General features: G+C 50.4%; 1 protein-coding gene across 1 annotated transcript; it reads right to left on the bottom strand.

The window, feature by feature from the left end:
• Positions 1 to 41,565: 41,565 nt before the first annotated feature.
• Positions 41,566 to 47,906, bottom strand: LOC307098380 (MOB kinase activator 2-like). The gene is given in 7 exon segments (XM_079769095.1): positions 41,566 to 41,736; positions 41,738 to 42,018; positions 42,532 to 42,656; positions 43,838 to 43,931; positions 44,607 to 44,767; positions 46,677 to 47,333; positions 47,804 to 47,906. Coding segments are annotated over 6 exon segments (801 nt in total). The 5' UTR covers positions 46,787 to 47,333; positions 47,804 to 47,906; the 3' UTR covers positions 41,566 to 41,706.
• Between the last annotated feature and the right edge of the window lie 24,183 nt (positions 47,907 to 72,089).

Genomic DNA, 72,089 nt, shown 5'->3' with positions numbered 1-72,089 from the left:
GTGGGAGATTGAAAAAGCAATCATTTAACTCATACCTCATACATTCATATATCTTGGACAATAACCAAATTAACATAATCAAGTGAACAAGAGATACACTACATTGAACGCATGCACAAGGAAAAGTCACATACAAATGAATGCCAATATTAGGAACAGGAAATTTTGGGAAATGGGGAAACAGGATCTTAGATTGTGCTTGTGAAATGGGTAATGTTCCTGCAATGTGCAGGATTTGTAGCATGTTAATGCTTGTTAGGTCATCTCAAAACTATAGATCCAAAAACTCTTGGTAGCCTGGCCAGTGTGACTCAGTGGTTGAATGTTGACCCATGAACCAGTAATTCACATTTGATTGCCGAGCAGAACACATGCCCAGTTTGTGGGCTCGATCCCTATTGGGCTGCGTGCAGGAGGCAGCCAAGCAATGATTCACTCTCTCCATTAATATTTCCATCTCTCTCCCTCCCTCTCCCTTCCTCTAGGAAATCAATAAAAATCTGATTCAAAAATAACAAAGGAAAATTGTGAGGGGAAAAATGAATGAATAAAAGCTACCCTGACCAGACAGAATAATGTATTGTGTTTATAATGGCACAGTAATTTAACAACTTGGGCAATGCCCTAACTCAGTGCCTGGGAAACCGTGGCTCGCAAGCCACATGCGGGTCTCTGGTCCCTTTGAGTGTGGCTCTTCCAGCAAATACCACGGCCTGGGCGAGCGTACTTTGAAGAAGTGGCGTTAGAAGAAGTGTAACCCTAAGAAACTTAGCTATCCGAAGATATTTCAACAGTTGTGCTGCTGATATTTGGCTCTGTTGACTCACGAGTTTGCCAACCACTGCCCTAACTGGGTTGGCTCAGTGGAGAGACCGACCGCCAGCCTGCGTACTGCAGGGTCCCAGGTCCAATTCCATTCAAGGGCATATACCTTGGTTGCAGGCACATCTCCACTAGGAGGTATGCAGGAGGCAGCTGATCAATGTTTCTCCCTTCCTCTCTGTAAAAAATCAATAAAGTACACTGCCAAAGAAATAAATAAATAAGAAACAAATAAACAAATAGGTAGATAAACAAGCGAATAAGATAAAAACTTGGGTAAAGTCCTGCAAATGGAAAAGCTGATGGAACAGAGTACAAAGTACAGCAACAGACCGAAATACATATGTAAATTTGGCATAATGAAAATATCTCCTTAAAACAGTGGGAACATATTAATCTCATTACAAATACTGCTGGAGTAATGGAATCGGAGAAAACACTGAAGCGAAATCAATTCATTTCCCTCATAAGTAGCAGGAAAACTGAAAGATACCTGAAACATAAGGGCACAAAGAGATCAAAGTAAAAGAATGGGAAAATATATATTAAGCAAACATAACCAAATAAAGATAACAGCACACAGAACAAGCAAAGGCAAAAGGCATGACTGCAAGTAAAGAAAACCACTGCACATCAATGACTTCATTTCTCGCTCATCATTAATGTTTCTCTCTTGCTTCCTATCTGCAGGAGCTGCCCCCTGGTGGTGAATGGGCTCCCATAGAAACGGGAGGATAATCAGGAAAAGCAAATCACACATGGCATCTGAGGTGTGTAAGAAAACCCAAAGCAATAGGACATGTGTGGGTGGGGTGGCCAGCAGGCTCCTTTGCAGCCTTAAGGACTAAAGCGGAGGCCATTAGGATAAGGCTCCCTCCCTAAAAGGCAGTTCCATGGAAATCTCTTGGAAAAAAGTGGGGACCCTTTCTCAAGTAGCAGTCTAACAGCAACAGGAAAAATCGCAAAGGTTTGGTCCTCTTTCTTTCCACCTCTGCATGGAAAAGAAAAGCTGTACATGCAGAAGCTAAACTTCCAAACTTGAACTGTGGACGTATTTCCCCTTTTAAGGTTCACTGACCTCAGAGGATGCAGAGGAGGCAGAGAAACGCTGGACACACCACGACGTGGGGTCAAAGCCACAGCATGCTTAGCTGCAGGACCAACCGAATCAGGGCGCCATGGTGCTGCGGCTGGACCAAAACTGCCTTCCTCAGAGAAGGCCCATTACAGAGGCGCCATGTTGTTCTGGCTGGAAAACAACCTCATTCCTCAGAGAATGCCCATGACAGCTGCGGACAGTGACACAGAAAAGTGCTCAGCACTGCGGTAGGGGGGTGGGGGGGGTAATGGTAAGATATGTACACATATAATACCTCAATAAAAAAAAAAAAAGTGCTCAGCACAAATGAAGCCACAGGAGAGTCTGGGAGGGGGCTGTGGCTCCTAAGAAATAAGTCCCAGCGACAGCGACAGCGGGGAGCCAAGCCTGAGCAGCCTCAGCCGGTGTCCCCACCAATATGTCGCCTCTCGCCGCACGCCACACGCCGCACGCCACACGCCGCACGCCACACGCCGCACGCCACACGACGCACGCCACACGACGCACGCCACACGACGCACGCCACACGACGCACGCCACACGACGCACGCCACACGACGCACGCCACACGACGCACGCCACACGACGCACGCCACACGACGCACGCCACACGACGCACGCCACACGACGCACGCCACACGACGCACGCCACACGACGCACCCAGCAGCCTCTCCTCACGGCCTCCACGGGGCTCGCCTCAGCCTCAGCCTCGCGCCCGCTGTCCTCTCCCTGAGTTGCTGGCCTCACACCTCAGGACACGGCCACGCTGCTCCCAGGCCACCACTCGCCTCAGGCCCGCCAGTGCCTGCCTCATCCCTGAACCCTGGGTGGCTCCACTTGGGCCACCTCCTCTCCTCAGTTCCGCACCTTCGCCCCCTCAGGCTCAACAGGCCTCTCGCCTCAGTCCCTGCTCTGCACACATCCCGCAGGTCTTTGGTTTGGGACGCACAACAAGGCCACGCCCCTAAGTCCCAGGCCAGCTCCGGCCACGCCCCTCATGCCAACCTGACCACACGCCTCCACCAGGAAAAAGATTTGTGGCCTAGCCTTTCTCTCAGCTGTGAATCCTCAGGGAGGACACTTGCATTGAGTTTTTAAGAGAAAGTGGGAGGGAGCCCTACACGGTGTGGATCAGTGGATAGAGCAGGCGTGCTCAAACTACGGCCCGCGGGCCACATGCAGGTGGTTTTGCCGTTTTGTTTTGTTACTTCAAAATAAGGTATGTGCAGTGTGCATAGGAATCTGTTCATAGGGTTTCTTAAACTATAGTCTGGCCCTCCAACAGTCTGAGGGACAGTGAACTGGCCCCCCGTTTAAAAAGTTTGAGGACCCCTGGGATAGAGCATCAGCCTGTGGACTGACGGGTCCCAGGTTCGATTCCACTCATGGCACACATGCCAAAGTTTCAGAGTTGATACCCAGTACAAGCGAGCAGGAGGCAGCCAATCCATGGTTCCCTCTCATCATGGATGTTTCTATCTATCTCCCTCTTCCTTCCTCTCTGAAAACAATAAAAATATATTTTCTTAAAAAAGAGAGATAAAGTGGAAGGGAGAGGGAAAGAGAGAGAAGAGAAACACATCCATTGGTAGCCTCCCACGTGCAGCCCCCCCCCTCCCCCCAGGCCGGGAATGGAGCAGGGAAGGGAAATGCAGCTCCAGGCCTTTCTCCTTTTGCCAGGCAGCCACTGTGACCGCACAGGCTGTCCAGAACCGCGACACTGAACTGCACGCAAGGTCTTTCTTTGACACGTTCCCAACAACCACTGTGCCCTTCACAGCGGGTGAAGCCGGAGGGAGAATATGGCTGCAGGTCTCTCCTTGCCCACTGACTCAGGACACCCTTAAAGGTGTGTGGAAATGGGAGAAGTAATTTGTCTCCTGTTCTCTCCTCACCCCTTAGACAAATACCACCTCTACCCATCCCATGCTGCCCATCAAGGCAAAACAGAAATGTTGTCCCAGGTCTACCGTGTTCTTCCCCAAACCCCTCAACTCCTTCATAGCTGGTTCGAGCCAGGATAAGAAATCTGCCTCGTCCCTTGCCTGCCCCAGGACTCCCCATGCAAATCACACAGCAGACGACAGATGTGGACAATAAGTATACAGCTCCCTACTATAAAGGACTCCTGATAAATAACTGAACTCAAACTTGGAAAAAAAAAAAAGACTCGTGCTCATTTCTACACAGGCGCTTCTGATACAAACATCAATTCAGAGAGTGATGGGAAACATTCTGCCATAGAACACCCACTGATAAGTCGTCTGGAGATACACAAGACCACAACAGAACACATGGACTGGAGCTAAATCGTGCAGTTTGAAAGACAATTCACTCAGGGCATCCGGACCCCAGGACTTCCTAAGGGCATGACAAGGACTCCAGTTGACATAGAGCTAGAGACAAGACCCGTCAATTACAGACACCTGACAGTGGAGCCAGAATCAGCGCCCCAGAAACAGATCCCGGTGCCCACAGCAGACCACGAACCAAAGGTAAACAGCAGACATAAAGCCAGACCTTGGACCATGAGTGCCAGGCAGCAGGCGACAGAGAATGACACAGGATACTTCACATGAGCACACAATGCCATAGCTGCACGCAGACCCCACACAGGAACAAACGCAGGAAACCAGCCACACCCAAACAGAACCCCGAAACCAGACCAAGACATACCTAATCACAATTCACCCGGAGACCACAGACACTGCAGTCGGAACTGAGATCTGCGTCTAGGAACTCAGGTGCCAAAGCAGGCACTCAACACCAGAAGCCAGTTACCAGATGGCAGACACAGGAGATGAACCACAGGACCTCACACTGTGAACAGGGCACCAGGACATCACGGACCCTAACCACTGACATCATACCCCCCAACCCTGTACCTGTAAAAGCCTGTGCAAGTTATCATGAAATTAACTAAAACACAGGAAAAAGCTGCAACAACAAATAGTAGACAGCAGACGAATGAGCATGATGTCCCTGGACCAAAGTAGACAGGCTTGCATCAAGATTTCTTCCTAACTTAAAAGAGTGCAGGCAAGATGTTGTAATATTTAGTTCCAGTAATCACACTCATCAGAACAGGAGCGATCCCCACCTGTGAATTTGAGAATGTGAGTTTTCTGCCTCAAAGTAGAATTATGTGCTCCAAAGGAGCACATTCCAATTTGAAAAGCAGTGCATGTCAACATCACTACCACCAGAAAGAACACCTAAACAACGCAGACACACACCCTTCGTGAAATGGCGTGCCATTCCAACAATAGCCACAAGGCGGCAGCATAGGATCAAACAGCACACGCAGACGTTTCTACGTGGGAAAGACAGGAGCATTAATTCCAATAATAGCCACAAGGTGGCAGCAGAAGATAACACATCGCATGCACATGCTGCAAGGGAGAAGAGACAGGAACATTAGTAAAGGAAAAGACATGTAAAGGAAACCCACAGGCAGAAAAGAAAAAGGACTCAGGCAAGCATGAGTCACTGGGGACCCCAAAGGGGCGGATGGCCGCGCATGCTGACCAAAGAACTAGGCGACCTTGGTGGACCACGGCACACAAAACTCGCAGGGAAAAAACGAAGCACAGCCAAAGCAGCGCCAACTTTGTCCAAGGCAGTCAACATGAGACACACATTGCAAATCTCAACCCACTGTGGGCCGCCCTGCACAGGTTCCCTGCGCAACTCACCTAAAGAAGCGGGACTGCAGGCGATGTTTACGTCCTACGTGGGCCTGAGGGAACGTGGCAATCTCACAGGGAGGGCCCATGTATCCAAGAACTGCACCAAGCTTGCAGCTCCCACATGAACAAGCGTGGACGGGGGCGGGTACCTGGATTTGGAGGCGCAGCAGGAAGAACAGACTTCCAGAACTCAGAATAAAGAGACAGTGACAGTGGTGGTGAAAACTGGGAAAGGGGGGGGGGGGGGGGCGTAATCAAAAATCAACAGATGACATGCATTTATTCGCACGGTTTACAATGGCTGCACAGCAACATGGAGCCAGCCCATGAGCATGCAACTCCTGTGGGTACTCAGCCATCCACAAAATGGCAGCAGGGAAGGCTACTTGGCGCTCATTGGGGAGGCAGGCAGGAACAGGATGATGGGAAAGAGGATCAATTGGAAAATATATGGGCACAAAACTGGTGTGCTGGGCTAGTGGTAGAACACACAAGGACAACAGGCACATGAGCTACAGCAATATGCTGACTTATGGCAATCACAGGAAACTCATTTGGCATTGCTTGGTTTTCTCGAGTCCATGGCGGCACTGGCAGAAAAAAGGACAGAACCGACCGCTGTATAAGGATATGCTGCACACCATTGAGATTGTGGTTGCTCGTGCAGGCTCTACAAAATCAGCAACAGATGCACAATGACTGTGGGGAGGGAGCAGTGGCTTGACGGACTTAATGTGTATGCAGGCTGACTGGTGAACAGCTGATGGGGAACAGGTAGTGCACATTGCTTCAGGAAAAGTATGCCAATGCCAATTTTTCAAGGCATCAGCAACATGAAGTCAGAAGAGGCCAATAAACCTAGCATGAGCAACCACCAAGAATAAAATAAGCACAAAGTGTTTTCACTATCCCAATCACCTTGATATAGCACCCATCACTGTTTCTATAATGCATTCATTAAAGGAAAATAACATTAAATGCTAGCCAGTCACCTGTGATACTTATCTTTGAGTAAAACTTGGTTTCCCTGCATAGTGTGTGTGTGTGCGTGGGGGGGGGGGGGGGGGGGACTGAGATTTCAGTGGCAATTAGTAAACTAGAGACTGATAGCATAAAGCAAGGCTATCACTGTACATCTGCACAATGATATGCTCCCAACTAGACATAAGACCTTGGGATAATCAAGTGATTTCATTGCACTTCCCTACATTTTCTATAATTCAAATAAACATGTTGGGCATGCATCACCAGCAAAAACCACCACTTGCAAGAATATTAAACACCTTAACAGCATTCACTCACATCATCTTTAGGAATCATAGTGACATGAGTGCTGTAGTGAAACTGAAGAACAGAGGCTGGAGTAGACAATGGTAGAATGAAGGTGAGACAATCTGCATGACAGAGGAATAACTGAGAAACAGATAACTGCTACCAGGGATAGACTGAGGCAGGGGAGACTGGATCCAGGGGAAAGTTTATACACCATTTTTGGGGGGTGGGGAGGACTTCGCTGCAACACACACCAACTTCACATACTCAGTGAAGTTACATGCTCTCAAATGTGCTCCAATGCTGTCACAGCAACCATGACAGATTGTGCAATGCATTTCTTAGGCCACAATACATAACGGGATACACGACTGCTTGCTACACAATGGGTTTGAGTAAACATTGGGCTAACTGGAGGGAAATGTAGGTAAGGGTGACCATTACAGCAATAGGCTACCTGAGAGACACTTTGGAGCAACCACATGTGGTAGAAGGAGAACAATGGCCTGAAAAGGTAGAGTACTACCACAGCAGCTGAAACCACAACTTGTATGAACAGGCAGACAGGCACGAACGTCCCATCTATTCTAGGAAATGTCAATGGAAATCACAAACAGGACCTTGCAATCCAACATTGACAGCAACTACAGCCCATTGAGTGTCACCTGACTCTCTGTGAAACAAGACTGGGACTTCACAGGTAAGACCCTGACTATGACCTTGGTCCAGATAGTTCAGGATAGTGTGACATTTCTGGACTGTGAGGAAATGAAATGGACACAGTGCAGATGACAATAGTGGCAATAGGACAAGAACAAGCATACGGTCTGCAGACTGTACACAAGGAACAGCCAGCCCTATCTCATCCAAGGAGACAAAACTGGAGAATGGGAGGGAAATGCTATACGCAGACAAGTCCAAGGATGCAGGATGGCAGTATCACACGATGCATTTCTGTCTCCTCTTCTCGAAAAGCACCAGCCAGCATGCTTATGGGCCACCCTAAACAGTGTGAGATCATGTGTACTTTAATGACATCTGAAAGAACACTATTCGCTCAAAAAAAGGACTATGATCAGATACTGAGAGGCAGATCAAGACCCCAACCGCACAGAGACAAGCACCAGGGCTTCACGGGGATGGCACACAGATTCACAGCTTCCACAAAGACAGGCTTTCCAAGGAAGCAACACTGTGACATGTGGCTGTGGCATGACACACACATTCCAAACTTAGTTTGATACTGGGGAGGTCACTACGGAGAGAAAACTGGAAGACACAGGTCCCTCTAGGCCAACAGCACCATCAGTGGTGAGGACGTAGACAACAGGAAGAGCAGACACCTAAAAAGGAAGAAAATGGGTTAGTGGCATCCATGAGCAACAGGATAACAGGAGTTGAGTCACTATCAGGCCATACATGAGCCAGCCACACACCCACCAACCAACCACCAGACACATGGAGTTCAGGATGCTATATAGAGAAATAACACTTGCACGGAAGGCTCAAGCCGACTCTATAGGCCTATAGTACATAAAATACACTAAAATTTGCTTGACATTTAACAGCACCACTTAGGACTACTTCAGGCTCCTTGGAGCTCTTAGAAAATATGGTTATCCATTTGGTAATGGCTGCAGCTACCAGGATTACCTTGCACACCTCACAGCTAGGCTGGCCTCCATACAATGAGCTTAGCTTTCATGGCCTGCACAAGGGTGTATGGGGCTGCTCTCAGCTACGGATGGAACCAAGTATCCATCTAGGCTGCTTATTAAGGAGCCAAATAAGAAACCGTGAAAAATCAGATGGACTGGCTCCTCCATAGGCAGCACAATCAATAGCAGGCATGACCTGCTGACGGCTACCCCTATGACCGTGCCCAACATCCCACTGGCACTTCTGACTGGGGTTCAAAGGGAGTCTGTCTCCTTCACACTCAAACAGGTACCTCCTAAATGACTTTTCTTGCTAAAAGTGTGCTCTGTGGACTCCTATACACACCAAAGACATGTGCTTATTCTGTCCCAAGGGCTACCATTAAAGAGGAGCTGGGACTGGGGGGGTGGCACCAGGAGAGGGGGGCATGGAAAAAAAAAACACTCACATACAATCCCCAGACTGTGGAAGATCTGGCTTAATGAATGCTGGAGAGCAGGCCTATTCCAATCTCACGTGGACTATTCAAAAGCCTCTCACAGCTGTCTGTCTCCTGCACTATCAAACCTTAAGGGCACTGTGCCTACTGAGAAGCTCAGTGGGCCCCTGCCATCCACAAAGGTATGCATGTCCTAGGAGCCACTGACAATTCTTTCCTAAATCATGAGTGCATTCATGCATTTGGAATGAATGAACAAGCCAGACAGGGGATGCTCCTTCAGCTTGCAAGGGGCAGGGGAAGGAGCATGGCCTGGGGTGCCCCCGGGAACAAGGACAGCATCCAAGAAATACAATGGAAGACAATCACCAATGGAGTACAAATGACAGGACCTCATCAGGACACATTGGAAAAGGAGGTTCCAACATGACCATGAACAGGCACTGCTAAGAAGCATAGACACTCAAGAACCATGCCTATTTTGGGAAATTGCTTGGCAGCTCCCAAGGTTGAACAAAGAATTTAAAAACGAGTCATGCATTCAAAGTCAAAAGCAGGGGGTGGGATTCATCCAAGAAAGATGGTAGGGCCACCATCCCAAGACCAGCTATAGGAAGAGAATAACGCCCTAACAGACAGCCTGCCAAAAACAATGCACCACACAATGCAGATTTCCCACAGGGAACATAGTGACAGAAACATAAAAGCATCATGCATGGCACTTCAATGCCTGTGGGGAATATTCCAAAAACCATGCATGGGATGACCCATTGTGCTGGGCAGATGCCTTTAAATTATACCACAATAACTTATGTTGCCTAAAAGTTGTATCACATTACAATTTCTTTGGATAAACACCTCATATGACTTCACCTGTCACGGTGGAGAGAGGTCCCCAACCTGCACGACACAGCAGGGGTGTGTAAACCGTGATGTCTTATGTATCCGTGTTTTACGCAGAATCGCGAGGCACATCTACATAGGCACTCTGACATTACCTGATGCTCGTGCTCTGGATCGTGCTCTGGAAACAAACAGCAGCAGTGAATGTAGCAATGACCATATAGAAGCCAGGGGTGAAGTGGCTACTCCGTGAGAGCTCCCAAGCATCAGCAACCACAGATGCAGGGCCTGTGGCTGCCTCATCCTGACACTCCCACTGCTCCTCCGTCCACAGAGATCTCTCCATCTGGAACACATTTCATCAAAACAAATCTGAAAAATAGACTTCCGCCAAGACTCACAAAATCGACAGTGTTTCCTTAAAACAACTTTCTGTAATGAGAAACAAAGTTAAAAAATATAAAAATACAATAACAGAATACAAACATGTATCTTTTAAAAGAAATCAAGATTTCTTCCACTGAATTTTAGAGATACAAAGATGAAAGGAAGACAATAAAGACAAACACACAAATGTGAGAAAAATGCTTACTTTCAGTTACCTAATACATTGGACCATACCTTGGCAATGGATCAAACCAACACATGGGTACGCGGTACATGGGAAAACACGGATACCGGGGAGGGAGGAAAAATGGCCAGGGAAAAACATCATTTTTCTAGGAACCATTGCAAACTAAGAAAATGACCTGTTGCAACATCATTCCTCTAAATGGCTTCTGTGTTTCTCTCAGGGGCAGAATTACATGGCTGCGACGGTCACAATTAAAAAATTGACAGATGTTGCCGAAACTGGTTTGGCTCAGTGGATAGAGCGTCTGCCTGTGGACTCAAAGGTCCCAGGTTCGATTCCGGTCGAGGGCATGTACCTTGGTTGCGGGCACATCCCCAGTAGGAGGTGTGCAAGAGGCAGCTGATCGATGTTTCTCTCGTCGATGTTTCTAACTCTCTATCCCTCTCTCTTCCTCTCTGTAAAAAATCAATAAAATATATTTTAAAAAAAAATTCACAGATGCTCCCTTACAAAGGCCATACCCATCGAACACTTCAGAAATTTCAAAATGCCTCCATAAATGAATGCAGAAGCCCATAGCACAACACCAGATACCGGGATAGGACAACACTTACATGCCGCTCGGACGACAACGGTCCCTGCTTTTCCATGGACAATCTTGAGCTTCATCCTTTTACAGCTCCACATAGTCACTGCACAGGTCTTGCAGGAAAGGAACCGTGTCAGACACTCGCTTGTCGTGGAGGATGTGCATTGTTAGGAGCGAGTGGCAGTTCTGAGGGGCAGAAAAGACGGTGGTAACATGAAACACAATCAAAAATGACATCAACATTCTTCAGGATGCTTGGCTTCGGTCAGGGACACGCTGCACAAATCCCACAGACCTGAAAAAGGCAGTCACTGGGGTTCAAGCTCCTCACGGGAAGCTGTGACCTCAACGACCACTGGAGCAATCGCAGGGCAAAAATACTACACAGATAACAATTAAGACGGCACAGAATGACTACATGCATGCAACACTCGGGAAAAATGTCAGAAAAAATAATAAGCGCTCTGCAGGAAATAAATACACAATTACTTTTTTTAAATGACTCAAAAAAAATTTGTCTAAAACGTAATAAACCCATGATAACCTCAACAAATCACACAAAATACAAACATCTGGGTAACCCATTGGGAACAGCCATGGTGTAATGCACACTGAAAACTTCAAAAGAGATGCAACTGTTACTAAAACACACAAAATTACATTTCGGACACAGACAAGTCACATTGGCTCAGAACCATCCTATATACAGACACTAGAAACCATCGAGACATGGCCCTCACTTTGTGACACACATCTGTTCTAACTGCAACATCTTCCTGCTTCGATAGAAGACCACCCGGTACACAAAAATAGACTATATTGCAGAAAAAGAGAATCACAACACCTTACTTTGAAAACCCATGGCCGTCACTGCTTCATCAAAAGAACTTTAAGATCCTTCACCGTGCCTACTGTGGATGTGCACATCAGAATACCCCTTTCCCTCTATCCCACTGTGCACAGAACCATGGCATATAAAAAGCCTTTCGGAACTCAGGATAATGTACAAAATATGGAAAAAGCGGTTCTGCTCATGTTCCTTTCACATTTGGATACATCAACGACTGACTTCAAGTCACCTACACACCACATTTCTCGCGCTGACCTGTCGCTCTAAAATACTGCACAAAGGACTACAACAAACGCTCCTATACAATTCCAACCTTCATCCACTGCAGTGCATCGAGGGGCAAAAGGCAGAACAGACACACTGTTTCTCCAGGTACAGTACGTCTAGGCAGGGACTTCTTGCACAATTCAAGACCAAAAAAAATTATTTTTTCTTTCACTTACAAAGATCAAACATTTTCTACACCTATCGTAACACAGGGAATCAGGGACACAAAATACCACCGATGGCTCCACGATATTAAGAGACCGGCATCAGAGTGTTACATTTCCTGCTGGACCCAGTAGGTGAAGGATAGACTTGGAAGCTGGAGGACACAAAATTCATTAAATAGGAAAAAGGATATAAATCCCCAGTGCATCGGCTAACCAAAGGGGGACATAAGCTATCAAAGGATAAGATTCCATGTTCTTTGCAAATTCAAAATACCTTGGCCATCTCATACAACAGGAGGGGAAACGGATAAGAACCACGAAACACTTACAGAAATACTATCTTTAACAATTCAAAACACAGCAAAGACACGGGAACTATTCACATTGCTAGGTTTCAGTACATCTTGGAAAAATTAGGGGATGACAATGTTTCGGGGATGCCGCAGCCTCTCTGTTCCCTGATACAAGCATTCAACCGGATCCCAAAAAGTGCAGCACACAAGGGCAACAAGCTAGACAAACTCTAAACAAACTGCTATGCAAACCTCCTGCTCTGGGGCATCCAAAATGGACACGGACCTTCCTCATTCTTCTTTCACATAGCAAAGGAAGGGCATAGCTTTAGCAATTCTAACTCACAAACACAGATGTCAACAGAAAACTACAGGGGATTGGACTCAACGGACACGCTACCTGCAACAGCCTTTTTCTCAACACACACAGCACATCATCATGGGATCACCTTTCAATATTTCTCTTCCTCGTTCTGTTCAATTCTTGCACAAACATCATGACACTCAACACTTGTCTTAACAGTCCACTGGCATTTTAGCAAGTACTCATCATCTCGAATCATAATATCACTTTAAGTCGGTCATTCATGCTACTGACCGTGACACTTGCTTACCTGTGGACAAGATGAACGCATTAAAACAGCCCCACACTGGGCATCGCCCAAAGAAGGGCAGACTGACATTGCTGGGCAAACACAGACTTCACCTGGAAGGACTTGGCCTGCAAAAAAGAAACAACAACAAAAATTAGGAGACGAGACTTTACCACAGATGGGAGAAAGCCAAAACATAGCACACACACTACACGAGGGGAGCATCACATACCTGCACAGGAACGACCACAGGGATGTCTGACCCTGCACAAAGCCATCTCCACGCAGCCGCTGAAACAAACAGATCCACCACGGATCCCTAGAACAGATGGACACGGTCCTGTCGAAGGAATAAGAGGGGGATTTATGTTGCTGAAAGAGAAACGCACAAGACCAGAGAGGTGAGGGATGACACATTGATCCCTTCATCCACACATCACATAGCTGAGCCTGGATGGCTCCGGCACCCAGGGAGAAGAATCAGTTGCTTAAAAAGGACTTTGGGCGGGATTTTTTAGGGGCGGAGACTTCTTCATGCATACCCGGAGGGGAAAGAATGGAATGTGATCACCGCAAATAATAAGTGGTCTTCACCAAAGGGACTATCCATAGTGAAATGACTTGAAAAGCCACTTAGAGGGAGAAGGCTATCTACTCAATTGCTCAAGCAAACCTAACAAGAGACACCCCTTCTCCAAGGAGACACTTACCAGGACTTCAGCTACACAGCTGCTTATCTTCAACACAACCATTTCATTAGGATGCCACAAAAACCAACATAAGAACACAAACAGAGAGGAGCTGGGGGGTGGGGGCTGGCAGGCTCCCAAATGAAAGCCTTAAAAATGCAAGGATACGAGCCTCCAAACATGTCTATGCAGATACGAACCACAACTGATGTATCTCTCACATCAGCGTTCTCTCTCCTCTCCCCCATCTTTCTCCCTCTCCCTCTCCCTCTCCCTCCCTCTCTCTCTCTCTCTCTCTCTCTCTCTCTCTCTCTCTCCCTCCCTCCCTCTCTCCCTCCCTCCCTCCCTCCCAAACACACACTCCCTTCTACCCATCTACAACATTATGGAAAAAATGTCCACAAATACTCACTCCGTGCTCATAAATTCTAGAAAGAGAATGCTACCATGTCCCTACTTTAAATACAACGCAACTGAACTCAAAACACATGGACGGATGCCCAAAATCTCGTAGCAGATCAATACCCACCTCAGAAATACAACACATTCAACATTAAAAACCATGCTTTCCGCAACTATGCTCCACAGGCTACCTGCCATTCTTTAGGATTCTCTCCCTCACTTGACCGCAAGGGAAGTCATCAAAGCCCCTTCAAGCCCTTTCAGATAACCCCAGGCACTTCCTCCTTCCAAATCCTGACAAGAACTCCCCAATACTTTCGAGAGCCCAGAGGCCATGCTCTCTCCCATTATCATGCAAAATTACTCAAGCTTCCTCCAGAATGGCCAAGGATTATGTTCACGGAAAACAAAATGAAACCAAACCGAAAGCTGGAAACAATTTAGGAGACTTTCGAGAAGTCAAACTGAGAAATCATACACAAAGGATAGCTCACACACTCTGGGATTCAACATCCTCATCAACATTCTTGGTAGCGTTTCAGTAAGTCTCTGCCTTTTCACAACAGTTTGCCGTTGCAAGACCTCTTTTCCTGACGACTCACAATTTCAACAGGGCCACACACAAACAAGGGAACAGGTTCTCAAAAAACAATACCCAGAACACGACTTGACACAATATCTAACTTCCACATTAGGAAAGGCTATGGACAGACTGGGACTACGAAGGGACTGGGACTGTGAGGCCCACCAATATCACATGCGACCTACAAAACAGATACAAAACATACAAAAACAGGAACATATACAGAGGACAATCTCATGGCATCATTTCTTCAGGAGAAAAACCTTGCAATTACCTGACACGGCAGAGCTGCTGCTTCAAAATAAGTGTCTCCTGATTCCTCCACGCTAACACGTACCTTTAATACGACGATTACAATGACACAACAAAAAGTGCTCTCCAGAATGGCGGTTTAACTTCTTATTTTATGCATTTTAACTCAAAGAAGGAGATGGACATTGGGGACTTGGGACAAAGCGAAGCACAGAAACCTCTGGGGTGGGCTACAAAGAAAAACAAAACTTAGGTGGGTGCAGAGGACTTAACAGTCACCATTCACAGGATTGCAATAACAATACAGACAGTTCTGATGCGCACCAGGGGGGCGTGGCTGCGCCCTCGGGGGCCGGATAAACGGAACTTCAAAAAAACTAGAATATTTCACAACTAGGTCCTCTCATATACAAAAGGACAATAGCCCGCTAAAGATGCAAATGGCTCGTCCTCAGGAAAGACATTGCCCGAGGACATGGCTACCCAGTAGCAACTCCTAGGCATTTCAAGGTTTGCCTTGGAAGGCCATCCTTGGGGGTGACTTTAGGGACTCATCTCAGGTGCTGAAACACCTGGGGATGTGTGGACTCCCAACGTAAAGCCTGGGGGGAGGGGACACGGGTCCATGATGGGTGACACGGCTGAGGGAGATCACCTCCCAACCCCAACACTCATTCCAGAGAAACAGCTTCGCATTCTTCACATGGGAATGCAATCATGTTGTCAAACAATCCCACATTAGGACTAGGACTCTTCCAACTCACACATCATCCAATTTCATTTCCAATGAAAAAACGAGCCCTCCACACAAGCGGCTCCTGACAACATTTGGGGAGACTCAGCTCGGTTCCAACACACTTCGGTGGGGGCAACCATAACCTTCAAAAAAAAAAAAGGCAAAGGGTCACCACGTGCCTCAGGGGACGTGACAAATAACAACACACTTTTTGCCTTAGCAGCACCTGACCTGGCGGGGGGGGGGGGGGGGGGGTGGGGGGGTGGGGGGTGGCGCTCACAGGATCCCACCTTTCACACACCAGCTACAAACGGGGCACATCTGGACTCACTGCCCCGTCAGTGTCCTGACATCATAGATCACAGGGAAATCCCACTCAAAAACTCATACACAGCCCTAAACGGTTTGGCTCAGTGGATACTGCGTCGGCCTGCGGACTCAAGGGTCCCAGGTTCGGTTCCGGTCAAGGGCATGTACCTTGTGTGGACGAAAGGAGCCACATGCTAACCTGACAAGCTCAGGGGAGGCCTGCGTGGCAGTCTTGCAAACTCAGAGACCTGGAATAACCACAAAGGATGGTTTGAAAATTAAATATTTAACTACAAACAGGTTATAGTGGGCAGTCATTCCTAAGCTGATACCTTCCCTGACAAAGATCAACTTAGATCTTCTTTCCTGAGCCCATTTGCCTTTTTGCCTCTAAGATAACATATCTGTGAGATGTCTGGGTAACTTGTAACTTCCTTCTTTTGCTGGAGCCCCTGGGGCACAACCAAATGTGGTAGGCGCCAGGACAGATGCCTCAAATTCCTTCATTATCCTGTTAATTGTTCCTGTACCCACCTAAGCATGTGTCCATCATTTTACTTTTTGTCCAATCCCAGGGGTTTCCCACCATTTGACTTTATCCAATGAATTTCATGTAGCCCACCTATGTCCCTCCTTTGATGGCAATGCATAAATACAGATGTAACCCACCATTCTTCGGAGCATAATCTCAATTCGTTGAGGTTCTGCTTCCCGGCATATGTCGACAGTTTGGCTCAAATAAACTCACTAAAATTCTTTACAGGTTTCAATGGTTTTTTCGTTATCACTTGGTTGCGGGCACATACCCAGTAGGGAGTGTGCAGCAGGCAGCTGATCCATGTTTCTCTCTCATCGATATTTCTAACTCTCTATCCCTTTCCCTTCCTCTCTTTAAAAAGTCAATAAAATATTTTTAAAAAAGGAAAAAAAAAGAAAAGAAACTCATACACAAACATGTCTCCTCAGCGAGGACTTGGCACCACCTGCTGGGGAAGCTGGACAATGGCTTTACAACTAGAGTCCTATCACCACCATGGACAGACACACAATGGCTCACACGGAGGTTCCTGGGAAGAACTTTGCAAAACTAGGGTGTTCTGCTCTCATCGAAGATCCAATTAAAAGCAACATATTTTCAATACAAATGGATGTTTTCTTTTAAAAAATTCTTATTTTGATACCATGATATTCGTACACGGAGTTGAACAAAATTAACTACCATACAAACCTTTAGGTTTCAAAACACATCACTTCTCTTTCCTCATTGCACTTCACACAGTTAGTGAATTTGGAGTTTAAGTTTCACAGGATTCAGAAAATTCATCAACTATAAGGTTTTCACACTTAAGATAAGGAAAATGACACATCAATCATACTTTATCAAATGACAAATTCAACTGGAATGCCTATAGATGCCGTGTGCTGCAAACAGGAAAAGGGTAACAGGTGGATTGCCACTCAGGGAGGCTGGGAGGGAATGGTTTCAATGTCACATCTTTAACACTCAATAGGAGCAGTATCCCGCTAATGCTCACTAGTACAGCATCAACTTACAGCATACACAACTCAACGCTCTCTACTTTACTTGCTAAGGACAAAAAAAAAAAAAAAAAAAGGAATCTTGTTCAGGATGGCAGTCACCTGACAGAGAACTTCCATACAACAGTCTCCGGGAACACCCCCGCCTCCCCCCGCCGCCCCTTGGCAGGGATGGGAGGAAAGGGGTGCACAACCCAGAGGCACAATTCCCAGAAGTGACTTCTGGGAATTCTCCCTCCCTCATCATGGATTCCATCGCAACATACATATGTCTTTCTCCCTCTCTCTTCCTTTAGGAAGTAATCACCTTTTACTCAAATAAAATAAGCACTGTTTCAACACCAGCCTATGCAACAGAATCTTTGCCTGGAGGAAAAAACACGTTCGCATAATAAAAACTGCCTCCATCTAACAACCAAAACCCTACGAATGACAGCCTCCCCACTACTGACTGCCCCTACATTGCCGGTCTACACGGTACAGACGGACTTATCAGGAACAGCCTTGCATCCCCAGGACGAAATAACTAACTAACCAACTAACTGCCTCCAGAATGGTGGCTTCCAGCTCAATGGCTGCCTGCTTCAGTGATGACCATCTACAAGGGACTGGCTGCCTCAATCAGAGCAGACTCCAGGCGACTGGATGCCTCAAGAATGGCCACCCCTCGCTGAGGATCTCGGGAACAACATGTTCTCCCGATACCCCTTGATACCCCTGAGACTCGATGGACGGACTGGCTACTCCACAATTATAGCCTCCTGGAAACTGAGTGACACAAGAATAAGCGCCTCCAGGTGAAGAGCTCACATCCTGAACGCACCGGGTCACCATACCAGTCCAGTCGGCGAAGGAAGCGTTGCCGCCACGGACAGCCTCCAGTGCTGGGTTTCTTTGGGGGCTTTTTTTCTGGCGAGTTTTGAGACCTGAAGTTTCAGCACCAAGGACAGCGCAAAATGTGTTATTCATATACTGGTCACAAGAGGGCAGCAGAGGATCGCTTTGGCATGGCTGCGTCCTTGCACATTTGTTCATCCAACCATGTTCTCTTGTCAGTCCAAAGACAAGAAAAACTCTTGGAAATCAGTTACCCAAAAATGGCATCATCTTCTCCTCCTCAAGCACAATCACAAAACTTAGGACAGAGGGGACTGCTAAGCTTTAGGTACCTCGCTGCAATATACCTGAGCCTGCCTAGAACATTAACAGCCTATTTGCTTTTCAACAACACCTCTCGGAGTCTTACTCCCAGAAATTGTAAAATTCACACACCTACCACTCTTTTTTGTGTATGTGGTTAATACTCACACAAAAAAAATTTTCTTCTTGGAGCTTTCTGACAGAGCGGAAGGGAGGGATGAGCGTGCAAGACAGAGATGAAAACATCCATGTGAGGGAGAGACATCCATGATTCCTTACCTCCTCTACTCACAGGGGATCAAACTGAGAACCCACAAACATGTCCTTCACTGGGAATCACACAAAGGAACCTTCCAGATACAGGCACACACTCTAACCAATAACCACACCGGCCAGGCCACGTTCCTGGTTCCTACCTTACAACATTCATAACTGCCAGAGCCAGCAGCAACGCCTGGGCTCTGCCTCCAGAGAGACTGTAAGATGGGACCACGCAGCTCAGTACACGGACAGGGAGGTGCTGCTCCACATGCTGCCGTCCAGCTGCAGGACGTGCTCCTGAAATGGGGTCGGGACCACAGGAAAGGCTCCCTAATCTCCACCCGCCTCTCCAATTGGGAAAAATGCATAATGGTTGACATTTACCTGTGACCTACTGTGGGTGTGGGTCCCACAACCAGTTATCTTACAAAACACATACACGCAAATGATCTAAGGAGACATCCTCCTCATCGTACAAAATTTAGCAATGGTTTTGCATCATTTACTAAAACTTGTATACTGATACGTTAATTTACATGACAATGAATACAAAAACCACTTAGGTACTTGGAATACATACATTTTGCCTGATGTTTACAAAAAGGGAAACACACTTGGAAGCTTACAGAATTTCTATAAAAAAAAAAAAAAAACCCACAAACAATAGCACATGGACAGGTGGGAGTGCTCAACAGGCTCCTGTCAGCAGCCTTAAGACGTAAACCTGAGGCCTTTACGCTGCAAAGGGCAGCCAAGCTTCAGCGGCCTCACCTGTGGCCCCGCCGCTCCTCCAGGACAGTGTGTCACCTCCCGCATCACACCTGGGGGCTCTCCTCACGTCCTGCATGTACAGCTCACCTCACTCTCAGCCTCGCACGTGGCCGGCGCTCTAACCACTGAGGAAACAGGATAGGGCTGCAGCTAGACTTTTCTCAGCGATGTGCTGCTTGACTCGTGTCACAAAACCATTTAGTACAGAATGCAGTTTTTCTAATGGCCTCAGAAGAAACATTGATCATAAAAAACATTAATCTTTGGATTTGGGTCTCTTCATAAGCAATCTATTCTGTTCCATTCATTTCTCTATTGGGCCTCACCAGTGTGGCTCACTGCTTGAGCATCAACCTATAACCACGAGGAATCTGGCTTCCTTTAGAAACAACTGGAAAATTATCCAGGATGGGATGCTCAGCTGTTTGTGTGTATGTGTGTACACAAGTTATAAAGTGAGATAGTGTGAACACTCATGAACCGGAATTCTCACGACCACTAAGGAAGAAAAGTTGTCAGTGGTTGCAGTAAAATCTGATATCTTTTGGGAGGAGAAGAGGAGGAGGAGATTCCACACATCACCCCCAACAGTTCATTGGGGAGCAATAGACAGTGATACTTACCAAGTTTCCAAACATTTGCCAAGTGAAACATTCAAACTTACCAAGTTTTTAACATGCTCATTTAATTACACGTAGGAAGGCAACTTTGTAGGAGAAATGTCATTAACTAAAATAAAAAGTATGTATAATAAAAATATTTCAGACATCAAATAGATAACTGCTTTGCTAGGATTTATTATTCAAATAATAACTAGATACAATAACTTTGAGATCACTTTCCAATCCACTGTTGTGGAAATGGATGTACAAAGACCTCTTGTGTCTTGCACGCAGTCACCATTAAGTAGGTGGTGAGTGTGGAAATGGAATCGACGGTTCTGGGGTCCTCAACCAACGAGAAGGTACCTATGGGAGGATAGAGGGAACCGGCATGGTGCCCACAGGTTAACACAAGTCATCTCTCCAGGCCACTGCGGCCTCCATTATCTATCGGTCCCTCGGTCTATGTGTCCTTTGGTCTGTATGTCCCTCAAACAATGACACCAGCTGAGTCTGCTCACATCTTCTCACAGTGGGTGGCTCTGGGAGCAGCGGTGCAGACCACTAAAGGAGAGCACGTGCGGGCCCCTCCTCTGTCCATTCCCCGCCTCCCTCACACCTGGCTTTCCCCTGTCCCTCCAGGCCTCGCCACCAAAATCGCCCCTGGCGTGGTGGCTTAGGACACCCTCCAGGGAACTCCCTAGAGCGGCCTCCTTGTGTTGTGTCAGGACCTTGGCAGCTGAGGGACACTCAGACATTTTATTTGTAAGTTCTACAAACATCACGTTCAAAAACATCAGGATAGCTAAAGGCTCTGCTCATGATGGTGCCTTTCTTGAGGGGGATGCTGCTTTTTCACACCCTCCACACCTTTTCCTTCTTTCTACTTTTTTCTTGTGTATCTTTTGGTTAATTCTTACCAGAGAATATGTTTTCCCCATTGATTTTTTTAAAGAGAGTAGAAGGGAGGGAGGGGGAAGAGAGACGGAACAAACAAGCACACAGGAATGTGCCAGAGACGCATGGATTTTTGGTTGTCACAGGAAAATAGACCGCGGCTGGCCATGAAACCTGCATCCCAGGTATGTGCTCTGGACCAGGAATACCACCAGTGGGCATCCAAAACTCTAACCAGCGGGCAACACCGGCCAGGGACGATTCCTTCAGGAATGCAGATGACAGCAAATGTCCCGCTTTCTTCTGAGACAAGCCAGCCGATCTACGAAGATCACTCATCATTGATGTTGCTCTCTCCCTCTCTCTTACTTTCTTTTTTTTTTTTAATATATTTTATTGGTTTTTTACAGAGAGGAAGGGAGAGGGATAGAGAGTCAGAAACATCAATGAGAAGGAAACATTGATCAGCTGCCTCCTGCACGCCCCCTACTGGGGATGTACATGCCCTTGACCGGGATGTACATGCCCTTGACCAAGGTACATGCCCTTGACCGGGATCGAACCTGGGACCTTTCAGTTCGCAGGCCGATGCTCTATCCACTAAGCCAAACCGGTTAGGGCTCTCTTACTTTCTGAAATAGTAAATATATATATTTCTAAAAAAAACATGTTTCCACACAAAACTTTAGGTTGAATCTTTTTCTCGTGGTACTAACACGTTCCCTTGATAACCCTGCATCTGGAGGGACCATCAATAAAGGCAGCAGGCAGGGTACTGGCTGCATCAGGAAAGGACACCTGTCCACTACTGGCTGCCTTGTGAACGCGGCCTCCCCGGTACAGGCGGCTTCAATAATGGCAGCGTTTAGGGTACGGACTGACAGAGTGAATGCACACCTTCACAATGGAAGTGCGGCACCCAAGGCCTCCCTTTTCGGACATTGGCCGGAAGCGGTGCAAAATCCAGACCACTGACTTCAATCCATCCAGGGAATAAAGGATTCCCGTCCTGGACAGACTCAATAATTTTGAGGGTTTTTCTTTGTTTTGGGTTTTTGTTTGTTTGTTTGTTTGTATTTGTGTAGAATTATTTGTTCTGTTAACTGGAATTTCAACACCACGAACAGAAGCACAAGGTGTTATTCCTTGAACCTACTTAGGTTATCCCATCACCCTAAACCCATCAACCTAATCCCATCACACTGAATCCATCAACCCAATCCCATCACCCTAAACCCATCACCCTAATCCCATCACCCTAAACCCATCACCCCATAACCCTAACCCCCTAACCCTAACCCCCTAACCCTAACCCTCTAACCCTAACCCTAACCCTAACCCTACACCCTAAAACCTAACCCCAAACCCTAAACCCTAACCCCTATACCCTAAACCCTAAACCCCAGCCCCAGCCCCCGCCCTCGCCCTAAGCCAACCCTCACCCTCACTCTGACCCTTACCCTCACCCTCACCCTAAACCCTGATCCTGACCCTGACCCTGACCCCTGACCCTGACCCCGAACCTGACCCCGACCCTGACCCTGACCATAACCCTAGCCACTAACCCTAGCCCCTAAACCCTAGCCCCTAGCCCCTAGCCCTGACACTGGACTTGGCCCTGGCCCTGGCCCTAACCCTGGCCCTAACCCTAACCTTGGACTAATCCTTTCCCTAGCCCTCGCCCTAGCCCTAGCCCTAGCCCTAACCCTAACCCTGGCCCTAATCCTGGACCTAACCCTAATCCTGGCCCTAACACTGGCCCCAAGCCCAACCCTAACCCTACCCACACCCCCACTCTCACCTGAACCTGAACCTCACAGATCCTCACCCTCATCCTGATCATCACCCTGCCCCTCACCCTCACTCTGCCCCTCACCCTCATCCTCACCCTCACCTTCTAACCCTCACCCTATAACCCTCACTCTAACCCTCTTACCCTGACCCTAACACTAAATCATAACCCTAAACCATAAACTCTAACCCTGAACCTTAAACCTTAGCCCTACCCCTACCTCTATCCCTTAACCTAAACCCTAGCCCTAGCCCTAGCCCTAGAGTTACTTGTAAACCCCTGGTTGGACTCAGGCTGCCTGTCAGTGTGTTCAATAAGGTGGGCTTGAATCATATAAGTCATTTACTGAGAAGGTCAGCCAACCAAGAAGACAGGGCGCTTACAGGCATTCAAATCCCGTCTTCCAGCAGGTGCGGGGACAGGACTAGAAAGGGGAAGGGGCTGGGGTGAGAATGGGGATGGAATGCAGCTACGGGCAGGCCCGGGGGTCACAGTGGTCAGTTATTGGCCTTCCCTGAGATGATGTGGATGAGGTGATGTTTTGACTCCTGGTGGGTCAGTCTGACCATGCTTATCAGTTGATGGGACACTTGAACCATGATGCTCAAGCCTTGCACCTTGACCCTTGACTTTTCAACCATGAGCACTGACCTCTGAACCTTAATATTTTGCATTTAAACCTTAAACTCTCACCCATGACTTTTGACACGGACTCTGACCAATGCACCCTCTCCCTCTGAAATTCTAATCTAACCTAAAGGGGGATAAATATCATTAGAAAAAATTAAACACAATAAAACTACGCAATGACGACACACTTTACACACAAGATAAGGCTCATTTTGACAAATTGGAGCAATCTCTTCCCAAGCCAAAACAATGACAAATAAACACACAAGTCATTTTTTCTTTAACATTTGCATCTTCTATGCACCAAAAGAAGCTACCTAAAGAGCAAAAAGAGGGCCTGGGAAATGCAAGAAAACAGTTACAAATATCTCCAATATCACTTGTTAGCCAAAAACAGGAATTTGTAAAAATCATGAACAAAACAACAAACAACTTAATTTTTAGATGATCTGAAATCCCTTCTCCATAAAGGACACACTAAAGACATATCAAAAAGGTGGTAGGTTCGATGACAGGTTGCATGTACGCAGGTTGTGAATTTGATCACTGATAGGAGCACGTATGGGAAGCAACTGATCAATGTTTCTCTCTCTCTCTCTCTCTCTCTCTCTCTCTCTCTCTCTCTCTCTCTTACTTTCTCTCTTTAGATATAATAAGTATGTTATTGTAGGTGTAAAAGAAAATAGACAGCATTCTTTAAGGTGAATATTGACCTTGGAAGAGAATCACTGATCAGCTGCCTCCTGCACATCCTCCACCAGAGATCAAGTCTTCCCTGCAACTCGGGCATGTGCCCTGACTGGGAATCCAACCGTGACCTCCAGGTTCATAGGCTGACACTCAACCACTGAGCCACACCAGCCAGGTGTATAAATATTCTTACCTCTATATATAAAAGCCTAAGTGACCGAACGACCAATGACCGGTCGCTATGATCGCACTGACCACCAGGAGGAAGATGCTTGATGCAGATGCTGCCCCCTGGTGGTCAGTGTGCTCCCACAGAGGGAGTGCCGCTCAGTGGACCAACAGGCGCCACACGCTGGGCTCACGGTTGGCAGGGGCAGCTGCAGCGACGCAATACTGAGAGGCGGCAGCGACAGGAGCAGGAGCAGTGGGGCCGGGATGAGCGTAAGCAGCTCCTGGCCCCGGCTCGGGCTCCTCCCCAGCCGCCTGCCACTTCACACACTGCTACATCCCTCAGGGGCTCTCGGACTGCCCGTTTCCCTGATCCGCGCAGGCCAGCACTCTGACATCCTCCGAGGGGTCCCAGACTGCGAGAGGCTGCAGACCAGGCTGAGGGACCCCAACGGCGCATGAATCCGTGCACCGGGCCTCTAATTCTTAATAATACCTGTAGGTATACAGGCCTTGTCAGTGCCTCAGGATAGCTGGCTATTTTGGATATCTGTCCTTTTTCTCCTTGAAAAGCTTTTGATTTCCACTGTAGATGGAGCTGTCACAGACAGGGGCAGATGTCCATGAGTGGTTAGGAACCTGAGAAGGTTCATTGCAACAATGTTGGAGAGTCTTTAATTAATATTTCTTTAAATGGACAAAAATGTCCTGGTGTTAAGTCATATTTTTATTGATTTCAGAGAGGAAGGGAGAGGGACAGAGAGAAAGAAATACCAATGATGAGAGACAATCATGGATCGGCTGCCTCCTGCATCCCCCCTGCTGGGGATCGAGCCCACAACCTGGGCATGTGCCCTTGACCAGAATCAAACCCAGGACCCTTCAGTTCGCAGGGCAATGCTCTATCCACTGAGCCAAACCGGCTAGGGCTTACTTGGTTTTTAAAGGAGACAATTTTAGGGGAGGTCTCATTGGAATATCTCAATAGAGGATTCATCGACTCCCCAGGTATGTGCTTTGATATCCTGATGCATTACAAAGAGCATATACAGTGATCAGGGGCATTCTCTGACCAGTTTCACCTTAAAAAATGTCACTGGAAAGGGACTTGAACCAAGGGGGATCTGCCCAGACATGGTCTGGAATGTGTAACCCATTGGCTCCTAAGCATCCTAGGTTAGGGAAGATACGTTCTTGTGACTTATTAGTTGTGCCTATAAATTACTAGGCCCTGTTAGAGTCTCAGATTTCCCATTCCACTTGCCAAGGACTTTTTCTAGCTTTTTAATACCCTGCCTCAACTCTATAAACTTGGGGACTCTTATTAGTGTTGAATTCAACGCAATGACCATCAGTGGACAGACACTAGATGCCAGAGACAATCAGGACCCCAGACACACACCCTGGACTCCAGAACCTGGACCCTACAGCAGATCACAAACCCTAACCTGGACCCCAAGCCCTGGGACTCACACTCAAAGCGATTCCCCTGACTCCAGCATACTATGCAGCATAAAAGCCAGAAACCAGATGCCAGAGACTGACAGCTAGTTCTTAAGACCAGATTCCACACACCGGAATCTGAATCTATAGTTGCACTCAGACCCCGCACAGAACCCAGGACACAAACCACGCCCAAAGACGCCCAAAACCCCAGATACACACAGAATACATATTTGACGTGAAACCACAGACCCTTGACATATAGCAGGGATCTATAACTAAGATGCCACAGCCACAATGTGGAGTTGCAGACAGACACCAGATCTCAGGCGCCAGATGCCAGATGCATGAACTGAACCAGATCCTCATGTTGTGTAAAAACCCTTCATTCAATAGAAAGAGCCCATGTCACTCTAAGTCAGTGATGGCGAACCGATGACACGCGTGTCAGCGCTGACATGCGTAGCCATCCTGGGCATGTGGCCGCCTCAGTGGCCACGTGTCATCAGAAATGAAACATTTGCTGCTCCTGAGGATGAAACATTTGTGAAATAATGTTTTTTCCTCAAAGTGACACACTACCCGAGTTATGCTCAGTTTTTTGGCGAAGTTTGACACACCAAGCTCAGAAGGTTGCCCATCACTGGTCTAAGTTCAAGCAGCTAGTTTCACAAATACTTTTTTTTCATGCCAATGTCAATGTATAAGAGAAAAAAATAATTTCAGAAATTGACAATTTTACCAAACCCTGCAGTGTCACACACAAAGGGCCAACAAAATGAAGAAAAAAAAAATGACAATGCTTACCTTTCCTGTCAGGTGTCCATGATCTCTCGTCTCGGCTGCATCAGCGTGAGAAGTTAGCCATGTTCCAGCCAATAATTTCACAACGCTGACTTTTCAAAACTTTGGGAGATTTAAAAAGTAATTATTTACCTCATACCTTGTAAATTCTAACAACTGAGCTAATATCCAAATTAACATGATCAAATTAACAAGAGATGCACCACTTTTAATACATGCACAAGGAAAACTCACATACAAATGAGTGCCAAAGACAATCCTATGTAATAAAAGTCTAATATGCAAATTGTCCCCTCGACTGGGAGTTCGACCAGGAGTTCGACCAGGGGGCGGGGCTGGTGGCAGCAGGCGGCTGGTGAAGGGAGGCACCCGGCTGGCAGCCAGCAGCCACGACAGACTGTGCAGCACAAAGACCCTACCCATGCACTGGGCCTCAGTGAGGTAAGATTAGGAACAGAGGATGTTGGAAAATGGGGAGCCAGGGTCTTAGGTTGTGGAGGTGAAATGGGTGATATTTAGAAAAAGTGCAGGATATGTGTCATGTTAATTTTCGTTAGGTAATCTCAAAAAATTTAGGATGGAGAAAAGGGGTAATAGATGAGTATCAAGAAACTCCTGGTAGCCCTGACCAGTTTGGCTCAGTGGATACAGCATCGGCCTACAGACTGAAGGGTCCCAGGTTCGATTCCAGTCAGGGGCATGTGCCTTGGTTGTGGGCACATCCCCAATGGGGGTGTGCAGGAGGCAGGTGATTGATGTTTCTCTCTCATCGATGTTTCTGACTCTCGATCCCTCTCCCTTCCTCTCTGTAAAAAAATCAATAAAATATATTTTAAAAAAGAAACTCCTGGTAGCCTGGCCAGTGTGCCTCAGTGGTTGAGCATTGACCCATGAACCAGGAAGTCATGTTTGATTCCCAGTCAGGGCACATGCCCAGGTGTGAGCGCCATCCCCAGTGGGGGGTGTGCAAGAGGCAGCCAATCAATGATTCTCTCTCATCATTAATATTTCTATCTCTCTCTCCCTCTTCCTTCATATCTGAAATCAATAAACATATATTTAAAAATAATAAAGGAAACTTCTGAAAAAGCAAATGAATGAATAAAAGCTGCCCTGACAAGATAGAAAAATGTATTGTGTTACAAAGCTACAGTACTTTAAAAATTTGGGTAATGTCCTGTGAATAAAAAAGTTAATGGGACAGAATACAAAGTCTAGTCATAGACTAAATTACATATGGAAGTTTGGTATAATAAAAATATCTCCTTAGACCAGTGGAAAATGCTGTTGGGACAACTGAATGAGAAAAAATATTGAAACAAAATCAACTCATTTCACTCAGAACTAGCATAAAAAACTGAAAGCTATCTAAAACATAAGGATACAAAGAGATCAAAAATGAAAGAATGGAAAAAAGATATGTTAAGCAAACATAAACCAATTAAAAATTATGTAACACACGAGACTTGAAGGCATAAAGCATGACTATAAATAAACAAGAGCACTTCAGATCAATAACTTCATTTTACCAGGAAGATCCACATTCACAAGCACCTCATCACATGAAATCAAAGTACACAGAACAGAGCTACAAGGGAAACTAGACAAACTTATTACCGTGATAAATGTATAATCATAATACATCTCACACAGCTCTCTCACTCAGAGACAGAGCACACCTCTTTCAGAACCAATAGCCTCCCACAAAGATGTACGAAACTTCAACTACCTGAGCAGCAAACTACCCAACAACCTTTCCCGCTGAAAGGCACAAAGGTGTCATTCCCATGTTACACACAAGGGGGCAGCAGAGGAGCACACTTCAATTATAGTTTATGTGACCATGTGGAACTATGAAGCAAGTTTCAACAAACTTCAAAGAATTGAAATTATATACAGTATGTTTCTTGTTGTCATTGCAGTTAATCTAGAAATCAGGAACAGAAGGCACCTAGAAACTCCTAATACTTAAAAGTTATGAAATACAACTTCTAAATAACCCCAAAATACATCACAATTCGAGTTAGAAAATAATTTGAACTGAATGATGATAGTACATACCAAAACTTACGATGAAAAAAATGTGCACTCATATGTGTAAAAGCTGAAAATTTACATGTTTTGCATCCGTATCAGGAACCTAGCCTGACAGGTGTAGCTCAGTGGTTGAGCATTGACCTGTGAACCAGGAGGTCACGGTTTGATTCCAGGACACATGCCCAGGTTGTGGGCTCCATCCCCAGTCGGGGGAATGCAGGAGGCAGTGGATCATGATTATCTCTCATCATTGATATTTCTATCTCTCTCTACCTTCCTTTCTGAAATATATATATATGAACCTAAAACAGTAAAATAAATCGAGAGAAAACAGAACAAAGGAAATGTGTGTGTGTATAGATGTCTGAAGGGGGATATACTTAAAACCACAGCAGTTTTTTTGTTGCTCTTGGGGTAAAATTTTGAATTATTTTTATTTTTTTCTGCATTATTTAAGTAAACTGCTACAAACAAAGGCATTTTCATTTTAGGAAAAATGTTCTAAAGGAAAACATGGGATAATCTATAATAATAAAAGTGTAATATGCAAATCAACCGGACAACTGAACAGCATAACAACCGTCCAGATGACCTTCCGGATGACCACACTATAACATGCACTGGCACCAGGCCAGCCAAGGCGGGTGTGATGCAATTGGTCAGGGGGCCCCTTCATCACCCCACAATCACCCTGCAGAGGGAGGCCCAGGCCACCTCTGTGGGGTGATCGATGGGGGGGCGGGGGCGCTCCATGATTGATTGCCCCAAAGAGCAAGGCCCAGGCCAACAGCCGACGGGGGGATTGATGGGGAGTGGGTGGAGGTGGGGCTCCATGATCGCCCCACAGAGGGAGGCCCAGGCCAGCCAAGCCATTGCACCTCACACCTGTCACCCACAGAGGCAACTGGTGGCAGGGGAGGGGGGGGCAGCACCACACAGATGGCAGGCAGTGGCAGTGGTGGGGGTGGGACCAGCTGCCGGCAGTAGGGGGAAGGAAAGCCATGATAGGCCCTGATCACTGGCCAGGCCTAGGGACCCTACCTGAGGGGTCCCAGATTGCAAGAGGGCGCAGGCCGGGCTGGGGGATACCCCCTCCACACACACCCCACATACCCCCGCCCCCGTACATGAATTTCATGCACCGGGCCTCTAGTTTATAAATAATAAGCTAGATTGTTGTGGTGACAACAGTCTTTCCTTTGCTCACCAAGCTTGGTCTCTTAATCTAAAGAGAATAGAAGCTCTTTCTAATTGTTTAGCCCAAAGTGGCTCCTTTCATAATCAGCACCTCTTCATGTGCAATCCCAGCGGTTCTGAGAGAGGGGACTCCTAAGCTTTGGGTCCCTGGAATTCACCTGAGTCTGGTTCTAACATTTACAAGTGATGTTCTTTTCAACACAGAACAGACCTCTCGGGGTCTTCATTCTGTAAATTGTAAAATTCACACACACACCCTTTTTTTGGTTAATCCTCACCCAAGAATATTTTCTCTATTGATCTTTTAGAGAGAGTGGAAGGGAGGGAGGGAGGGGGAAAGAGAGAGAAACATCCATGTGAGGGAGACACATCGATTGGTTGCCTCCTGTACTCACCATGGATCAAACCTGCAACCCAAACACATGCCCTTGACTAGGAATCAAACCCGGGACCCTTCATGATGCGGGCCAATGCTCTGACCACTGACCTACAACAGCCAGGCCGAATCCCCGTTTTATAGCTTTAACATTCGTTGCTGACAGACCGAGCCTCAGCGCCTGGGCTCTGCCTCCAGAGAGACTGCAGGATGGGACCACGCAGCTCAGTGGACTGACAGGGAGGCGGCGCTCCAGAAGCTGGTGTTCAGCCGCAGGACTTGCCCGTGAAAAGTGGTCCCACAGGAAAGGCTCACTGATGTCCACCCGCCTCTCAAGTCAGGAAAAATCCTGCTGGTCGTCTTTTATCTGCGACCCACTGTTTGTCCCGTGTCCCAAAACCAGTTATTTTACGAGGCATGTTGACACAACTGATCTAAGGAGACATCTATCTTACACAATTTATTGATGGTTTGGGGTTATTTACTAACACTTCTCTACTGTTCCGTTAATTTACATACAAATGAATGCAAGAAGCAATGAGGTAATATTTGGAATACAAAGGTTTTGGGAAACGGTGAAACAGAGTGATATTTAGGGAAAAGCGCAGCACACTGGGCAGGTTATGTTTGTAAGAAAACCCAAACCAATGGGACATGTGCGGGTGGGGTGGCCAGCAGGCTCCTGTTTGCACCTTCAGGTCTGAGGCTGAGGCCTTTAGGCTAAAGTTCCCTCCTGAAAACGAGGTATCGCCATGGAAACCTCTTAGGAAGAAATGGGGGAAAACTACAGGTTCTTTCTAAACTTAACTACCAGTTTAACATCAACATGCAGAATGCACCGCTGTGTCCTCTTTAGTCCCACCTTTGGACGGTAAATAAAAGCTTCACATCCAGAAGCTAAGTCAGTAGTCTGTTCGAACTTCCAAGCTTAAACTATCTACGTATTTCCCCTTTAATTGTCACTGATTTTACAGGATGATGAGGAGATAGAGAGGCCGCGGACACGCCTGACCTGGGATCAAAGCCACTACAGGACCAACCGAGTCACGAGGCCATGTTGTTGCAGCTGAAACACATCTTCACTCCTCAGAGAGCGTCCATTACGGCTGTGGGCAGTGACACACAAGAGGGCTCCGCACAGAAGCCACAGGAGAGCCTGGGGGCGGCTGTGGCTCCTGACAAATAAGTCCCAGCGACAACGGGGAGCCGCCCGGAGCGGCCTCACCTGGGGGCCCAGCCAAGGCGCCACCTCATGCCTCACAACCGGAGGCCTCTCCTCACACCCTCTGCACCCTCACCTCAGCCTCACACCCCTCTGCCCCCCTCACCTCGTGCCTCACACCGGAGGCCTCTCCTCACGGCCTCTGAGCGGCTTGCCTCAGCCTCAGCCTCAGCCTCAGCCTCAGCCTCAGCCTCAGCCTCAGCCTCAGCCTCAGCCTCGTGCCCGGCCGGCCTCTCTTTGAGCCGCTCCTCACACCTCAGGACCCGGCCACGCTGCTCCCAGGCCACCACTCGCCTCAGGCCCGCCAGTGCCTGCCTCATACCTGAACCCCGTGTGGCTCCACTTGGGCCACCTCCTCTCCTCAGCTCCAACCTTCGCTCCCTCAGGCTCAGCGCCTCTCGCCTCAGTTCCGCTCTGCCCGCACATCATGGCGGGTCCTTTGGTTTAGGACGCACAGCGAGGCCCCGCCCCTAAGTCCCAGACCAGCTCCAGCCTCAAGTCCAGCCCTGCCCCAATTCCAACCTGGCCCCGCCCCTCCAGAAAAAAAATCTGTGGCTTAGGCTTTTTTTTAGTTGTTAATCCTCACAGGAGGCTATTTACATTGATTTTTTAAAAATATATATTTTATTGATTTTTCACAGAGAGGAAGAGAGAGGGATAGAGAGTTAGAAACATCTATGATAGAGAAACATCGATCAGCTGCCTCTTGCACAACCCCTACTGGAGATGTGCCCGCAACCAAGCTACATGCCCTTGACCTTTCAGTCCGCAGGCCGAAGCTCTATCCACTGAGCCAAACCCGTTTCAGCTATTTACATTGATTTTTTAAGAGAGAGTGGAAGGAAGCCCTGGCCGGTTTGGCTCAGTGGATAGAGTGGCGCCCTGTGGACTTAAGGGTCTGAGGTTCGATTCCAGCCAAGGGCACATGCCCAGGTTACAGCTCGATCCCCAGTGAGGGGTGTGCAGGAGGCAGCCAATCCATGATTCTCTCTCATTATTGATGTTTCTATCTCTTTCTCCCTCTTCCTTCCTCTCTGAAATCAATAAAAATATTTTTTAAAAGGAGAGAGAGAAAGTGGAAGGGAGAGGGAGACACAGAGAGAAACACATCCATTGGTTGCCTCCCACATGCAGCCCCCATGCCGGGAATGGTGCCCTTGACCCAGGGCCAATGCTCTAACCACTGAGCAAACATGCTGGGGCTGAAGCTAGACTTTTATCTGTGACCTGCTGCTGGCCTCATGGCCCAATTCCATTTATTATTTAACGCACATTTTCCTAATGACCTAAGGAGACACGTTTATCATATAAAATTTGTCTTTGGATTTGGGTCTCTTACTACACCTTCTAGTCTGTTCCATTAATTTATCTATTTGGCCCAGCTGGTATGGTTCAGTGGTTGAGTGTCGACCTATAAACCAGGAGGTCACAGTTCAATTCCTGGTTAGGGAACATGCCTGGGTTGCAGGCTCGATCCCCAGTAGGGGTTGTGCAGGAGGCAGCTGATCGATGATTCTCATTGATGCTTCTGTCTCTCTATCCCTCTCCCTTCCTCTCTCCCTAAAAATCAATAAATCATATCTACTTTTAAATGTGTCTGTTGGGAAGCAGTGCACTCCTGAGTCCTGTCCGGAGGAGGTGATCATGAAAAGGGGTCCAACTGGAACCAGGAGGACGCTCCCCAGGAAACTGGTCCTGAGGAAGCGCTGACTTGGAAACAGCGGGAGAATGTGCTCACAGATTCCAGCTGGCTGTAGGGCACCCCACCCCAGGCATCCCCTCTGGTTCTCAAACACTCACTGGACTCAACCCTTATCTCAGGCACCCTCTCTACCCCCCACACTGCCTGCATCAGGATGGAGACATCACATCCAGGTCTCTCCTCGCCCGTTTCCGCCGGCGCCAGTCACCCATTAGAGCTGGGCTAGAGTTGGGACACACAACTCATCTCAAGGTCTCCACTGGCCCTCATGTCCCCTGGCCTCTTTCCTTGTGTCCTCTTTCCCATCACATCCTGGCCGAAAGCAGGGATGAATATTCAGCTCCAGGTCTCTTTTTAAGGCAGGCAACCGCTATAACCACACAGGCTGGCTAGAACCATGACACAGAATTCTGCTCAACGTCTTTCCTGGCCACGTACCCAACAACCACTGTGCTCTTCACAGAGGGTGAAGCAGGGAGGGAGAATTTGCCTGCAGGTCTCTCCTTGCCCATTGACTCATGACCCCCTCAAAAGGTGTGTGGAAAGGGGATAAATAATTTGTCTCCAGTTCTCTCCTCACCTCTTAGCCAAACACCCGCTCTGCCCCTCACATACTGATCTCAAGGCAGAATGAAAATGTTGCCCCAACATTTACTACATTCTTCCCCAGACACCCCTCATCTCCTTCATAGCTGGTTCAAGCCAGGATAGAAAATCTGCCTCCAGCTCTCTCCTTGTCCCTTACCCCAGAACTCCCCATGCAACTCACAGATATCTATAATAAAAGCGTAATAAGCTAATTAGATCGGACGTTGCAAGACTAAGCCAGGGCTGTGAGGGAAGCCCAGGTCCCAGGTGCCTGCCAGTGGCGGGAGTGAAGCCCGGGTCCTGGGTACCAGAGGGAAGCTGGTGCCGGCAGCCAGGGAAAGGAAGGCCTAATCTTGCACAAATTTCATGCATCGGGCCTCTAGTTGGATAATAAGAATAAAGATCCCTACTATAAAGGGCTCCTGATGAATAACTGAGCTCAAATTTAGCAAAAAAAAACACACAAAACAACAAAAACAGAGCCTCATGTTCAAATCTACACAGGAGCTTCTCATACAAATCTCAATTCAGAGAGTGACTGTAAATGTCCTACCACATTAAACTCACAAACAAAGTTGTCTGGACTGAGCAAAGAGGAGATGCCAGGGCCAGACCAGAACACTCAGACTGGAGCAGAGCGGAGCTGAACTGTGTCGCCTGAAAGGGAATTCACTCGGGGCAGCCTGACCCCAGGGCTCCTTAAGCCATGACAGGGACTCCAGTTGGCGCTGAGCTAAAGACAAGGACCATCATTAACAGACACCAGACAGCACAGCCAGGCTTGGGGCCCCAGAAACAGTCCCCGGTCTCCACAGCAGACCTCGAACCAAACGCTAAACCTCAGACATAAAGCCAGACCTTGGGCCATGAATGCCAGACACCAGGAGCCAGAGAATGACACAGGACACTTCCATCAGGCCCTGATGTCATAGCTGCACGTGGACCCCACACAGGAACGCAGGAAACCAGCCACACCCAAACAGAACCCAGACAAAGAGCTAAACACAATTCACCCCGAGACCACAGACACTGCAGTCGGAACTCAGGTCTGTGTTTAGGAACCCAGGCCCCTAAGCAGGCACTGGACACCAGACACCAGTTACCAGATGCCAGACACAGGAGCTGAACCACAGGCCCCAGGCCTCACACTGTCAGCAGGGCTCCAGAGCAGGGTCCCAAGGGCCAGAAAATAATTAGAACCGAATGATAATAAAATACATTACAAGACTTACAGAAAAATGTGCAGTCTTAAGTGCACATATTAGGGAAAGAGACAAGGTATTTACGAGTTTTACACCCTCCTTAGAACCTAGAATAGTAAATTAAATCCACAGAAAGTAGAAGGAAGGAACTGTGCATGTGGAGTTGTCTGGAAAGGCATGCACTTAAAACGAAAGCAGTTTTTAGCTCTTGTGGTAGGATTTTGAATTAACTGTATTATTCTGAATAGTTTAAGCTGCAGCAAACAGATCCATTTTCATTTTAGAAAAAAAAGGACTAGAGGGAAACGTGGGATAGTGGAAAAGTGTAAGAACCTGGATTGCTGTGGAGAGAACACCAGAGGCCTTTTCTGTGGGCACCCAGTTCGGTCTCCTGACAGTCAGAGGGGGAAATGATTCCAAACGTTTTAGAACAAATTCGCTTCTTTTCTCATTTGCACTTCGTGTGTAACTGCAGCAGTTCTGATAGAGGAAATTCTCCAAAATTGATCTGAGCCTGGGTCTGCGTTTACAAGCAATGTTCTTTTGGACACAAAACAAACCTCTTAGAGGCTTTTTTATTTTTACCAATAAACTTACCATTTTTCTACTTACCACATCCATTGTTGAAAGATCTAAGCTCCTGAGAGCCTGTGAGGTTGGCCCCGCAGCACTCACGTAAACTGGGACCAGAACTGCACACTCCTAAATCCCGTGTCTAATCTAGGGGATGTGTTCACAGAAAGGTGGTCCCACAGGAATTCCTCACCTAAATTGGCACCTGAGACTTGTACCCCAGAAACAGTCCAGGCACACACTTCTGGTCCTCACAGGCTGGCTGTACCTGTTCCACAACCACCACCACCACCACCACCACCACCACCCCACCCCCGCCCAGCTCACCTCATGTTTGGTCTTACAACCAGGCCCCACTGCTTGCATGGATACACTTCACCTTATTCCACCTCATTGCTCTCCTGATGTGTGGACTGAGGACTGTGCGTCCTAGCCCAGCTTCTCATCTCAGGTCGAGGTTGCTGTTGTTGACAATTGGCAGGAAGTAGAATGCCAATGCATAAATGGAGAATTTTCACCAAGTTCTATAAATTACCAACAAAGGAGTAGATATATACTTGAAATCCATTGGTGATAGATTAGGGAGGTGGGAGAAAGCAAAGAGGGGAAACCTCTGGGATTGGGTAAGAGTAAAATGATAGACACATGCTCTTTTACTTAGGTGGTGCAGGAGAGTTAACAGTCAACAATTAACATGATAACAACAACAATGAGGGAAATTGTGGTCTCCGCCCTGATGCAGTGGTTGTGCCCTGAGGGGTCCAGAAAAGGGGAAGTTACAAGTTACACTGACAGCCAAAGCTTTGTTATCAGATGCAAAAAAGACAATAGGCTCATTTAAGACCAAAGTTTATCTTTGTCAGGGAAGATACTGGCCTAGGACAAGACTACCCACCATAGACTGCTTTTTAATATAAAAAATTTAATTTCAGACCATCCTTGTGGTTACTTTAGGTCTCTTGAGTTTGCAAGGCTGCCATGCAGACCTTCCCTCAGTTAGTCAGGTTAGCATGTGGCCCCTTTTCATTACAACTCGAATGTGTCACGTGATGACAAGTCGTTTGGCCCAAAGGGAATAGCCCGGAGAAGCCCGACTAGTTCTCATGTCAGCACCGTGTAGTCCAGTGTGAACTGTCTGTGGTTGATGTTGGTTTGGGTGGCTTCCAGGGGAAGTGTGAGTGGCTCTGGCTCAAGAAATGCCCTCAGGCCTCTGTGCGTGTGTGGACGTGTGCACCTGCGCATGTGTGATGTGAACACGTGTGTGCGCTGCTGTTTGTGGCTCAGAATGAAGGACAGGTGCTGACTCCACTGCCCTCACCAACACGGGCCTGACAGTTCCCATTAGTGTAGCAGCGCCTTCCTGTCTGCACGTTGACGCCCTCACCTGCATGTTAACAAAAAAAACCATTGAAACCTGTAAAGAATTTCAGTGAGTTTATTTGAGCCAAACTGTCGACATATGCCGGGAAGCAGAACCTCAATGAATTGAGATAATGCTCCAAAGAATGGCGGGTTACATCTGTATTTATTCCAGGTAGAGGAACTGCATGTGCGAAGGCAGGGAGGCAGGAACTGTGGGAGGATGGTTCCCGCCTGGTCTGGGAACTGTGGGAGGATGATGGAGCCCAGGTCCAGGAAATCTGCTGGGTGAGGTGGGGGTCCCAGAACCCACTACCTGGACCCACTGCCTCCTTTGCTTTTGGCTGCCTGGCCAGGAAGAGGCCCCGCCTACCTGTACCAAAGGAGGCTTTGAAGCTGAAGAGTGAGTGAGGAAGGAGGGCCAGCTGGTGTGTATTTTTGGATTGCTTTTCAGAAATCTCCCCCTCCTCCTCCTCCTCTTCCTCCCTCTCCTCCTCCTCCTCCTCCTCCTCCTCCTCTCCTCCTCCTCCTCTCCTCCTCCTCCTCTTCCTCTCCTCCTCCTCCTCTTCCTCTCCTCCTCCTCCTCTTCCTCCCTCTCCTCCTCCTCCTCTTCCTCCCTCTCCTCCTCCTCATCTTCTTCCCACTCCTCCTCCTCCTTCTTCAATAACATGGCAATCAGGGCCACTGGGGGAGCGCCTGTGAGCTGGGCTAAGTTGAGGGGGAGGTGAGCTGGGGTAGGGACCTCTGCTCCCCTCTCTGAGCCTCAGTTTTGGCATCTAGAATATGGGCACACAACCCAACTGTCAGCTCCTGTCAACCCAGGTGCTCCAGGAAGCAGAGGCCCAGGCTGGACGCATGAGGGGGAAGGTAAGGGCGGGGCTGGGGAGGACTCTGCATCATCCTGCAGCTGGGAGCTCGGCCAGGTGGCGAGGAGTCCCTGAGCCACATGGCCTGCACTTCCCACCAAGCAGCCTGCCTGGTGTGCCCACTGCACTGTCCCTGCCAAGGAGCCCAGGGCAGCGGGAGACAGGGCCGAGGCACAGACACAGGGATGGGTCTCCCCGGGAGCCCTGCAGTGAGAGGTCTAAGGTGTCTCCCCTGCTGGGGCACAAGGCTCAGCTGTTCCCAGAGCCCGGTCAAAGCCCCTAAAGGAGGGTCCATGTTCTGGGGCTGCTGCTCCGATGACTAAGACTGACCTAAACCCACAGGAACACGTGCTCTCCCCGTTCTGGGGCCAGAATCTGAAATCAGGGTGTCAGGGCTGTGCTCCCTCAGAGGCTCCGGGGAGGGTCCTTCCTGCCTCTTCAGGTTATGGGGGCTCCTGGCGGCATCCCTTCAGTCTTCACGTGGTCCCGCCCCTTGTTCACATATCCACTTCCTCTCTATCACGTGTCACGTGGTCCCGCCCCTTGTTCACATATCCACTTCCTCTCCATCATGTGGCCCCGCCCCCTTGTTCCTGTGCCCATTCTCAAGTGATTACATGGCCCCTCCCTCTTGTTCACGAGCCTACGCTGACGTGTTCACTTGGTACCACCTCCTTGAGGCCTCGGATATGTTTCCTGGGTGCCACCTCCCTGGCTGGCTGGCTGCCCTGCTCTCACACCTGTCAACAGTCCCTTTGCCAAAGTCCTTCCAGAAAATTGTTTGCGCGTGCCCTCTCTTTCCTGCTGGGACTGTGACAGCTGGGATTGAAAAGGAGACAGGGGAGGTATCCTGTCCGGAGTGCGTGCCAGAGGTCCAGAGGGGCCTGTGCAGTCCCTGGAGGGCTGGGGGAGGGAAGGGTGGTGAGGCCGGGGTGCTGACTAGGGAGTGGATTGCCCTCAGGGCACATGGGGGGCACACACAATCACCCCACACTCCCGTGAGGAGCAGCCGTGGCCCATTCTATAGGTGAGGCCACTGCAGCACAGAGAGGGTGAGAGACTTCTTCGAGGGCACACAGCAGTGAAAAGGCAGAGCAAAAAAGGGAACCATGGGCTGCCCAGAGTCTGTGTCTCCTTTACCTACGACCTCTGGGTATTGCTCTGATGAGCTTCACCCTTTCCCCTCACCCCCCTCCTCCACCCTCAGCGGACAGGGGTCCTGTCACTGCACCAGTGCCTCTGGGCGGCTGCTCTGGGTCCCACGGTCCCTCCCAGCTGCTAACCAGGAGGAGTCCAGCTGCCTTTGGGCGAGGGCCTTGTGTGGAGAACGCCCCGCCTCCCCTCGCCTTCTGTGGCTTCGATGACAAAGTACCATTATTTTTCCTGGGTCTGGCTTCCGCCGCCTGCCTCCCTGGAAGATTTGGTTCAGGGTCTGCAAACGCCTTCCTGCATTCGCTCTGTGAGACGTGGCTCTGCCCCGGGCCTCCTGGTCCACATCCCTGATGCCACCCCACCTCCTTGGCAGCATCTCTCATCCCCTGAACCCTCCATTCAGCTCACAGCATCCTCAGTGCTCCCCTGCAGCTCCAGGGAGACGCCGAGTCATTAGTCCCTCAGGTCCTGCCTGCAGCCCCAGGGTCTTCAAACCAGCCTGGGAGGGGCTGGTGGGGTGATCCCTTTGACAGAGGGGTGCAGACACCAGGTGGGCACTCCGCCCCAACCCCAAACGCCATGAGCACCGAGTCTGTGCTGCCAACCAGCTCCTGGATGGCTCGGCCTGCGCAGTGCGCCCACCAGAGGAGACCCATCTGCAGAGTGGCAAATGGAACAGGCTTCCCAGGGCATCTGGGTGGCCACCTGGCCCCAAAGACATCCTTCAGCCTCCCACTCACCCCTGCTGAAGGGGAACCAAGTGTGGTTTCTGCCCAGCCCAGCTGCCTGCCTGGGCTCTCTTGGGAGTTGGCAGAGGCTGTCGCCCTCTGCTGGCCTGTTCCTGTTACTGCAGATGGTAAAGTCGTCCCTGCCGCCCAGCCAGAAAACCCTGATTGACAGTCGTAGAGGGCACCTTGCAGAGGCGATGCAATGGTGGCCCCTTGTGGATATTCTGAGAACAGCACCCTAGCAATGAATTGTGAGCCTGAAAAGAATGCCCTTGACTGGAATCGAACCCGGAACTCTTTAGTCCAAGGGCCGATGCTCTATCCACTGAGCCACACCGGCTAGTAATGAATTCCAGGAGTCTGAAAATGAAAACACAAATGACAATCTTAGACAGGAAAGTAGAGCAGGGCTCAGCAAGCCGCAGGTGCCTTTTGTAGCTGAGCTTCAGAGCCGGGGCCCATCCGGAGGGCAGGAAACCCAGGGCCCTGTGGGAGGGCACAGGAACCCCATCCAGCTGGGAGACAGACACCAGGGCCTGCCCCCCCCCCCATTTAAGGGGTGAATGGGGGTGAGCGTGACTAAATCAACCATCAGAGGAAGCTGTCCCCGCATCACCAGGTGTGATGTCAGACAAGTGGGGGGACCTGCCAGAGCCCTCTTCTGCCCACACGGGGCCTGGACACAGCCCCTCTCCCATTGGTTCCTCATGCTCTGCCCCACTGTATGCATTCCCCACCCGTCCCAACCCTCCCTGTGCCCACCCAGTGTGGCCCCTGCAGTGCAGCCCACTGGGAAACCCCACCATTTCTCACCCACACTCTAGAGTCCCTGCCACCTGATGGAGGCCCAGCACAGGGAGAGTGGGTCCGGCCTCTGGAGATGGGTGACACAGGTGTGCCCTCCCTCCAGGGGTCAGCGGGGAAGCCTGTGGCCTCCCTGGCAGAAAGGGCAGTGTCTGCCATTGGCCGCAGCCAGCATGAGTCCTGGACGCCAGTGAGAACTCTACACCCCAGGCCGCAGGGAAGAGGTGGCCCCAGGGGGTATGTGGGGACCTCCGGGAGGATGGGGTGGGATGGGGGACAAAGGGAGGGAAACAGTAGTGGCTGCAGGGCTAGGCCACCCTCAGCACAGGTCAGGGAGACGCTGAGGACACACAGGCGCTGGCCTGAGAGAATTCTTTTTATTTGAGCAAACAGAGAGGAGCAGAGCATGCAAGGCTCTGCCTTCTGCCCACAGCCGCTCCACACAGGCTGCCGCCCCTGATGCCTCGGTCCCAAGGCCGGTTAGTCCCTCTTGGGCAGCGGGGGCAGGAGGAACGGGGACATGGGCTGGGGGGCCCGTACAGAGCATCACTGGCCTCCCCCTCCCCCCCCATGCCGAGCTGCCAACAGCCCAGATCCAGTCGAGGGGAGAGAGGAGGAACCTAAGATAACCCACCCTGAAACACACCAAGAGGACCCCGGGTCTGCAGCCCAAGGCCTGGAGGAGCCCCGTCTCTCTGGCGACTTCTCAGAGCAGCAGAGCCGGGAGGTGGGGCCGGGCGCAAATCAGACAATGACAGGAAGCCCGGAGGAAGCAGAGTGCCCTCGGCGTGCTGAGCGGAGGAGGGAGTCCCAGGTGCTTCTCAAAAAGAGGCCCTTGTCCATCCAACAGGAAAACGGCGCGGGAAGCAGGCAGACGCCGCTCCGGGGTCCACACTCTGCGTGGCCTGGCCTGGGCAGTGTCACCTCTCCAACTTCCTGCCAAGCGTGCCCAGCACATGTGCGCACACAGGCGGGCACACGCAGGCACACGTGCCACCGTCTCTGCACACGTGCACGCCTGTCTGGCCGTGCGGCTCACCTCTCCTTCACATGGTTCTGTGCCCCCCGCACCCCCACCGCTGGCCCCGTCCGTGCTGCCCCCACCGTGGCCCCCGCCACTGCACAGCACCTCCGTGAGGTCGTCCATGACGGCGGTCTCTTTGGGATCCAGCAGGTTGAACTCCCTGGCGAAGAGGATGAAGTGGATGTAGAGGGTGTTCAAGTGTCCGTGCAGCTCGAGCGCCAGGGTCTCCTTGAAGTGGGACGAGTAGATGTGGGCCAGCACGTGGAACAGGTACCTGCAGATCTTCTTCACCAGGGACTCAAAGGAGTTGGGGAACTCTCGGCCTGCGGACAGGGCCGTGTCACTCTGGCCCTTCTCCCCACAGTGCCCCTCCTGCCCCCCGGAGCCCTCACCAGGCAGGCAGGACCACCCCCAGCAGCCCTCACTGAGCAGCCACCAGCACACACTCGAGTGACTTGTCCCCGGGGCCCAGCCCCCGAGAGCTGGACCTCCCGGGCCACCTCTGCGACCAGAGGTCAGAGACCCGCCATATGCCGCCCCAACCTGAACTGGGCCCTGGGGTCCTGCATACATCCCTCTACGTGGCCTAGACCCAGGGGAGGCCCTGGGGATGTCCTGCCAGCCAGGTTGAGGCCCTGGAAGCTCAGGATTGCCCAGAGCCTGCCAAGCCCTGTCCGGCTGGACACACCCACGCTGCTGCTAGAGGCCCACAGGTCCCAGAGCCTGGGGTGGAGGGCATCTTGACCCAGGGTGGCAGACGCCAGGTCAGGCAGCTGCCTGCTCCTCATTTGCAGCCACGCCCACCCGACACCGAGGGGCACTGCTGAGAGACCTACCATACTTCGTGGGGAACACGTCCTCGTCCGTCACCAGCTTCTGCACCGAGCTCATGACAAAGTCGACGTATTGGGGGGCAGTGCACTTGACCTTCTTCCCTCGCTCGTCATACCAGTAGTACTGTCTGTGGGGACAGAGGCTGGTCACGGGCCACCCCAGCCACAAAGCCGCCCTGGTCCAGGGGTGAGGGGCCTGCTGCAGTCCGGAGGTGGCACCAGGTGGGTGGCCACCATTGGTGGAGGTGTGGCAGGCACCCAGGCTTCTCCTCCGAGCCCCTGAGGACACACCTGTGGGACCGGCAGCGGTGTCTGAGAAGGGGGCTGACTGTACCGGTCTGACAGAGTCCAGGAAGGAAGACCCCGTCCTCGCACACCTCCCGCCGCACTTGCTGCAGAGCCACTTCGGTCCCACTCTGTGGCCTCCTGCCAGCTCACCCCACCCTGCCCGGCCCCGCCCCTCCTTGGGCTGTGCCTCACAGTGGCTAGCTGGGGACTGAGGACACCTCAGCCACCCTCATGCTCTTCCCCAAAAACAAGGAAGAGAGAGCCGGTGCCATGTGACCTTGTTCCCATGTGATCTGGCCCTGAGCCGGGACACAGTGGGATCAGGAGAGCAGGACTCAGGGGCTGAGAGCCAGCTCAGCCAGCACGGTCGATATGCGGCGTGATGCAGGGCGGTGTGCTCGGGGCCGCAGAGAGGAGGTCGTGGCCTCCTCCTTGGCCACCAGCCTCTTGTCGCACGAGTCTGCATCCCTCACTCCTGCTCTGGAGGCTGGGGGCAAGCCCAGGCCACATGGTGGCTCTCCTTCCCACCCTGCACTGAGCTAAGGCAGTGCTGCCAGGGGCTGCTTGCTGAGGACACACAGGACACGAGCTCCCGGGGAGAGCGACCAGCACAGGCCTGTCAGGGCCTCCCTCCCTGTGCAGTGCAGGAGCCCAAGGAGGGGCCTCTACTCGAGGACAGCCGGCGGGAGCAGGGAGTGCCTGCAGCTTCTCAGGGCTTGCTGTCTTAGGAACCCCATCGGGCGTGTCCTGTCCCTAGGAATTGGGCCTGTTAGCCTCAGGCCAGCTCCTGGCACCTACGCCCCAGCAGGGTCCACATGGTCATGTCCCTGCCCTGGCCAGGCTCTCTTCCCGTTTCCCTGCCAGGCCCTGGGCCCCGTGAGAACAGGAGAGCAGTGCTGAGGAAGGCCCCGTGCCACCGGGAGACCTCACAGGGACCGTGGGAGGGTCTGAGAGGCGGGAGTGCAGCCGCAGGGTCATGGCCCCACAGCCCACCGAGTTTCCAGGGCCAGGCGGCACTCACGTATTGCACACGGCCATGGTCTGGCACGCCTCCCCCGTGCAGAACTCCGAGATAGTGCTGTACTGCAGGTTGACGTGGTGGAAGAACCTGGTGGCTGCAGGAGGAGAGAAGAGCAGGCGTGAGCTCCGCCAGCTTGCACGAGGCTACTGCCCAGGGTAGTGCTCTGTGCTTGGAGCTGGGACGGCCAGCACTTCTCACAGACCAGAGACAAATGCCCCGTGTGGAGCACCAGCCTTGGGGGCAGCCACCAGCCACCGCCAGACAGGCAGCAAATACCAGGCGGGGCGGAGGCTGGTGGCCATCGGGCCTGAGCACCCCCACAATGGTGGGCAAACTTCCCACCTCAGTGCGGGCCACAACCCCTGTTTTTACACACCACAGCTGAAATGGGGCACTGCCTGAGCACTGATTAAACAGAAGCCCACTCCACCCACCACGCTTCAAAGAAGAGCCAGTCCCCTGCAGAATCCTACCATGTGTGCAGGCCGCCCTCGTGTGGCATTCTATGAGCCTGAGCCCCAGGCCTGCTCAGGGCCCACACCGAGGCCCCTCAGTGCACTGCAGGGCTGGCCACCCCATGCCTCAGCGTCCAGCCCTCCTTTTCGGTGAGTGACAGCCAGGCCACTGGCTACATGGGCAGCACACCCTCTGCAGACAGAGCTCTGGGGATCCCCAAGGACCCGGAGGGTGGCCACCTGCACTGCCTCCCTGCCAGCTGCAGCCACTGTGGCTCCCAGCCCAGCAGCCCCCGCCCGCCGTCCCCACGCACTGTTGCTGGCCAGCCACTCGTTGAGGTCGATCTCCCGGGGCAGCACCACCAGCTCCCTGAACTCGCAGTCGGTGATCCTGGACTTGGCGTACTCCGGCTCCAGGTACACCTTCTTCTCCTCGGCCGCAGGCTTCTTCCCGTTGGGCTTTGCCTTGGACTTCCTGCCGAGAAAAGGAGCCAAAGGAGCACCGTCACCGCCCGGCATGGACTCCAGAACCCCAGGAGACAGCCCGTGGGGCACCAAAGAGCTTCCTAGAGATGCCGTGGGGTTTCTGCTCCCACTGGCACCACGTGCCGTCCCCAGCCATCGTCTGGCCAGCAGAGCCGTCTGGCCACTGCAGGGGAGAGGGGGACACAGACACATAAGCCGGCAGCCTGGCATCAAGGGCTGAACCTGGAACTCTAGGCTCTCCCCCACATGGGACGCCACAGCCCCGCAGCCAGCCTGGCCCACGCCAAGGGCCTGGCGCCCAAGGTGGGACCGACAAGCAGGACACAGGGTCGGGCATCACTCACCCTGACCCATGAACAGAGTCCCACAGGCAGGTGGGTGGTGGGCAGGCGTCCTGCACATCTGACCCGACGGCCCCCTCCTGAGCACTGTTGTCGCCGACACCCCAGCCCCATCCTCACGGGCTGCAGGCTCACCCGCATGACCCCTGTCCCGCTTGCCGCTGCTCCCTCGAGGGCAGGGAAAGGTTTCCAGGGAGAGGGAGGTGTCAGCCAAAAGCTACAGAAATATGCAGAAATGGCCATTTCTCACTAGTTTCTTCTTATTTAGGAAAACAGTTCTTTCCACAAAAATGTGCAATCATTTAACACAGAACAGGCGTGTGTGGCTATTTTTACATGAATAAATCCATATTTCTAACATGTCTTGTTTCCATCTGAATAGTGAACATCGGTGGCTAAACACCACGCACCAATGCTCGCTGTGCTGAGGGGCTGCATCCCCTCCTTGGTGGAGGCCGTGGCCCAGAACCAGCCTCCTGCCCCTGCCCCAGGCCAGAGCCGGCCACGGTCCCTGCAGCTGAGGCGGCCAACGAGGTGGCGTGTCCCCAAGAAGGAAAACTGCCCCAGGAGCGCTGGAGCCGCAGCTGGAGACGCCGCCCAGGCTGGGTTAGACCCAGGTCGCTGAGTCTGTCACACACTGGAGCCCATGGGCAGGACGTTGGGAGGGTCCCCCTGCGCACAGGACCCCCTCCTCGGCCCTGCCTCCTGCAATCCAGGAGGGCCGTGTGGTCGGGAGCTGGCCCAGCCCCAGCAGCCCACTCTCTCGGGTCCTCAGACCTGCAGAAGCCAACTGCTCTCTCCTGGCCCCTGTCGCTGTCCCCATAGCTGGGCCCTGGGGCCTCGGCGGCCCTCCCCTACGCCCCAGGCAAGGCCCACATGGGGGCGGGGGGAGCAGCTGGCTGTGGGGTCAGCTCCCTGACCTTACCCTTTTTTTGTTCTGTTTTGAAAAGTTGCTGGTGGTTTATTTGAGAAACAGGAAGAAAAAATGCTCCGTGAACGCCAGGGAAATGTTTTCCCTCCGGCTTCTCACAGGAGATCTTCGCCTTAAAAGGCGACGTGTGCTGGCCTCTGGGGCAGGGCCTGAGTGGCCAGTGCCAGGGGGCCACCGGGTTCTGGGGACAACGGGACAGACCCAGACCTGGGGCCCTGACCCTGCCTGGGTGGGCCAGCTGGAGTGCGAGCACGGATGCCACACACTCTCAGGGGGCACTCAGGGGTCCCCGTGGGGGCGAACTGTTCACTGCGGACACATGTGCACAGAACTTCTCAGCGCCCCGCAGCCTCGGCACAGGCAGGGAGGCTCCATCTCCTCCAGGTCAGAGCCACAGAGAGAGACCAGGCCCCAGGAAGGGCTGAGAGCACCGGGGGCTCTGCTGATGCCTGGAGACACTCACTGGGAGTGGGTGGGTAGGGGGCCATGCCACTCCTTGCCTGCAGCCCTTCTCCTGACCCTGGGCCCTGCTCCCAAGAGATGCCCCACTGTCAGATGACAACTGCCGCCTCACCCAGGGCAGGGACCAGGGGTCGTCTGACCAGCACCCCGTGCCCAGTGTTCACCTGAGCACTCTGCCGACGGCCTGAAGCACCATTTTGCAGCTGAGTCCAGTCTTGCGGGGCTGGCTGAGCAGAGCCCGGTCTGCGGGGAGGCTGCTGTGGTCCCCCAGCATGCTGGGGCAGCGCGGAGGTACAGAGGGAAGTGGGAGCCCCGGCACCAACGTCGCTCCCTCCCTGGGCAGTCTGCCTGGGAGCAGGCGACACCAGCCAATGAGGACGCACAGGGGAAAGGAGGGCTCTGGCCTGGCAGACACACAGCTGCTCCTTTCACAGGCCAGGCCAGCCCGCCTGGTTAGATGAGGGCGTGTCTCAGTCGACTTTTCAAAGTGGCGCCTTGCGGGCGGTGCTGTATGGGGAGGGCAGAGCCCCAGGGAAGAACACGTCAGCCAGGCCCTGGCACCTCGAGGCCCTTCTGACACAGCTGGGAGAGCTCTTCTGAGAGCAGGCGGCAGCTCTGCCCTGACCTCCTGGGCTGACAGCACCCCTCGCCTGAGCCCAGCCTCTGCGGCTGCAGACACGCCTGTCACCTGCAGAGTGGCGCAGCCCGAGGCAGGAGGAAGACAAGGCTGGCAGGCTTTGGGGCATCCAGACCAGGCGTGAGCTGCCCAGGGCCTTCCAGTGGGGGGAGAGGCCGTGCGGCCACGCCTTCCTGACAGCTGCCTGCAGGTGGGAGAGCAGGAAGCACCGAAACCCTGAATGGCTGACCACAGGGGCAGAGACAGCTCGCAGTCCACAAAGATCACTGAGAGGCCCCACCTAGCAAGGAGCCCCATGCTCACATCCCCACCCACCTCAGCCCTGCCCTCCATCCACCTCTCCCTCCCCAAGGCCGCCGCATCCCAAAAAGGGCCCCTCCCATCTTCTCACCTGTCCAGGTTCAACCCACCTCGGCACTGTGGCAACTCCAAAGCCTCAGGGAGGACAGAACAGGCAGTGCAGAAAGGCTGCCTCTGCCCTGGGGACACCACGGGGACTAGGGCAAAAGGCCCCTCTGCCCCTACAGCCACCCAGACTGTCCGGGGACAGACATCAACGGGCCAGCCACAGCACCAGGCAGCTGAGGTAACAGCACTGAGGGGTGCTTCTAGGCTCACCGTGTCCCATCCCTGCCCTGTCCTAGAGCCAGCTACCTCCGCCTGGTTCCTTCCCTGGAGAAAACAGCCCGAGACTGCGCGGTGCCCACGCCGCTGCGGGCCTCTCCACTGTCAGCACAGAGCCGTGTGCACGCCTGTCCACTTCAGTCCCAGCGACACGGCGTCTGCGTGCAGATCACTTCAGCACCGACAGAGAGCAGCTCCTTAAAATCGAGGAAAACGAAGCAAAGTAGCCCAACTTGACCGTCAGCCGGGCGAGGCTGGGGGGGTGGAGAGGGTGGATCGGCGGATACGGGCCACGGGTGGAGTAGGAAGGAAGCGTGGGGCTGGGAGCAGCGGGCTGGGCTTCCCCTCCAGTTTGCTTTTGTGTTTAGCTGGAAATGAGAGAAACGAGGTAAAATGTCACACCGTCTCCAAAAAGTTCAGTGGCTAAAGTGATTGTTCTAACCGTTTCCTTTTTGAGGACCAAGAAGGGGAGGCACTGCTCCATCTGTCCTTAGCTCTGATTTTACTAGCACTTCTCCGGAGGCAGGTTCCTTACTCAGGGGCTGGGGCTGGGGCTGGAGGTGGGGGAGCTGTTGCTGTTGGCCTCCGGCTCATGGAAAGGCTTGTCTGGACACTGAAGTCCGGGAAAGGAGGGGAAAGGTCTTTGTTTCCCCTTGCCGGGTATAGGGCAGAGTGGAGGGTTCTGTTGGATAACCAAGGCGATGGGTTAGATCCATCCACCTTTGCCTGCAGGTTGTGTGTAGTCTAGGAAAGGGGTATCCCGGTTGGCGGGGGTGGGGGTGGGGGGGGCGGCGGACAAGCAACTTGAGGGATGAATTGAGAGGCCAGAGAGAAGTGCCAAGTGTGGTGGGGGTAGGTGGGGAGCCAGAGTGCAGGGGTCAGGGCAGCGTGTGGGTGATGCTGGGGGACCAGCCTTGGTGTGGCCGGCTCACTTGGCTTCTTGGGGAGGCAGCACTGCTACTCAGCCCTGCTGCTGCTAGCTGTGTGACTTAGGTGGTCACATCCCTCTCCTGACCTCCTCCTGTGCAATAGAAGTTGCAGTGCTTGCCCGATGGCTTTGGGGGAGGGGGAGCCGAGGAGCTAGAGAAGAGCACTGACACAGTGTTTGGCATTGCTGTGCTCTGGCCATTCCTACCAGAGGTGTTTTGTAGGAGGCCTTTGAAGGCTAACGGCTGTGTTTGCCTTGTTTTGAATTGCAGACACTCGCTTTCTGCATTTTTTGGGAGGGACTGTATTGGGGGCAACCTGGCCTTCAAGTAAGCCTGTTTCAGCCGAGTACACTCACAGCCTGTGTGGGAAGGACCAGCCTGATCCGCTGAGTTGCTGAGGAAGCAGCTGCTGGCATTTTGGTATTTTGCCCCTTCTCTGGGAAGATGGCGTGCTCGTGTTCATAGGAAGCAGGTACTCCAGGGCCTGGAAACTGACCAGCAGACAGTCATTTAACTGGACAGACGCCTGTGCTGTGTGGACTCCGCTGTCACCACTGTGACTACCCAGAAACTAACCACAGTTAGGCTTAGAAGGGACTGGTTCTTGAGGTCCTTGCCAAGACCTTGGCACCCAGGCAGTCATCTGTGTAAGGCCCTCGGAGCACCCATCTCCTGGGCCCCCTTCTGGGGTGGCTGGTCCAAGTGCTGGACTAGAGGAAGACAGATCTGAAAGGGACGAGGCTTGGAGCTGCTGCTTCCATGGGCCCCTGGGAAGGGAAGGAGCATCCGCTCTGCCTGGCTGTGCAATAGGCAGTTCCAGAAGGACACTGAGATGTGGGGAGAGGGCATTGGTGCTTTGTTATCTTTGTGCATGTGTTCTTAAATTCAGTGGGTTGCTTATTGGACATTATAAACCACAAATTCTTCCATAATCCTTAACTAGGACCCCCTCCCACTATTTTAAAAAGGGGTATAATCTCATTTGTCAAGTACTGATCTTCCTCAAGAGCTTGTTTTCAATGTGGTGTCCAAGGATGCTGGAGCCAGCAGGGCCCAGGTGCCCCTCTTTCTCTCCAATATGTTTATTGAGCAGCTCCTGGAAAATAGGACGATGCGAGGCCTAGACTAAGCCACAGAGTGAGTGAGTAGCAGAGCCCTGAAGATGTCTCCCACTCGGGTCCACTTCTCACTTAACCGGTCCCTCCACTCCAGCGAGGACAGCCAGCCAGTGGCGCTTGCACCCGTTGCACTCCTTTTGTGCGCTCAGCACTGGGGCTTGAGCTGGCCATCAATTCTTCAACTGGGTTTCAGCCTGGGAGATGTCAGGAAATGTGTTTTTTTACACTTCCTTGCTATTTTTATTAATTCACACCATTCAGTGTCAGCCATGTAGTTTGCAATATAGTTTTCTCTTTGTGTTTTAAATGCTGTTTATTCTGTTTTTCTAAGAAAGAGTTTCTTTGCATCAGTTCATCTCAGGTGACAAAGTATGGACTCCACTAATGTAAGCGCTAATCATCCCTCCGGCTGTGACCACTGTCATACCAGTGTGGCTTTTGTCACTGGAAGGGCTGTGCTGAGTAATGGGGCGGCCTTATCTTCAGCTCTCCCGGCTGCGTCTGAGGGAAGGGAGGTCCCTCAGGAAACCTGCTCGGAAGCCAGAAACCACGCCGCACGTTGCAGCTTGCCTCTGGAATCTGCCGGCCTGACTCAGAGAGGAGCTTCTTGGTGTGTGGCTTGCGTGCATCTGTGTCACTGCGTTTCCTGTTCTTGGCCTTGAGCTGGCTGTTGCAGTAGGTGTAGCACTTTCTTTTTCTAACTTGCAAAGGGTCCCGCTCTTGTGTGGTCTGCTCTTCAGTCCCTGGCTGTCTCCACCCTGGGAAGCTGATGGCAAGGTGGCAGCCTGGCCCCGGGGAAGGAAGCAGCCCCAGGAGCGGCTCTGGGAGCCATGTCAGATTCAACGAGGTCTGCGGCAGCGTCTGGGGAAAACTTGTGTCTTATCCTTAACTGGCAGCCGTGGGTATGAGCGGACGAGAAAAGTGCAGTGTAAATTTTACCAACAGAAAGCACAATGCAGAAGCTTCCAAGTTCTGGACATACAGAAGAGGAAATGTACTTCCTCTCTCTTCTGAATGGGGCGGGGGGGGGGAACCTGGGCGCCCTCCCCCTGGCCCACAGGGTGTTGTTTGCAGGGACAACCCACCCTCCTGCTGAGACCCAAAGCTAGGGGTAGCAAGCACACCCCAGGAGCCCTCTTCCCCCTTCCTGGGGCTGCGGACACCTTGACACAGCCACGCCCTGCTCCTCCAAGCAGCAGTTGAGGTGTGGTGGGGTGAGGTGTCAGTCCGAGCTTCCTGGCTCTGGCCAAGGAGATACACCTACCACAAGGAGATGCAGAGCCGAGTGCATGGCCCTGGGAGCTCTCGGCCAGTTGACCGTCTTTGCTGAGCCGAGCCGAAAGGCATTCTGGCCTGTGGCTCTGCCTGCAGGAGTCCTGTCCTGGGTGGAGCCTGCCTGTATCTCAGGGACTGAGTGGCTGTCGCACGTTGCCTCCTGGGCAGGTGTTGCTGGTGGCTGGCCACTGAGCCTGATTATGAGGGGATCGACTGAGCTTGCCCCAGTCTCTAGGCTATTTTTGTAACAACCTCATTGAGGTATAATTTACATACCGTAAAGTGTACTTGTTTCCAGCATACAATTAAGTAATTTTTAGTGAAATTACAGAGTTGGGTAACCATCACCACAGTTTAATTTGAGAACGTTGCCTTCACCCCAGAAGAAATCCGATGTCCGTCAGCAGTCCCTCCCCACTCCGCCCTACCCCCGCCCCGTCCCTGAAACCACTCGTTTTCTCTCTGTCTGTGGATGTGTCTGTTCTGGCCATTATGTGTAGGTGAACCACACCTGTGGTCTTCTGTGGCTGGGTCACTTAGTGCGACGTTGTGAGGCTCATCTGTGGTGGGTGACAGGAGTGCACGCTGCACCCCGAGCCTGCCTGTGGCAGCCACCACGCGAATGCCGGCAGTGGGCGTCTGCCCTGCAGGCCCTGGTCCTGGGAGGGGCACTGACAGGAGGCAGGGGTGCCCACCTGGCATGCCCTATGTGTCAGGCCGTCCTGGGAGTCACAGTTCCTTGAGTCTTGTCACCCAGCTCTGGGGAGGATTCCCAGCCCTGCGTGCAGTGGGGGGGCTGACGTGGCTTCTCGGAGGCCCTGATCATGGTAGCATCGTCGTTGCAGTCAGGTTTGCTAGTGTCAGGGACACTGATGTGCTGAAGCCCCAGAGTGAGGAGGCACCGAGGGCACGGGGCGTGTGTCCTGTGCTCAAGTTGTCACCATGCAGGCTGTCCCTGCTGCCACCCTGCCTGGCCTTCGAGAAGCAGCGTGGCTGCGTGCACAGGGCTGCTGCTGGCTGGGGCTTGGGCTGGCGGTGCCGTGGGCCTGGGGCTGTGCTGACATTGGCTCCTACGTTTTCAGTCAGAGCGGAGAGGCCGTCCTCTGGGATGTCTCTGCGGGGCTCAGAAACGTTTTGTCATTAAACCTGTGTTCCTACCGGGATGGCCTCCTACCTTTTTGGCTGAAGAAATGCTGGACTCCCTGAATTCTGCTCTGAGTTCCTGGCACTTATAATTCATGTAAAAATATGTGTGTCGTCTTGAGGTACCCTAGTTGTCTTCACGGCCTCCTCCAGGCTGACTGGCAGCTGTCAGCCCCCGTGCTGCATGCCGACTTTCTGCACAGGACTGAGGAGCGGGCAGTGGCCATGGGGGAGCTGTGCTTCCTCTGGGTGCTTTGTGCGAGTTTCTCCTCGTTTACTGCCTCCTTCTCATTGGACTCATGTTTTAGGGAGGGAGGAGCACTGGTGGTTTGCTGGTCCCTGAGGTCTGAACTGTCCCCAGGAAGGCAGCAGTGTCTGCTCTCTCCTGAGATGGTTCTGTTAGGGGCACTGCCGCCTCCCCCATGCTGCAGAGAGCACCAACAGGCGACTGGGACGTGTCGTGGCCGAGTCCTCACCCCACACCTGCACCGCCAGGCTAAACACAAAGCTGGGAGCAGCTGCAGAGAGCACAGCCCCGCAGGCTCCAGTTAGGAGGCCTCATTGGGAAGACGGGAGGCAAGTGCTGGTGAGGCCGTGGAGAACAGGAGCCCCACACACTGTTGGTGGAGATGTACATTTGGTGCAGCCACTGTAGAGAACGGTGTGGAGAGTCCTCAAAAAAATTCAGGAAAGTACTCCCTTATGATCCCGCAGTCTCACTACTGGATCTCTATCCAAACAAAATCAGCGCCCCTCAGGGCTCCTGGGCACCCTGCTCTTCCCCTGGTGTTGTTTGCATTTTCTCATTGGACTCAGGGACCACGCTGAGAATAAGCCACCAGAGGCAGGGGAGCACGCTGTGCTCTGCGAGGTGGTCCCAACACTGGGGTCCGGGCCTTGTTGGACGGCATGCCTTTCTTCACTGTGTAAAGAGACGCAAGGTAAAGTGATACCTGTGTCACCTTCTACTGTTGGAAGGTGAGATGCCAGTGTCCCGTCTCCTTCTCCACCCCCTAGACCTGGACAAGGAGAGAGTTCTCTCCGGTGTTTGTGTCTTTGTTCCCTGTTCTGGGTCTTGCTGAGACCTGCTGTGGCCTCTTCCCAGCTGGTGGTTGGGAGCCAGCCAGTGGGACTCTAACCTGGCGGACTAGGTTGTTTCCATGTGTGGTGGCTGGAAACAGTGTAGCAGGGGCCGTGGGCATGTGTCTGTTGCTTGTTTTTTTACCAGGGGAGTCAGGTGGCCCTCCCCTCGTTGATACATTTTGTCACATACTTTCTGTTAGCTTGTGCCTGCTGTGTGGCCAAGGGCCTGCTTTGCCGGGGCTGCCAGTTTTCAAGGGCTCTGCTGTCTGTCACCAGTGTTTCGCTGTTTGTGGGGTGAGCCTGTTTGTGATCTCTGTTACTTTCTGTGAGTTTTCCTCTGCAGGCTGCTCCTGGCATTCTCCGGATGCTGTTTAGAGTCACCTGGTCACAGCTGAGAAAGGACTTTTCTTCCTCGCTCCTCAGCTCCACTCGCCGTGCAGAGGCGCTAGGGAGACAGGGCGGCGTAGTCCGATGTCATGGGGCCCTGGAAACAGCAGTGCTTGGTGCTGTCTGTGTGCACTGGCCTTGTCACTGCACAGCAGGAGATTCGGCTTTCCCGAGGGGCTGCTCCTGGCGGCCCAGGCACCCTGCTCTTGGGCAGCAGACCTTGAGTGCCCAGGGCATCCGGGAGCTGGTGATGGGTTCCTCTGCTCACTCAGGATGCTGGGCTGGAGGTCAGCGTCCCATTTGTAGGCAGGAAATTGAGGCCAAGAGGCCGGTAGCTGGCCAGGGGCCTGAGGCCTGAGGCTGGAGGCTGGAGGCTGATGCCGGGTCGGTGAGCTGCTCTCTGCTTCAAGTCCACTATCCCACTCGCCTCTGGGGTGTGTCCGAATGCCCCCATCTCACTGCTGCCTTTAGGACCTCCAGACACGGTTCCCAGAGGCTAAGGGTGTGCAGACCAGACTGGCCATGGGGGAACTTTCGAGGGCTCTCCGGAGGAGAGAGAAGGTCTGTCCAGACTCCAGGACTTGAAGAGTCACCTTGATTCCCCTGTCCTGTTACCAGGGAAGACAGGTCCCTGGCAGTGCAAGTAGATAGACAGTCCACCAGGGGGCGCTGTCGACCACGCAGGAAGGCTGAGGTTCTGGGGCAGGTGACCACAGTGGTGGGGAGCAGCAGCTCTATACCAGACCACATGAGTGTGGAACAGGTACCATGTCATCCACAAATGCCACCGTGGGCTGCTGGGAGCCGGAGGGGTCAGGGCAGGGTGAGAGTAGCAAGGTTGGCTTCACAGGGACAGACCGAGGCCTGCTGAGGGCTGGACTGGCCAGGCCCACCTCAGGCACCTGTGCACGTGTAACTGCAAAGTGAAACCTCCGCTGCCCAGGCCAAAACGTGTGATACATTCCACCAACGTGAATGCCCACCCCCCCCACCACACCTTGGGGCCAGTGTCCCTCAGGATCAGGGACGTGCCTGTGACTCCCGCAGATCGGGACCTTCCTGAGCCACACAAACCTCTGATTGGTGTTGGAATCTCACGTAGGGGTGGGCATGGGTAGCGATGGTGGGGACCCCCAACACGAGGTGCTGCGTGCATCCTGGCAGGTCAGAGACCTCCTTCTGGGCAGCGATGAGGATCAGTTAGCAATGTGTTGAGGGTCCAATGGAGGACAGATTTGTGCTTGTTCTTGGCCTCTCAGCACCCCCAGGGAGACAGTGGTGTTTGTTCGGAAGCCTTGGGCTGGGACCTGGGTACAGTCATGGCCTTGGACACTGACCCTCAGGGTTGGGTCAAGGCCATGGCTTTCTGACTGGGTGGTGGCGTAGGGCTAGGACCTACATGGAGGGTCATCCTGTGATACTGGCAGGAAGTGGGTGGGGCTGAGCCTTTCGGAGAGGCTGTCAGGGTACTGTCCAGCCCTGCCATCCCAGGCAGGGCTGGGCCCTCCTCCGTGAGCAGTCCTGAGCCGGGTGGGAGGCCCTGCCCTCAGTGAGCAGAGCTCCTGTTGATGCCAGTGGCCCATTTGTGTGCTGGAGATGTCAGTGCTGCCGGGAAGGGAGCTGGGCTGTCTGCCCACATCCTGTATCACACATGGACCTGCTGCCGGAACCGAGTGGACTGGCCTTGTAATTGGACTTGCTCCCTCCCAACCCCACTAAAATGAGAGCAAAGGGAATTCTGGGAGGTAGAACCCACAGAAGCACAGGATGGGGGACAGCACAAACAGGTTTGGATGTTGGGAAGCTGATGGACTGTGGATTTGGGAAAGGTGAGACCGGGCCAGCAGGGGCCGCTGAGGGGCCTCCACCAGCTCCACATGGTAGGACCCAGGAGCCGGGAAGGGGTGAGCTGGAGAAGCAGCAGTGGTCACCCCCCCCCCACCCCTGCTGTCTGCCCTGAGGGGCCACCTTCAAGCATCAAGGACGTCCCACAGCCAGCATATTGATGTCCCCCAGCCACTCTGGCCCCAGACCCCAGTGTTGAGGTCTTCTCTCCAGGCAGAAGAATGGGAGTCTGACCAACCCAAGAGAAGGGCCCCCAGAACTGGGAGTGGAGGGGTTGTCCGTGTGCTGCCAGCGAGCCAGGTGGCGCCCAGTGACGCCCCCGAGAGCCCCCCTGCCCTGGAGCTGCCAGGGTGCTCTTAGTGCCCACTGTGAAACAGCAGTGGGTGGCGGGCTCCCCGGGTGTTTTGAGGGAAACCTGCATAAGACAAGGCCAGCAGAAAAGGGCGCAGGCTGAACAACAGAAACCGCTGTGGTCACTCTCAGAGACGCCAAGACTGCACAGCCCCCACAAGAAGAGCAGCCAGAGAACGAATGAGAACGCGAGGCAATGAGAGGCCACAGCAAACCGCAATCCTGACTAAAGGACTGGAGGGAAGTGGGTGCACTTCTCAGCAAGTCGATCAGCCTGGCGTGGGCACCTGGCGAGCCGGGGAGGTGCAGAGCATCCATGTGTCCGTGCGGAGTTGCGTCCACGTGGGGCCAGCAGGAGCCGGAAGCAGAGGGACGAGTTAAAGGAACTCTGCAGTTTTCCGAATCCGCAGGCAGCGAGTTCAGGTGGAACAGGCTCCCGTGTGAAGGGCCTGGGGTCACAGCTGTGACGTTTCAGACACCAGGTAAACACGGTCCTCAGGATGCTGTGGGGGAACCCTCCTGAGTGCAGTCCAGGAGAGAGCACTTCCTGTGACCCCGTCTTCCTGGGAACCCCATTCTTCCCATGACCCCTTTCCTCCTGGAAACCCCTTCCTCCTAGGAAACATTTGAGGGGACCAGTGCTGAAGGGAGAGGGAGGGGACTGTGGTGCGGGGGAGTCCCCCCGCTGGTCGCCCTGCCAGTGCTGAACGCCCCGTCATGAAGAACCAAGGCTGCGGCCGCCTTCTGGTCCCTGGGAAGACACCCAGGGCTGGTCCTGGCTCCTGCCCAGCCCTCTGTGCCTGGCCCCTGCTCCGTGCTGAGCGTCTCCTCCCCGGGCTTCTCTGGGTCTCCCCCCGGGAATCTGAAGTATGGACCGTGGCATCTCGGCATTCCTCTCCCTTTCGGGCACACCCACATCTTATGCCTCCCCTCTCATTCCAAAGAGAAAACGCGTTTCCAATTAGAGGGGAATGTGCCCTTTCACCTTGGCCGCCAGGGCATCCAGGAGGAGGACCAGGGTCCTTCTCCCAGCACGGCCTCCCCCATCTCTTTGCCTGTGACCTGCTGGGTGTCATTCCTCCATAAAAAACCAGGGACACGCCCTGCCCAGCCCGTGGTACCGCAGGAAGGGAAGTAGATGAGGCCCGGCTGGCAGGGTGGCTGCAGCAAAGCTCTCGGGGACAGAGCCCCGTGGTGGGTTTTGACCCTCGCCCTCGCTGAGCTGCAGCCCAGGCAGACCAGGTTCCATGGGCCCGTGTGTGCTCACGGGCATGGGGCACCTCCAGTCTGCACTTCCCTGCGTTGTCCCCTGACCCGGGATGGTGGCCTTCCTGGGGTGGATCTGCTGTGAGGGGATAGCCTGGGGCCCTGGGCTCAGGGAAGGAACGGCCCCTCCCTGTGGGTCTGCAGGGTGACCAGGGGTTGGAAGTCTTTCTCCGCCCGTTGGGCCCTCAGCCTGTGCCACTCAGGATTCCCTCCCTCTCTGGGAACATTTCCACTGCCCTTCCACAGTGAGGGCACTGCCATCTCTCCCTGGCATTTTCCCAGGCTAGGCTGTTTTTTTCTTAGATTTCAGTGTGTGTGTTTTTTTGGAAAAAATATTCCCAGTGTTTCTGGAGGACCAGCAGGTTGCCAGGTCCATAGGAGTGAGGGACAGCTCTGGGTGCTGGGAGGCCATAGTCTCCTGCCTCTCCCAGGCTCCCCTGGGTCTGCCAGTAGCTGCTCCAGTCACTGCTTCCTCCCTGTGGCTGAGCCGCCTTCCTGTGCACTGAGCCTGGGCTAAATCCTGCAGCCGAGGCTTTTATACCACAGGGAGGGCGGAGTGACTTGGCAGGACCCACGTTGCCCTTTCGTAGGCAGCCTGGACCTGGCTGCCTGGGCTCGGTGCCTGCTTGGCTGGTGACAGCCAGGGGAGGGAGGAGACACAGTGTCACCTGTCCCCTGCCATGCGTCCACTGGCTTTTCTGAGCCCAGGTGACCTCACCACGGAGCAGTGAGCACCAGCCTCTGTCCGGGCCTGTGCCCTGGGCGGGCAGAGGGCTCTGCCTCTCCAGCACGGGGCTCTGGTGCATTAAACAGGGTGCTGTTTACTCAGGGGTCTCAGCCACCTTGTCAGTGCCCAAGGCTGGTGGGCCCTTGTTCGGCAGATGCAGTGCAGGGTCAGAGAGGATACTTGCCAGAGGTGGCTGCCCCATGGCCTAGGTACCCTGCCCCTCGGCCAGCGGTAGCTGGGGGCCAGGTGGGATGACCCAGCAGCTCCAACAGGCACTGTAATCACTTGAATTGTGGCTTGACTTGAACTTGAAACAGACGGTTTAGGTGGTATGTGGGGTACACGGGTGTTTCTCTGCCTTCTGTGACCTAACACCCTGACCCCGGGGTCTGTGGCCGCCCTCCTCCCGTTTCCACGGGCTCCAGTGTCCCGGCGTTTACATGGCTGGGCTTCAGTGGGCACTTGGCCTTCAGCTTTACCCCTTGGCCTACCACCCAGAGGGTCTTCCCTCACCTTCGGGGCCTGGTTGTACAGAGCTGTCAGGTGAGTGTGTGAGGTGAACAGGATGAGCCCCACCCTATGTCTGTGTCTCTGCCTCACCCGGCAGACCTGGCCCTGCCCACACCGGTGCCAAGGCGGGTCTTGGACAGGCAGGGCTGTCACCGCTCCGCTGTTCCTCGGGGCGAGCAGTGAACCCTAACCCTAACCCTCACCCTCACCCTCACCCTCACCCTCACCCTCACCCTCACCCTCACCCCGACCCCGACCCCGACCCTGACCCTAACCCTAACCCTAACCCTAACTAGTAACTGGCAACCTGGTAACGGTCACTAACAAAGCCTATCCTACAGCAAGCTACTCCTTCCTTCCTTCCTTCCTTCCTTCCTCCCTTCCTCCCTTTCCTTCCTTCCTTCCTCCCTCCCTCCCTCCCTCCCTCCCTCCCTCCCTTCCTTCCTTCCTTCCTTCCTTCCTTCCTTCCTTCCTTCCTTCCTTCCTTCCTTCCTTCCCCTTGTCTGCCCTCCCTGTCCTCTATGAGTAAGATCTAACTAACCTGAATGGGGATCAAAAATGTTAGCACAGAATACAACAGAAAATGAAAGCACAGCAAACATCACTTGGAAACAGGACCCCTGGTACTAGCTGACAGAAATAATCAACATGAGACAAATGATAGACGCAGAAACAGAATCAAACGCAGGCAACACTGTCAACCTGCATTCTCCACCAGAGAGAAATGCACGCGATCTTAAAAAACCGCAACGCAAAATGACGCCTTCAACCCACACAACCATGAAACACCAGGCAACGATGAGGCTAAGATGCATTGCAACGACAAAGACAACCAGCAAACAAAAGGGCCAATCAAAACAACACTCACATAAGGAAACATATCTTAAATTAATTTTCAAACACAATCCTATCTAATAAAAGAGCAATATGCAAATTAACCATCACCCCACTATGCCCACAAATCATACCGACCAACCAATGAGGAGCGAGTATGCAAAGTATCCCAACCAAGATGTCTGCAGCCAGGGAACTAGCAGGAGTGTTGGTTTTCCTGGGCGATGAAGGAAGCCAAGCTCTCTGCCCGCTGTGACTGGCCATGGACTCCACTCAGGTCTACAAAGTTTCCATTATGGAAGATGAATAAATCCCAACAAAAATGGCTGCGGCCACGGAGCAAGCAGGAGGCTTAGGTTTCCCCAGCGATGGAGGAAGCCAATCTTCCTACCCTGCCCCGGCCTGCGCTTAAGACTACAAAGTTTCAATTATGCAAGATAATTAAATCCCAGATACCAGGGACTCCATGTGGGTCACCTGGGGGTGTGGCCAGCCTGCAAACCACCAAAGGCCCCTTGCCCAGGCTCCCCCATGCCCCAAGGGAACCCCCACCCTGATCCGGGACACCCTTAAGAGAAAATCAGCCAGTCCCCACCTGTGCATCAGGCCTTTATTCTCCTATCTAAATAAAGAGAAATATGCAAATTGACTATCAATCCAACAGACAAGATGGCTGTCCCATGTGGTCAAAGATGGCTGCCCCCATGTGGACACAAGATGGCCAGCAGGGGAGGGCAGTTGGGAGGTACCAGGCCTGCAGGGGAGGGCAGTTAGGGATGACCAGACCTGCAGGGGAGGGCAGTTAGGGACAAGCAGGCCAGCAGGGGAGCAGTTAGGAATCAATCCGGCTGGCAGGGGAGTAGTTAGGGGGTAATCAGGCTGGCAGGCAGAAGTGGTTAGGGGCAATCAGGAAGGCAAGCAGGTGAGCAGGTGGGAGCCAGCAGTCCTAGATTGTGACAGGGATGTCCGACTGCCCGTTTAGAGCTGTCGGGCATCCCTTGAGGGGTCCCAGATTGGAGAGGGTGCAGGCTGGGCTGAAGGACACCACCCCCCATGTACAAATTTCGTGCACCAGGCCTCTAGTCTTAAAACAATTTCCAAACACAATGTCAATGAAAAAGAGGACCTGAGCAGCATTACACAGGCACATATGGTAGATGCACAGGCTTGTAGGACACAACACGAGCGTGCCGGGAAATCAGAACTGCAGACATAGGCAACTCTGAAAGACCGCCATCACGGAAAGAAGCCTCCCGAACGGAGAGAAGTAGAACCGGAAGCAAGTCACTTGTGCAGGAACCCTGATCCCAAATTAGAACAAGTGCACCCACAGCTGTCTGTGCTGCATGTAGCACACACACCAAACAAACATAAACTGTCAGTGCCTGTAAACTGCATCCAGGGATATGTTTCCAGAGACTTGTGTAGGAAGCGATTATAGGGTTAAGCTTCGGACTGACCTGTAGCAGGATCACAAACAAGTTCGTTTGGAGGGCAGACCCCTCCCAGCATAATTAAGCCTGATCCTGTAACTGATCCCTAGATCTTTCCTGGGTAGCTGGTGGGCTGTGGGAGGGGCAGCAAGTGCTGCCAAAACAAGTAAAACTTACAAGAACATTGTTAATTGCCTTGTTTGTCCCTGATTATAAATAAAGCTTCAGCTTTGCAGTCTGGATCTGTTCTGTGGCCTCAGCCAGGCACAGAAAGATCCAGCCAGCCCCAGCTTTCAAATCTATCTCTCGTCTCTTTATTTCTAATATTTCTCAATCCCTGGCCGCCTCCACTTAGAACCGGTTCGTTCATCTCTCTTTCCGCGCGGGACACGGAAAAGGGAGATCCCCGCCATGTTTGGCCCCCGCCGCATCAGGCCCCCGCATTCTGGCGCCGAATGTGGGCCATGAAAGAGGCAACAAGAGGTAAGAGGCAAGGGATCGCTCCCAAGAATTGCTCGCGCCACAAATTTAAGAAATGTAAGGTAATGGGGAGTGTATTGTATTGAACTGAATTGAAATAGCCTGGTGTAAAACATGGGTAATCCTCAAAAATGCTTTAAACTATGCTCTGTTAAGCATAGTCAGATTCTTGATTTCTTTCTTAAGTTCTGTTGATGAAACCTGGGAAAAGGTTAGAAAGCAGTTGTGTGAATACCATTTGCACCTCTTCTGCCTCCTGCAGTGGAAGGGTGCAAGTTTAAAAGGAACTTCTCAGCAACTGCAAATAATTCTTTATCTTAAAAAATCTTTTTCTTTCCTTAAAAAATATAAAAATAACAATAAAAGTTGAAAAAAAAAGAAGATAAAAACAGTAGATGCCAGACCATTACTGAAACTTCCCCCGAAGAAACAAGGAGGTGGGGGAAAGGCCGCTTTGAGAGGCCTCATCTTCGCCATCTTTATTTATTTTCCAGCTAATGACTTAAAAGCTTTTACAAATTCATAAATGCATCTGGGGTTTCTGTGCACATGTAAAGGGAAAGGGCCAGTTTAAAAACGAGTGTGCATAGTTTTGAGCTGAACTTGACTTTTTGCTGTGTACAGAATAAAAACCCGAGACTGTTTTGGCCTTAAAAATGGTGAAGATAAACCGGAGAAAGAAATACAGGCTAGTTTCCCAAGACATCTAAAGTAACTCTTGAAATTTCCCGCCAGAGGCAAGTAAATAGCAGGAAGGAAATAGTCAAGTTTACATATTAATTGGCTGAGAGTTTGCTTCTTGACTTCCCCAGCAAGAAAATTGTGACCGTTTTGAAATTTAGAGGCTGGGCCAGGCCTATCGGCTGGAAATTTAAAAGAACTTGGAAGTTTACTAAATCAAATGATAAATTTAAATGATTTAAATATATTGAATTGTTATAATACTGAAATGTTGATCTGAGTATGCATTGCATGAAGTCTAGAGGATAGAAGTTAATCTATTCATTAAATATGCCTTATATTTTATTTGAAATGTATCCTTACATTATTGATTTGAGAAATGTTAAGTATTTAATTTTGCTACCTAAAATTTAAAGCTCTGAAAGTTTAAGGTTCAAAATGAATTGGGAGAAATTATATAAATGTGGTAATAATACCTAAAATATAAAAACGTGTTTTTGAGAAAATAAAATGTGTTTTCTCTTAAATAATTAGGAATTCAAAATATGTTACTTCTTGGTCTGATTTAAAAAGGAGGATTAATCCTGTGATCCAGATTAAATGTAATTGATATTCTTTAAGATAATTTAAATATATAATCTTCAAATCATATATATATAAATATATAAATATATATATTAGATCGTTCCAAGTGTATTTCAAGGTTTTTAGAGTAGCTTTTAGACATTTCACAGGCCCCGAAATGTTTCAAAAGTCTGTTCTCTCTTAAAACAAATATATTTTCTTAAATAAACAGATTGATACCTGGAATCACATGGAAAGCTTTATCAAATAAAAATTAATTAACATATTTTACTTATATACATATATATTAAATGTTATGACAGTTTTCGCCTGTAAGAAGGGCAAAAACAATTTATTTCTTAAATATAGCCAAAATTTTCAACAGCAGCAGTATTTCAAGAAAGACAAAAGCCTCAAGCAGCCTGCATTTTTTAATCGGCTGGAGGTGGGACACTGTTTATGCTTTTAGATCAGACCAATAAAGTATCAAACCTATAAGTTTACTGAATAAGTTTCTTTGCCTTTTTTAAAAAATTAAAGATACCTACTTAAGTTACTTTATAAATTAGCTTTATAAAATACAATCAAGGTCTCATATAAATTAAGTTACATGAGAAGCCAATGTTTTTATAAGTAATTGAATCCAAATAATATTTAAGAGCAGATTAGAAGCCAACATTTATTCCTGAATTTATGGAGCCTCCTGCATTAAGCTAAAGGCGGGGCAACATTTGCTGCTTGTGAATTCAGACGTAATTTTGCTTTATTTTTAAAATGAAGATACCTACTTTAATTACTTAAATAAATTAGCTTATTAAATTATAATAAAAGCCAATAATTTTATAAACAATTCTAATAAAGACCAAAAACAGCTAGTGATTGTCTAGTGTGATTTTTTACTTTCTTTTAAAAGAACAGATTGAGCAGCCTCCATGATGGCCACATGTCTTACCACTCACGTGGCTTGGGGGCCGCCATCTTGAAATAACAAAGGCCAACCCCCCCTCCTTTAAATAAGCCAATGTCTTTGTAAGCAATTTAAATAAGTCTTCTAAGAAAATTACTGAAGGCTTCCCATGATCCCTCTGTATATGCAAATTAGCTAATGGGAATACTCTTAAAAATAAATTTCTTGCTTAATAAAAAGGAGAAATTTGAAAATTTAGAAATCTCTTTCACTGGTATTACAGGATGAACTGAGGATTGTTATTAAAATATTAAATCTGATCCATACTAGTGGTCACCATTACCTTAAGAGAAATTGTTTCATGTGGCAAAGATTTTTAAATAAAACTCTCTATAGCCTGAAAAATTATTTTGGAAGGAAATAAAGAGAGGTTTCCTTCAAATATCATAAGGATTGTAATTGATCACCAATGCAATAGGCCTCCGAAGGTGGAGATAAGAAGAGATTAAATGACTTTCAGAAATTATTAGGGGACATTAACTGGTTAAAACCTTGTCTATACAAAAAGAAATTGATAGCCAGTTTGAAATTGAATTGCAATGGCCTAGAGCAAAGAATAACCTTACATGATATTATTCTACAATTTCATTATATTTTTTGATATTTTACAACAGCATATTGTACATTTATCCCACACAAACTTACAAACTAATTCTTTGAATATTTGGCAGCAATTTAAAAAGGACATGAAAGGATTTAACCCCTTCCAGGGTGTGGAAGGCCCCCTGGGGAGGCACTTGAGCATTCTATATTGGTCCCTCTTGCCCTTTTTGCCAAGAGGGACCCTCTTCTCACAATCCAATTGCCCAAAGCTGTTGCCTGAGTTTTCTGTTCATGCTGAGGTTGAAGCCTCATGGAGGCTGCTACCATGGATCTGTCTCTCGCCCAATGGCGTGAGCTGGGCACTCCATGGAGAAGAAACCTGGGTTCCCCAAGATATGTGATCAGTGTCGGGGCCCCGCCAGCAGGCGAGGGGATCCCAAGGCAGGTGCTGGGCGTGGAGGCCATGGGGGCATAGGCTATCAAGGAGACAGAACTGAACCTCACATCACCCTGCTTGGCCCCGGAGGATGGCTGGTTAGTAAAAGACGGGTAATATTCCTCAGGATAGGAAAAACCTAAGACAGGCACAGTCGCAGAGGGGCCATCAGGACAGAATTTGGGGGTCAACAGAGGTGGGGCACAGATCCTCACCCCCCCCCCAACATTGCAGGGGCTTGAACACTCGCCCCTTCTGAGGGAGGTCTCCTACCCCATGGCTGCTTCACGCTTCCCATGCCAGCTCAGATTGGGACCCAGGCAACATACAGAGACTTGGCCCAGATCAGATCTGGACCCAGATAACAGAAAGAGACTTGGCCCAGCTTGGATTGGGACCCAGGCAACATAGAGTTGGCCCATGGCAGCTGCCCTATATCTAAATCCAGCCTAAATCCAGGAATGCTCAGGGCTTTCTCAAGGATACAAAATAACCCTTTCCATTAATATTTACAGGATAAACTAAGATTGTTGTTAGAGTATTAAATTTTGACAGTAAAATAGTCAAGTTTTCAGATTAATTTAAATTGGCTAAATGAAATAAGTGAATATTCAAGAAAAATCTAATTGTACAAAAACTGTTTCTAAAGTATTAACCAAAATTTCTATTGGTAGTTCATTTTATGGTAAATTGCTTAACACCCAATGAATTCAAAGCAGTCATATTCTTGTGCAAAAATTAAAAATAAAAGTCATCAAGACTGCATTTAAAATTTTTTTTATAGCCTCATAATAATTAATCAAAAAAGGATAGTAGAATAATATCCTGTAAGAAATATCCTGTAAGTAAATTACATCAAGCCTTAATTTCTTTAAAATTGTACTTTAAAAATTATTTTTCATTTATAATGCTGATAAGGCACCCATGAAAAATCTTATGGTGTCAAAATAAGCCAAAGGAAAATCATTTGGACAAAAATCAAAAGGATCCCAAGTCTAATTTATAGAAAAGATGTCTTTATTAACCTTTGGTCGAGAATATGTTTATATTTCCAGAAAACTCCAAAGCCCATATGGATTCCTGCAACAACGGATCCCAGAGAGGACCTGATAGGATTGTTTCCAGCCACAGAATAAGTAGTGGCTCACAAGAGCAGAGGAGAAATAGTCCAGAAATAAAGATAGTGAAGATGCCTTGCCATGATAGCAGTCAGCACCTGTGCATTGCTGCAGGTTGACCAGGACCAAGGGTAAGGAAGGTTGGTGTGCACACTTACAGACAATGTGTGCATACCCTTCGGCATAGAAGTCAAAAGGTTTGATATTTTGTGTTTCACCAGGACCCCTGACTTAGGGGCTTGCCTTATTTTGACACAGGGAATAGTATTAGCTGCCACATTAAAAGAGATGTTATACCTCAGGCATTAACCATTTTTACAGATGGATCCAGTTCCGAAAAGGCTGGATATACTGCAGCAGGGGAGCAAAGATCCTTCAAACTTTTTATATTTCAGTAGAAATACAAGCTCTTATTTATGCCTTAACAGATTTTGCTACAGAGCCCATCAACCTATAGTAACAGTGCTTATGTGGTAAGTATGACCAAATTTATTGAAACAGCTACTATAGGGCACACTAATTCAGAGGAACTTTTCATTTAATTTTCAGCCTTTATAATGTTATTAGAGAAGGACAATGTCCATGTTTTATTGGAAGCAATGTCCTCAGTATGTTATCCTCCATTCTGTGCCAACTTTAGGGGTAAATCCCCGAGGACTTAAACCTAATCAAATCTGACAAAATGGATGTCACTCAATAGTGGAAAGAGCCAATTGTACTCTTAAAATCATTTATTAAAACAAAAAGGGGGAGACAGGTGTTAATGTGTCACCTCAAAAGAGGCTCAATCATGCTTTTTATACTTTAAAAATTTTTGAATTATAATGCAAAGGATTGTACAGCAGGTGAAAGGCATCAGGCCTCCTGTACAATAGCTTCCACAGAGTCAGCTAGGTGAAAGGAAGCATAAACCAGACAAGAGTTTTATCAGATTCAGTAATAATGTGGGGAAGACATAGTGTTTTATATCTTTCCAGAAGGAGCAATGCAGCCAATTTGGGTGTCGGAACATTACATCCGTCACCACAGTGGACCCAGAGAAGATCCTGTGTCCCTTGGCTCAAAAGGACTGAGAGCTGCCCTGATGACAGCAAAGCAGAAGAAGAAGAAAACTGAAAGCTAAGCTACACAGGGGACTGAGGTGCCAACATGGAGTCATCTGAAGAAAACGACTGAGGCACAGCAGATTGTGGAAAAGCAAGAAGTTGAAGCGACTTCTTCAATCATGTTTCTGGCCATGCAAGCCAAGTCTGAGGACTCTTGAGTAAATCAGCAAAAGAAACTTTCATTTAGTAGGAAAATGTTACTGTAGTTTGATTTTTTTATTGTTGTGTTGAATTGGCATTGTTTTATTAATAGCCATGTCTGGATTTTGCATTGGCATTGTTTTGTTATTGGGTTTTGCATTGGCATTGCTTTTTTAATGTTTTAATAGTCAGAAATTTGTTCTTGATGTTTAAATTTTACTTCCATTATTAGTAGCTTAAATTTAAAAGAAAGGGTGAGATGTAGGAAGCGGTTATAGGGTTAAGCCTCGGACTGACCTGTGGCAGGATCACAAACAAGTTCGTTTGGAGGGCAGACCCCTCCCAGCATAATTAAGCCTGATCCTGTAACTGATCCCTAGATCTTTCCTGGGTAGCTGGTGGGCTGTGGGAGGGGCAGCAAGTGCTGCCAAAACAAGTGAAACTTACACGAACATTGTTAATTGCCTTGTTTGTCCCTGATTATAAATAAAGCCTCAGCTTTGCAGTCTGGATCTGTTCTGTGGCCTCAGCCAGGCACAGAAAGATCCACCCAGCCCCAGCTTTCAAATCTATCTCTCCTCTCTTTATTTCTAATATTTCTCAATCCCTGGCCGCCTCCACTTAGAACCGGTTCGTTCATCTCTCTTTCCACGTGGGACGCAGAAAAGGGAGATCCCCGCCATGTTTGGCCCCTGCCGAATCAGGCCCCCACATTCTGGCGCCCAATGTGGGCCATGAAAGAGGCAACAAGAGGTAAGAGGCAAGGGATCTCTCCCAAGAATTGCGCGCGCCAGAGATTTAAGAAATGTAAGGTAATGGGGAGTGTATTGTTGTAGAGGGCCCCCTGGGAAGACACATGGACATTCTTTAGATTGCTGTTGACTAAGCCCAAGATATTTGACAGAGTCATGTCAGCTGTACCCTGCCCCAGGAGTGCGGAGCTGTTGTCAGTTCCTGGCTTACCTTTGTCTAGGTTCCGGAAGAGGGCTTTGAGATGTGGAACCAGTCTAGCACCGGAAAAGAGGAAATGAAATGGACCTGGGCCCTCCCAAGCTCCTTTAATCTTAAGTTTTCCGGTGAACCCCCCTTGTATATGGGAGTATAAATAAATGTGCTGCGTGGCTCAGGGAGTCGTCGGTCTCTCCAGCAGAAGAGGCCAGCGACCCACCCGGGACCCAGCTTGCATCTACTTCTTTGTCAAGTCTCTTTATTTCTTTATTTCTCAATCCCCGGACGCCTCTATCAAGAACCAGTTTCATCTCTCTCCGTGCTGGCCACGGAAAAGGGAGATCCCCGCCACATCAGGCCCCCGCATATTGACGCCCAACGATAGGCAAGAGGCAAGGGATCGCTCCTAGAAGTGTGCGCGCACCACAGACTTAAGGTAAGGAGTGGATTGTTGTAAAATTTGAATCAACCGGGTGTAAAAATATGGGTAATTCAGGGTCTCAGGAAAGAGATCTCTACTCACCCCCACCTTCTGCGCCTCCTCCACCTTCCCCACCTCCACCCGTTGCTCCTAAATATGAGTGGGAGCCAGAGCTTTAGGAAAAGAGAATCAAGCATCACGGTGAGTGGGATGATTCAGATGATGAGGAAGATCTCGCTCACAGTTTTGCAAAAATGGCCTTCGCCACCCGGCCTTTAAGGCTAGAAGCAGGTGCACAGCCAAATGTGAAAACTTCAACTTCTGCTCCAATACTGTCCCCTTTACAGCTAACCTTACAGGAGGCAAGACAAGCGGGAGAGGATATTACAGGACTTACAATGTATCCGGTTGTAGAAAGGCCAGACCCTACCAACCCAGGGCAGATACTGAGAGTGCATGAGCCTATTCCTTTTAAAACCCTCAAGGAGTTTAAAACCTCTGTTTCCATGTATGGCCCCACTTCTCCATTTGTCTTGGGCTTGCTTGACACTGTAACTAGTGAAGCTCTGCCTCCTCTCGACTGGCAAACACTGGCTAAGGCATGTCTTACCCCTGGAGATTATTTATGTGGAAATCCAATTGGACTGAACTTAGTGCAGAGCAGGCGGCTAAACATCAACAACATGGTGTGCCTCTCACTCTTGAAATGTTAATAGGAACCGGGGCATATCACAGCTTACAGGCTCAGATGATGTTCCCTTTGCAAGCTTATCAGCAGATAAATGTTTGTGGCACTAAGGCTTGGAGGGGGTTGCCCACTAAGGGAGAAAAGACCATGGACATTACTAAAGTTATACAGGGGCCAGAGGAGCCCTATCAGGACTTTGTGGCACGGTTGCTTCAGGCAGTAGACAGAATGGTTGGAGATTCCGATGCGGGATCCCTACTAGTGAAGCACCTGGCTTTTGAGAATGCCAATAGAACATGTCAGGAGGCTCTACGCCCCTACAGAAAAAGGGGGTCAATTTCTGAGTTCATCCATATTTGTGCTGATATTGGGCCTGCCTTTGTTCAGGGAGTGACTTTGGCTGCTGCATTGAAGGAGTCTCTGCAGAGGGACCATTCAGGGAGCAAAGAAAAAAGGACTTGTTTCACTTGCGGGAGACCAGGCCACTTTGCAAAGAATTGCAGGCAACGGGCTGGCTGCCTTAAGGGGACAGGAAAGTTCTCCTAGTCACCCTGCTCGGCAGCCAAGTCTTTGTCCTCGCTGCCGCAAGGGGAAACACTGGGCCAGTGGCTGCCGCTCCCAGACAGACATTGATGGCCGGCCTATTGTCCCACATCAGGGAAACGGCAAGTGGGGCCAACTCCGGCCCCGCCAAACAGTAGGGGCACTGTCACTCACCCCGGCACAGCCGTACCATACCGGCCTGCCGATAGGCCCACTGTCAAAGAACTCTACCACGCCACCCCAGGAAGTGCAGGATTGGACCTCTGTCCCACCGCCAAATATGTACTAACTTCAGATATGGGGCCACAAGCAATCCCTACAGGGATTTATGGACCATTACCTAAGGGCACCATGGAACTCATTTTAGGGAGAAGTAGTTTAACTATGAGAGGTTTTCAGGTTTTACCAGGTGTAATAGACCAAGACTATACTGGTGAGATTAAAGTTATAGCACAAACAACAAATACCATAATTCAAATTTTTCCAGAAACTAGGATAGCCCAGATTATAATTTTGCCATATTGTACAGCAGGGAAACTTCTCTCCACAGAGCTTCGGGGAGAAGGAGGATTTGGATCCTCTAATCAAATGTACTGGGCGCAGCTAGTTAAAAGAGGGCGCCCAGAGCTAGAATTAAAATTAAATGGGAAAGTTTTCCTAGGAACAATAGATACGGGGGCAGATGTTTCTGTGATTGCCTCCAGGCACTGGCCTCCTGCATGGCCTCTTAATACAGCCACTGCCAATCTACAAGGCATTGGCCAAGTCTCTCGGCCTCAACAGAGTGCGCAGCTCATCAAATGGGAAGATTTAGAAAGAAATACAGGATATTTTACACCTTATGTGCTTAATCATTTACCTATTAACCTCTGGGGAAGGGACATTCTAGAGCAAATGGGAGTATTACTAATGAGTCCCAATGCTTCGGTTACAGCTCAAATGTTAAATCAAGGATTTTATCCCGTTAAAGGACTAGGCAAAAGGCAGCTAGGCAGAGTATCTCCTATCCCCATGTCCTCCCAGCAAGGGAGAAGAGGGCTAGGATACAGGGAGCCACAGCCTTTTCATTAAGGGCCTTGGTCATCTCTCCGACCCAGAAAACTGCTGCAAAAATTACATGGCTCTCTAACGACCCTGTTTGGGTTGACCAATGGCCCTTAACTGGAGAGAAGCTTCAAGTAGCACAGCTTCTAGTACAAGAACAGCTTGAAGCTGGTCATATTGAACCTACTTATAGTCCTTGGAATACACCTATTTTCGTAATTAAGAAAAAATCAGGTGGATGGAGACTTTTGCAAGATCTCCGAGCAATAAATAAAACCATGGAGGTTATGGCCCCTTCAATCGGGGCTGCCCTCACCTACTGCTATTCCTCTTAATTATGAACTACTCATTCTAGATTTAAAGAATTGTTTTTTCACTATACCTTTGCATCCAGATGACTGTAAACGATTTGCATTTAGTGTCCCTGCAATAAACTTTAAAGAGCCAGTGAAGAGATACTGCTGGAAAGTGCTGCCGCAGGAAATGGCTAACAGTCCTACGTTATGCCAGGATTTTGTGGATGCAGCTATCCGCCCCATAAGGCAGCAGCACCCCCAGGCATACATCATCCATTATATGGATGACATCCTATTGGCTCATGAGAATGTGGACACTCTTCATAAAGCTTTTGCAGACTTACAACACTCTCTCTTAACTATGGACTGTGTATTGCACCAGAAAAGGTACAGAAAAGTTCTCCTTTTCAATATCTAGGCAGTTTAATTGAAGGACGTACTGTGCGTCCTCAATGCTTACAAATTCGGACGAATTCATTAGTAACTTTAAATGATTTTCAAAAGTTACTTGGGAACATTAATTGGGTCCATCCTTCCTTAAAATTGACTACTGCAGATTTAGCTCCTTTGTATGGTATTCTTCGAAGAGATTCCTCACCATCTTCTCCGAGACAATTAACTGCAGAAGCTGGTATTGCTTTAACCAAAGTAGAAGCTGCCCTTCAAGCTGCTCAGCTTGCAAGAGTAGATTTAACTAAACCCCTTCAGGTATTAATTTTCCCTACTACTCACACTCCCATGGGAGTCATTTGGCAGGACCCAGGAGTAATAGAATGGCTCCACCTGGCCCACTCTCCAACCAAAGTATTAACACCTTTTCATGATTTGGTTTCTCAGCTCATAGCGAAAGCACGGTACAGACTAGTTTAATTAGTAGGGCAAGAACCTTCCCTCATTACAGTGCCATTTACCATAGCACAGCAAAATTGGCTATGGCAATACTCTATTAATTGGCAAACAGCTCTTGCTAACTATCCTGGTCAAATTGGAAATCATTATCCTGCTAATAAGATTTTACAGTTTTTGTCTGTTACAACTTTTATCTTTCCAAAAATAGTTAAGGAACAACCTCTCCCCCAAGCACTAACCGTCTTCACTGATGGGTCCAGCTCAGGGAAAGCCGGATTTCACAGTATAAAGAGTTCTAAAGTAATTCAGACAAATTACTCCTCTGTACAACAAGTAGAAATCCAAGCTCTCATTTATGCTTTAGAAAACTTTGCCTCTGAACCTGTCAACATCTACAGTGATAGTGCTTATGTAGTTGGAATGGCTACAATTATTGAAACTGCTACCATTGGGCATACAAACTCTGAAGAGCTATTCCATCTGTTTATCACCTTGCAAAGAGTTATTCAAAAACGGCAATTCCCGTGTTTTATTGGCCATATTAGATCCCATTCTGGCCTTCCAGGTCCTTTGGCTGCAGGTAATGAGGA

This window comes from Cnephaeus nilssonii (assembly GCF_951640355.1).
Source record: "Cnephaeus nilssonii genome assembly, chromosome: 4".
Lineage (NCBI taxonomy): Eukaryota > Metazoa > Chordata > Mammalia > Chiroptera > Vespertilionidae > Cnephaeus > Cnephaeus nilssonii.
The sequence above is the reverse complement of the archived record's forward strand: the minus strand, read 5'-3'. Positions and strand labels throughout refer to the sequence as shown.